Source organism: Dipodomys merriami, unplaced genomic scaffold (assembly GCF_024711535.1).
Source record: "Dipodomys merriami isolate MVZ:Mamm:240054 unplaced genomic scaffold, mDipMer1.0.p SCAF_568, whole genome shotgun sequence".
Lineage (NCBI taxonomy): Eukaryota > Metazoa > Chordata > Mammalia > Rodentia > Heteromyidae > Dipodomys > Dipodomys merriami.
In genome coordinates this window covers 239,305-311,393 of record NW_027206144.1, presented here as the reverse complement: position 1 = coordinate 311,393, position 72,089 = coordinate 239,305, and the positions used below count along the sequence as shown (strand labels likewise).

Sequence of the window (72,089 nt, the reverse complement as noted above, 5' to 3'; positions counted from 1 at the left end):
CGAACGTGAGGAAGCTAATCAAAGAATAATACAGGAATTGAGAGACCAGGTAGAGAATACACAAAGATCACTAAAGGTATTCATGGAATCCATTAACAAAAGCTGAAGGAAGTCAGGGAGACCACAAAGGGAAAGCTGAATGGAACCCAACAGAAGGAATGGGAGTCCAAAGAAACCATAACCAATCAACTAAGTGATTTGAGGACAAACACTGAACACCAAATTAAGGAAGTAAAGAGATTCATACAAGACCTAAAACAGAGCTTCAACAAAGAACTTGAAGCCATCAAAGCTGACCAATAAGAAGGAAAAGAGATAAAAAACAAAGTACAGAGTCTTGACATCAGGTTAGACCATGCAGAAGATCGAATCTCAGGGACTGAAGACAGCCTAGATATTATAGAGAAAGAACATACAACCATCCAAAACAAGTCCAAGAAATATGATAGATCTATCCAACACCTGGAAGACACCATCAGAAGGCCTAATCTAAGGATAATGGGTGTAGAGGAGCACCTAGAAACAGAAGTTAATGGTCTAGGAAATTTGTTTAACAGGATCCTAGCAGAGAACTTCCCAAACATGCAAAAAGTTAGGCCTATTCAGATACAAGAAGCCTTTAGAACCCCAAAAAGACCAGACCAAAATGGGACATCCCACTGTCACATTATAATCCACACAGGATCAACTCAGAACAAGGAAAAGATTCTTAAAGCTGTCAAGGAGAAAAGGGTAATCACCTACAAAGGGAAACCTATTAGAATCACCTCAGATTTCTTAGCAGAGAAAATCAAAGCAAGAAGAGCCTGGAATGATGTATGCCATTCCCTAAAAACAAACAAATATCAACCAAGAATTCTATACCCAGCAAAACTCTCCTTCATAACAGAAGGCCAAATAAAAACCTTCCACAGCAAAGAAAAATTGAAACAATACATCTCCACCAAACCAGCCCTACAAAAGATTCTAAAAGATGTCCTACACATAGAAAACGAACAAGACCACAACAAAGACCAAGAAACAGCACCCAACTTGAGAATCCAAGAACCATAAGAAGAACCCAGTTTTCGCAGCCCCCAAGAAGGTAGATAACATGTCAGGAACTCCCAAATACCTCTCAGTCCTATCTCTTAAGGTTAACGGACTGAACTCTCCAATTAAGCGACATAGACTGTCTAGTTGGATTAAAAAACAAGACCGTTCTATCTGCTGCCTGCAGGAGTCACATCTTGCCTATAAAAACAAACACATTTTCGATGTTAAAGGCTGGAATAAAATCTACCAAGCAAACGGCCCTCATAAACTGGCAGGAGTTGCAATCCTAATATCAGATAAAATAGACTTCAAATTAAAATTCGTGAGAAGAGATAAAGAAGGTCGCTACATACTAATTAAAGTATCTCTCCTTCAGGAGGATATTACAATTCTAAATATCTACTTGCGAAACAATGGAGCACCCAAATTTATAAAAGAAACACTACTTTCCCTCAAATCCCATATAGATCCAAAGACATTAATTGTTGGGGATTTTAACACATCACTCTCCCTACTAGAGAGATCAACTCGGCAAAAACTCAAGAGAGAAACCGCAGATCTAAACAGCTGCATAGATCAACTAGACTTAACAGATATCTACCGAACATTTCATCCAGCAGCATTAGAATACACGTTCTCCTCAGCAGCACATGGAACGTTTGCTAAAATAGACCACATTTTAATCCACAAAGCAAACTTGTCTAAATTCAAAAACAATGAAATTATACCTTGCATTCTCTCTGACCACAAGGGAATAAAATTAGAACTCAACACCAAAAGCCACCAAAGAAAGTCTGGTATCACATGGAGGCTGAACAACACACTGCTGAATCAGAAATGGGTCATGGAAGAGATTAGAAAGGAAATTCAAATGTTCATGCTATTCAACAAAAATGAACACACAAATTACCAGCTCCTCTGGGACACAGCAAAGGCAGTACTCAGAGGCAAGTTTATAGCTCTGAGCTCCTACATCAACAAATTGGAGAGATCTGAAACTAACAATTTAATGACACATGTAAACCTCCTTGAAAAAGAGCAGCAAGATAAACCCCAATCCAGTAGACGGAAAGAAATAATTAAAATTAAATCAGAATTAAATGAATTAGAATCCAAAAAAAAACTATAGAAAGAATCAACAAAACAAAGAGTTGGTTTTTCAAAATAATTAACAAAATTGACAGACCCTTATCAAATCTTATCAGAAAAAGAAGAGAACACACCCAAATTAATAAACTCAGAGATGAGAATGGAAACATCACCACGAAAACAACCAAGATTCAGAACATTATAAGGGAATATTTCTCAAAACTTTATGCTAATAAGTTTGACAACTTGATAGAAATGGACCTCTTCTTAGCAAATATTGACATGCCAACACTAAACCAAGATGAGTTAAACTATCTTAACAGGCCCATATCAAGCATTGAAATAGAAACTGCAATAAGAGACCTCCTAGCTAAGAAAAGACCAGGACCAGATGGTTTTACAGCGGAATTTTACAAGGCCTTCAAAGCAGAGCTCAAACCAATTCTCCTCCAACTCTTCAAGGAAATTGAAAGAGAAAGCTCACTACCGTACTCATTCTATGAAGCCATCATAACCCTCATCCCAAAACCAAGCAGGGACTCATCAAAGAAAGAGAACTATAGACCCATTTCTTTGATGAACCTTGATGAAAAACTTCTCAACAAAATATTGGCCAACCGACTTCAACAAATCATCCAAAAAATCATACACCACTATCAAACAGGATTCATTTAAGGGATGCAAAGCTGGTTCAATATACACAAATCAATTAACATTTTTCATCACATTAACAGGAGCAAGAATAAGAACCACATGGTTATCTCAATAGATGCAGGAAAAGCATTCGACAAAATCCAAAACCCCTTTATAATGAAGGTTTTGGAAAAATTAGTAATCCATGGAACATTCCTCAATACAATAATCGCTGTAAATGACAAACCTACAGCCAGCATTATACTCAATGGTGAAAAACTAAAGCCATTTCCTCTTGAATCAGGAACAAGACAAGGATGCCCACTCTCTCCACTTCTCTTCAATTTAGTATTAGAATACCTAGCTACAGCAAGAAGACAAGATGCAGACATAAAGGGGATCCAAATAGGGAAAGAAGAAATAAAACACTCCCTCTTTGCAGATGACATGATCTTGTATTTAAAGAATCCCATAAACTCCACTCCCAAATTACTGAAGCTGATTCAAAACTTTGGCAAAATAGCAGGGTATAAAATTAAACCTCAAAAATCAATGGCTTTTCTGTATGCCAACAATGAGAAAAGTGTGGCTGAAATTAGGAAAGCAACTCCATTTGTAATAACCCCACAAAAAATAAAATACCTAGGAATTAACTTAACTAAAGGAGTGAAGGACCTCTATGATGAAAACATTAAAATCTTAAAAAGGAAATCAACACAGAACTTAACAAATGGCAAAACCTTCCATGCACCTGGACTGGCAAGATTAACATCGTCAAAATGGCAATACTTCCCAAGGCTATCTACAAATTCAACGCAATACCTATCAAAATTCCACCCTCAGTCTTCAAGGAAATAGAGGAGGCAATCCAAAAATTCATATAGAACAATAAAAGACCCCGAATAGCAAAAACGCTCCTCAACGGAAAGAACACTGCTGGAGGAATATCAATACCAAATTTCAAACCCTACTATAAAGCCATAATAATCAAAACAGCTTGGTATTGGGATAAGAACAGACCTCAGGACCAATGGAATAGAATTGAAAACCCAGAAATGAACCTACAGACCCATAGCCATCTAATCTTCGATAAGGAAGCTAAAACAATAGAATGGAAGAAAGACAGCCTCTTCAGTAAATGGTGCTGGCAAAATTGGTTAACTACATGTACAAAACTTAAGTTAGATCCTTATATATCACCCTGCACCAGAATCAACTCCAAATGGATCAAAGACCTTGAACTCAAAGCAGACACTCTGAAAACATTACAGGATGGAATAGGAGAAACCCTAGGCCTCCTTGGCTCAGGCCAAAATTTTTTCAATAGAGACCCGGAAACACAACAAATCAAAGAAAGGTTGGACAAATTGGATTGCCTTAGGTTTCAGAGCTTCTGCAGGGCAAATGACCTAGCTAGCAAGATCAATAGAAAGCCCACGGATTGGAAGAAGATCTTTATTAGCCATACAACGGACAAGGGTCTCATATCCAAAATATACTTGGAAGTCAAAAAATTAAACCACCCAACAACAAATCCTCAAAGAAACAACTGCCCAATAAATAAGTGGGCGAAAGACTTAAAGAGAAGCTTCTCTGAAGGAGAAAGAAGGATGGCCAATAGACACATGAAGAAATGTTCAACATCCCTAGCCATAAAAGAAATGCAACTCAAAACAACATTGAGATATCACCTCACTCCAGTTAGAACAGCAAAAATCAAGAACTCTAACAACAACAGATGCTGGATGGGATGTGGACAGTAAGGAACCTTACTTCATTGTTGGATAGAATGTAAACTTGTTCAACCACTTTGGAAAGCAGTATGGAGGTTCCTCAAAAGACTTCACATAGAATTCCCCTATGACCCAGCAATCAAACTTTTGGGCATTTACCCTAATGTTTACAAAAAAGAACACACTAAAGCTACCAGCACAACTATGTTTATTGCAGTATTATTTACTATAGCTAACATCTGGAACCAACCCAGATGCCCCTCAGTAGATGAATGGATCAAGAAAATGTGGTATATATACACAATGGAATTCTATGCCTCCATCAGAAAGAATGACATTTCCACATTTGTTAGGAAATGGAAAGGCTTGGAAAAATTTAAATTAAGTGAAGTAAGCCAAGCTCAAATAAACATAGGTCCCATGGTTTCCCTTATTTTCAATATCTAGTATATGTCTGAGTCAAGCGGAAAAGGACAGATAATGTGATGTTAGGAAAACGAACACTTAAATATGTATTTTAATGTTTTCATTTCTTTCATGCATGTGTTTCTAACGCATTTATAAGATTATTTCTTTGTTCCTTTGTATGTCCCTCCCCCACAGTGTAACCCCCCCTTTCACTATATTTGATGTCAGTATAACATGTGGAGGAGTTGGGGACAAACAAATCGTTTAAGGATTCAGGTGGACTTGTTGCAACAATGAGAAGTACAAAATGTCATGTCAAAACCAGATTTACAATGTCGGTGTGGGGGGGGGAAGGGGGAGGCTGTGAAGGGAGCTGAAGGGTAAACAAGGAGGAGGCTGCAATGCTTGGTAAGAAATGTATGCATTATCCTGCCCATGTAATTGTAACCCCTCTGTACAGTATGTTGTCAAATAAAATAAAATAAAATAAAAAATATATAACCAATTTAAGAGGTCAAATAAATATTTTGTACTGACAGTCAGCTTACAGCAATAACTTATTGCCTAATTATATGTGTATCTTTTACCTAACATATACTAAGTGCTGAAAATGATCTCTTTTATCTAACATAATGTTTTAAATGCTTTGATTATGATGATGTTATAAACAAATAAAATGTACAGAAGGGTGTTTCCACTGAAATGACAGAACACAACACTGATAAATAAAAAACATTGCAACACACCTCTTTTCAGCCTCAACCTGTTCATATTGGCAAGCAACATTGCAACAGCACACACACACACACACACACATAAACACACATGTGTGCAAATGTACACACATATACACGCATGCCAAATTCAGGGTTTATTGTACAAAAAAGTTCAAATAAAATATTAGTGATTAGGACAAATGATAATTTGCCCCATTACAAAATAATACATAATCCAGTCACCATGGTTGTTACATTTTACCTGCCCCTCCACATGTGACCACTTAATTTATTTTAGGTAATTGATTAACTAATTCATTCCTTCATTAGTTTAATACTAATACTAGAGCGTGAACTCAGGGCCTAGCTCTGTCCCAGAATTTGTTATTTTTTTGTTTTAGTTTTCTCAAGGCTAGCATGTTACTGCTTGCACCACAGCTCCATTTCTAGCTTTTGCTGGTTACTTTCAAACCAGAATCTAATGGACTATTTTTCTTGCTCTGGTTTCAAATCACAATCATCAGATTTCGTCTTTCTGATTAGCTAGGAATAAAGACATGAGCCACCAGTGTGGCTCTTACTTTTTCCTATACTTATTTATTGCACATACTTAGATAGCAATTTTAATATTGAAAGTATAAAAGCAAGATATATAGTGATTATATTTTTCTGTCAGAAATTAAGTTACTAATGTAAATTTCTTCTTAAGACCATACACAAAAAATACTTAATTAGAAATATGATGTGTGTGTGTGTGTGTGTGTGTGTGTTTGTTGTTGTAATATGTTTCACATGTAAGCACTGTGCAGGGGTGTCCAGACATTCACAGTAATCGTGTGAATATCTGCCTTGAGCTACCAACTCATAGACAATGTCTAAGTGTCCACTCTAGGCTTCCCAATGAAGAAGGGTATACTCAAGCTCATCCCTACTATTCATATGAGTGGCCTGTTTGGAAAGTTGTCTCCGCACTGTAGTAAACTGCAAGAAAAGCACTCTACCACTGAGCCACCTTCCCAACCCAAGGATTAAGATTCTTGTCTGTAATTTGGTCAAAGCTATGTCTCTTTATGTAGGCTACTAAAAATATATTTACTTAATTCCAGTAAATACATAAATTCTACTTCCATCTTTTTTAACAAATAAAAAATAAAATTGTTTGCTTTGTAAATTGATCAGAAGCATGGATTTTGTGGCTAGCTAGGTGATTGCACATCTCTGTCTCTCTCTTCCTCTCTCTCTTTCATGATTCTCATAGACTATATGGTTGCTCCATAATTATCCTAATTTATTTTCCTTTTATATTTTTGGTTGCATCATTTCACTATCTGCTCTGCCATTTCCCAAATCAGCACCACATAAACAGAACCATAGAAGTGATTTTGTGTCTCAAGTGGTAGAGCGTTTGCCTTGATTTGAAGAGCTCTAGGACTGTGCCTCAGCCCAGAGTCCAGACCCCACAACTAATTTTTAAAAAATGAATCTAATTCCTTGTTAATTCTAGGAACAGATCTGACTGAAATCATTTGAATCACACTTTTCCTGCACAGTGAAAGAAAAGGTCCAGGCTAGGAAAGCAGCTAGAAAAGGCAGGCAGATTTTATCTGTGACAAAACTTTGTGGAAAATAGTATCGAGGATTACTTACTGGTGATCCACTTGCATTGGAATTATGATGCTGAACTATTGTTTGCTGATTCTGAACTATTGCTTTGATCATTATATTATCCAAGAAGAAAAAATGAAATTTAATTGATATCAAAGGACTACTAATACATGTTGACTTCTCATTAAGCATCTTCAATCATCAAAATCACCTGAAGACAATAGATAGGCCTACTTTTTTAGATGAAAACAAGTGTCTTTAAAAAAACAAGGAATTAAAGTAGTCACGCAAAGGACTTCTATTTTACTACTGCATTATACATTTTTTTCTAATGTTCGGTACCAATAAATAATGGATCTATTAGAAAGCTCTTAAAGCTCATATATTGAATAGTAAGTTCTCTTATACTATATCATGGTATTTCCCAAATCATTTAGGTAGAAGGCAATGTTTCTATTTTCTCATACCTAGAATAAGCTACACATGAAGACACAACTGGTCCTCATTTTCAGTCTGTGCATTTGAATACGGAGGAAAATCTTTCCTCTGCTCTCTATCAATTCACTACTCTCCAGTTAGATAATTTAAAATAGTAAAAATGGAAAAAGAGAAAATAAATCATGGTGAAAAAACATATGCAGAAAATTCACCGGATTTTTCTGACCATTTCAACCAATGTGAATTATTGGGGAAATACATGGACATCTCATTCCCACTGGTATTCAAAATCTCTGGTTAGGCAATTCTGATAAAGACAAGGAACAAGATGAAAACGTGAGGAATGGTATCAATTGCAAGAAAATAATGGAGAAGTTTCCATGCAAATTTATTCTTTGGGATGCCAAAATTAATCGGTTTACTACAGTGCTTAGACTACTTTGCAAAAAGGCCGCATATGTATACTAGGATGAGGTAAGTATACCCCTCTTCATTGGGAAGCCTAGAGTGGACATTTAGACATTGTCCATGCGTTGGTAGCTCAAGGCAGATATTCATGCAATAACTTTGAATGGCTTGGCACTCCTGCACAGTGCTTATATGTTGAATAATACCAGAATGGATGCTTTCTTACTTCATCATGATGCAGATAACAATCCCCAAACTAAAGGCCTCTTGACCCCACCTTGTATGTTGCTGCTGGGAATAGAAATAGGCAAGATATGCTGTATCTCCTACTGTTGAACCATTGTATCAAACCGGGTCTGAGGAACAAGTTGGAAGAAACTGCATTTGATATTGCCAAAAGGATAAGTATGAATCACTACCTCTTTGAAGTTATGGAAGGCTGTACTATTTGTTCTCCTACGTAGTAATGGTTTGGTTAAGTTTCTTACATTTCAAAAGTGCCAGTCCATCCTTTGTGTCCCTACAAAATATTTTCATTATACAAAATAACAGCAATATCTTAATTTAAAAATTCATGGATTCCATGGTATTTTCCACGTCAATTGCCTGACTTTGATGTCAAAATGGATTCAAGAGTTGTTTGTCCAACTAAAAATTGTTTTTATGTATAAAGTTCTCAATGCTGTCTCTATAAGAATCTTTTAAAACATTCTTTTGACATGACTTCTACAATTTCCATAGAGGCAAACCTGAAGACTATATATTAAATATTCTAATCATCATATGAAATAATTAGGAAGGGCAAATCAATAGAAACAATGAAAACTATGTTAAACACAATGAACAGGACAATTACCCATCAAACAGATGCTTATCATCTTTGAGAACAACAGTCTGAAAATGTGCAGAATTACTGACAGGACAATGTTTGAATTCAAAGGAAAGAGGAAACCCCTTAAAATATTGAAAGACAAACATGCACCAATATGTCATGCCTGTTATCCTAGATGCTCAGGATGCTCATTTGTGGCTAAAGTAAAGCAGGAATGAATCGGATAACATCAAATGATAACCTTTCATAATTCAAAGGACACTATAACAGAAGTGAAAATATATCCAACAGATAGAGGGCACATATTTGTTAATGCTACAATGATCCTGAGTCTTAAGTATTTTTATATCTTATAATTATCTCTATATATTACTTTGAGAGTCCAGCCATTGGGCTTGAACTCTGGGCCTGGGAGCTGTCTCTCAGCTCTTTAGCTCAAGGCTAGTGCTCTACCACTTGAGCCACAGTGACATTGGCTAATTTTTTCTTTTTGCTTATGTGGTGCCAAGGAATCGAACACAGGGCCTCAAGAATGCAAGGGAAGTGCTCTGCAATTAAGCCACCTTCCTAGCCCCTAATTCTGTATATTTTTTTCTGAATAGCACATTTTTTCAATTGTGAAAATACTGTACAGAGGTTTTACAAGTACATGAGCAAAGTAACGAGTACATTTCTTATCAAGCATTGTTGCCTCCTCTACAGTTACCCTTTCACATCCATTCTCATCCCCCCACCACGTGTTCCCCTACCCCGCCCCCCCCCCCCGGCCAAAGTTGTAAAGTTCATTTTTCAACATAATGACTTGTATAGCTCATTGTTGCAATGGGTCCATCCGTATCCCTATTTAAACGATTTGTTTTTTTCCCTTCCCCTCCACAAATTATACCAACATTAAATACCGTGAAAACAGGGGTTATACTGTGGGGGAGGGACATACAAATTAACAAAGAAATCATCTTATAAATGTTAGAAACAATCACAAGAAAGAAAAAAACATTTGAATACTTATATTGGGGTTCATTTCACCTAATATCAACTTATCTGACGGTTTCTGCTTGTCTCACAAATATACGTTATTGCAAATAAGGGAAACCATGGGACCTATGTTTAATTGGGCCTGGCTTACCTCACTTAATTAAATTTTTTCCAAGTCGTTCAATTTCCTAAGAAATGGAGCAATGTCATTCTTTCTGATAGAGGCATAGAATTACATTTTGTATATATACCACATTTTCTTGATCCATTCATCTACTGAGGGGCATCTGGGTTGGTTTCATATCTTACCTATGGTAAATAATGTTGCAATAAACACAGTCGTGCTGGTAGCTTTAAAGTAATCATGTTTGTATCATTTGGATAAATGTTCAGAAGTGTGATTGCTGGGAAATAGGGAAGTTCTATGTGGAGTCTTTTGAGGAATCTCCATACTACTTTCCAAAGTGGTTGAACAACTTTACATGCCCAACAACAATGCAGTAGGGTTCCCTTCTGTCCACATACCATCCAGAATCTGTTGTTAGAGTTCTTGATTATAGACATAATTGGGGTGAAGTGTAATCTGAATGTTGTTTTGATTTGCATTTATTTTATAGCTAGGGAGGTTGAGCATTACTTCATGTGTCTACTGGCCATCCTTCTTTCCTTTTTAGAGAAGTTTCTCTTTAAGGTTTTAGCCCACTTATTTATTGGGCAGTTGTTTCTGTGAAGATTTGTTGGTAGGGGATTTAATTTTTTGCGTTCCAGGTATATTTTAGATATGAGAACCTTGTCTGTTCTATGGCTAGTGAAGATCTTCTCCCAATCCGTGGGCTTTCTATTGTTCTTGCTAGCTTCATCCTTTGCCATGAAGAAACTGCATTTTCATGCAATCCCATTTGTCCAACCTTTCTTTGATTTGTTGTGTTTCTGGGTCTCTTTTAAAAAAATTTCGGCCTGTAACAAGGAGCCTTATAGTTTCTCCAATTCCATCCTGTAATATTTTCAGAGTGTCTGCTTTGACTCCAGATCTTTGATCTTTTGGAGTTGATTCTTTTGCATGGTGATATATAAGGATCTAATTTTAGATTTCTACAAGTGATTAACCAATTTTGCCAGCACCATTTACTGAAGAGGCTGTCTTTCTTCCATTCCAATTTTTAGTTCCCTTATCGAAGATTAGATGGCTATAGGGCTGTAGGTTCATTTCTGGATTTTCAATTATATTCCATTGGTCCTGAAGTCTGTTCTTGTGTCAGTATCAAGCTGTTTTGATTACAATGGTGGTGTAGTAGAGTTTGAAATTTGGTATTGATATTCTTCTATCACTTTTCTTTCTGTTTTTGATCATTTTTGCTATTCGGGGTCTTTTATTGTTCCATATGAATTTTTGGATTGCCTCTTCTATTTCCTTGAAGAATGAGGTTGGAATATTGATAGGTATAACATTGAATTTGTAGACAGCCTTGGCAAGTATTGCCATTTTCACGATGTGGATCCTTCCAATCCAGGAGCATGGGAGATTTTTCCACTTTCTAAGTAGTGTTTTGATTTTCTGTTTCAGGTTATTAAAGTTTTCATCAGCTGGGCACTGATGTCTCACGCCTGTAATCCTAGCTACTCAGGAGGCTGAGATCTGAGGATCATGGTTCAAAGCTAGCCAGGGAGGAAAGACCTTGAGATTCTTATCTCCAATAAACCACTAGAAAACCAGAAGTGGTTCTGTGCTCAAGTGATAGAGCTCTCCCCTTGAGCTGAAGACCTGTGGGAGAGCACCCAGGCCCAGAGTTCAAGACCCATGGCTGACAAAATCAAAAAAGTTTCCATCATAAAAGTCCGTCACTTTTTGGTTAATTCCTAGGTAATTTATTTTGGCGGGGCTATTATAGATGGAATTGTTTTCCTGGTTTCCGCCACACTTTTCTCATTGTTGGATTAGAGAAAAGCCATAGTCTTTCAGGGTTAATTTTATAACTGGCTATTTTGCCTAAGTTTCGAATCACTATGAGTAATTTGGGAGTGGATTGTATGTTTGCACCTTGTTTTAATGTTGTAGCTTGGCATTCTAATACTAAATTGAAAAAAAACTGGAGAGAGTGGACATCCTTGTCCCCTTCTTTTATTATACAAAGGGGTTACAATTACATGGGCAAGATAATGAATACATTTCTTATCAAGCATTGTAGTCTCCTCCTTTATTTCCCCTTCCCATCCCTTCTCATTCTCCCCCACCCCCACCCAATTCTCGCCCCCCCCGCCCCGCATCAAAGTTGTAAAGCTCATTTTTGACATCACGACATTAATCTCATTGTTGCAAAGGCTCCACCTGTATCCCTACTTAAATGATCTGTTTTTCCCCTTCCACAATTTTACTGATATCACATACAGTGAAAGGAGGGGATATACTGTGGGGGAGGGAACAAAGCAACAAAGAAATAATCTTGCAAATGTGTTAGAAACAATCGCATGAAAGAAAAAATAACATTTGTATACATATCTTAGGGTTCATTTCCTTAATATCAAATTATCTGACCTTTTCTGCTTGACATATACCTAGATATTGGTAATAAGGGAAACCATATGACCTATGTTTCTTTGGGCCTGACTTACTTCACTTAATATAATCTTTTCCAAGCCATTCCATTTCCTAACAAACTGGGCAATGTCATTCATTGTGATGGAGGCATAGAATTCCTTAGTTTATATATACCACATTTTCTTGACCCATTCATCTACTGAGGGGCATCTGGTCAGTTCCATATCTTACCTATAGTAAATAATGCTACAATAAACATATACATGCTGGTAGCTTTAGTGTGGTCTTGTTTGTGAACATTTGGGTAAATAGCGCATAGGCTGAAATTTTCTTAATAGAGACACAGAAACACAACAAATCAAAGAAAGGTTGGAAAAATGGGATTGCATGAAAATGCAGAGCTTCTGCATGGCAAAGGTCATAGCTAGCAAGATCAATAGAAAGCCCACGGATTGGGAGAAGACCTTCCCTAGCCATACAACGGAAAAGGGTCTCAAATCTAAAATATACCTGGAACTCAAAAAATTAAATCCCCCAACCACAAATCTTCAAAGAAACAACTGCCCAATAAATAAGTGGGCTAAAGCTTTAAAGAGAAACTTCTCTGAAGAGGAAAGAAGGATGGCCAATACACACATCAAAAATGCCTCCGTTGCAATAAAAAAATGCAAATCAAAACAACATTGAGATATCACCTCACTCTAATTAGAATGGCTAAAATCAAGAACTCTAATGACAACAGATGCATGAGGGGATGTGGAGAGAAGGGAACATTACTGCATTGTTGTTGGGAGTGTAAATTTGTTCAACCACTTTGGAAAGTAATATGGAGGTTCCTCAAAGACTCGACATAGAGCTTCCCAATGACCCAGAAATCCGTTGTCCCCTTCTTGATTTAAGAGAAAATGGCTTTAGTTTTTCACCATTAAGTTTAATGTTGGCTGTAGTTATGTCATATACAGCCTTTATTCTATTGAGGAATGTTCCCTGGTTTCCTAATTTTTCCAGAGCCTTCATCATAAAGGGTTTGTTGGATGTTGTCAAATGCTTTTTCTCAAAAAATTGAGATAACCATATGGTTCTTATCCTTGCTCTTGTTGTTGCGATGTATTATATTAATTGATTTGCATATATTGACCCAACTTTGCATCCCTGAAATGAATCCTGTTTGATCGTGGTGTATTAATTTTTGGATGAATTGTTGAAGTCAATTGACCAAAATTTTGTTTAGAAGTTTTGCATCAATGTTCATCAAAGAAATGTGTTTAAACTTCTCTTTTTTGATAAGTTCCTGCCTGGTTTGGGGATGAGGGTTTTGATGGCCTCATTGAATAAGTTCTGTAGTGAACTTTCTCTTTCAATTTCATTGAAGAGTTGGAGTAGTATTGGTGTGAGCTCTGCTTTGAAGGCCTTGTAGAATTCTGATGTAAATCTGTCTGGTCTTGGGATTTTTTTTTTTAGATAGGACTTCTCTTATTGCAGTTTCTATCTTAATGCTTGATAAGGGCCTGTTATAATAGTTTAACTCATCTTGGAATAATTTCTGCATGTTGATATTTGCTATAAAAAGGTCCATTTCTGCCAAGTTCTCAAACGTATTAGCATAGTTTTGAGAAGTATTCCCTTATAATGTTCTGAATCTTGGTTGATTCTTTGGTGATGTTCATTCTCAACTCTGAGTTTATTTATTTGGGTGAGTTTTCTTCTTTTTCTGATAAGATTTGTTAAGGGTCTGTCAATTTTTTTAATGTTTTCGAAAAACCAACTCTTTGCTTTGTTGATTCTTTCTACGTTTTTTTTTTGGGGGGGGGAATCTAATTCATTTAATTCTTATTCAATTTTAATTATTTCTTTCCATCTACTGGATTGGTGTTTATCTTGCTGCTCTTTTTCAAGGAGGTTCAGATGTGTCATTAAATTGTTGGTTTCATGTATCTCCAACTTGCCTCTGAGTACTTCCTTTTCTGTGTCCCAGAGGAGCTGGTAATTTGTGTGTTCGTTTTTGTTGAATATCATGAACAATTGAATTTCCTTTCTAATCTCTTACATGACTTACTCGTGATTCAACAGTATGTTGTTCAGCCTTCATGTGTTACAGGACTTTGGCTTTTGGCATTGGAATCTAATTTTATTTCCTGTGGTCTGAGAGAATGCAAGGTATAACTTCAATGTTTCTGAATTTGGACTTTTGTTTTGTGACCTAAAATGTGGTCAGTTTTTGAAAATGTTCTATGTGCTGCTGAGACAAACGTGTATTTTGATACTGCTGGGTGAAATATTCGTTAGATACCTGTTAAATCTAGTTGATCCTTGCAGTTGTTTAGATGTGCAGTTTATTGAGTTTTTGCCGAGTTGATCTATCTAGTAGGCATAGTGATGTGTTAAAATTCCCAACAATTAATGTCTTTTGATCTATGTGAGCTTTGAGGGAAAGTAGTGTTTCTTGGATAAATTTACATGCTCCATTGTTTGGTAAATAGATATTTAGAATTGTAATATCCTCCTGAATGAGCAATCCTTTAATTAGTATGTAGCGACCCTCTTTTTCTCTTCTCACTAATTTTAATTTGAAGTCTATTTTATCTGATATTAGGATTACAAATCCCACCTGTTTATGGGTGTCATTTGCTTGGTAGATTTTGTTCCAGTCTTTCACTTTCAAAATGTGTTTGTTTTTATGGGCAGGGTGTGACTCCTGAAGGCAGCAGATAGAAGGATTTTGCTTTTTAATACAACTAGACAGTCTATGTCTTTAATTGGAGAGTTAAATCCGGTAATGTTGACAAATAGGACTTGGAGGTATTTTTTTTTATTGTGAAAATGCCATACAGATTGTTTACAATTACATGGACAAGATAATGAGTACATTTCTTATCAAACATTGTTGCCTCCTCCGTTGTTTACCCATCCCATCACTTCCTAGACTCCCCTTACCCAATTCTCTTCCCCCCACCAAAGTTGTAAAGTTCATTTTTCAACGTAACGACTCGTACATTTCACAGCTGCAATGGTTCCACCTGTATTCGTATTTAAACAATTTGTTTTTTCCATTCCCCTCTACAAATTATACCAACAACAAATACAGTGAAATCTGAAGTTTTTTTTTGTTATGTCGAAAAATGAACTTTACAACTTTGGCCGGGGTATGTGGGAGGGAGGCAGTAGGGATCAGTGTGGGGGGAGGTGAAAGGAATGGGAATAGGAAACAAAGAAGGAAGCAACAATGTTTATAAAGAAATATACTCATTACCTTGCCCATGTAATCATAACCCCTTGGTACAGTATTTTCACAAAACAACTTCAAAAATGTTTATCACTTATTATAATTCAAATACCAAGCAAGAGTAATTTTATATAATCATTACAGGTATCATTTTATAACTATCATACAACAGAATAAAAGACCAGTCCCAATTATTACCTACCTAGCATAATTCTTAATTCCTAATCATTACCTAAATACATTAAATAATCTAAATATTCATGTCTTTAACATAGACATAAATATTCTATCCTTTTTACGTAAAATTTTCAAGGGCATATATTCATGTTTGTAAGAAATGTTCACAGCAGTTAAAAATGCTTTTGTGAAATTGTGAGACATGTTGTTGTTGTTGTTGTTGTTGTTGTTGTTGTTTGCAAGTCCTGGGAATTGTCCCTAAGCTTTTTTGCCCTCAAAGCCAGCACTGCACAACTTGAAGCACAGGGCTAATTTCTGGTTTTGAATGGTCAATTGGAGATAAGAATCTAACATGTACTATTCTGTCGGGGCTACATGTGAAATCAATTGTTAGATCTCAGCTGCCAGAGGAGCTAGAATTATAGGCGTGAATTACCGGCACCTGGTTCGATGAAATTTTAAATTTTAATAATGTTTAGGATGTTTGTTTCACTTTAATGCACATAATTCTATACATAAATAAATAAATAAATACATATATATGATGACCAATTCCCTCTAAAAATGTATGACTTCCTACACATAACATTTATTCACACACACACACACACACACACACACACATTTCTGAATACATACACTCTCTCTAAAACTTCTATGCTACTATTTTTTACCCTTTTCATTTCAATGATATATAGTCTGTTTTTCCAAAAGTTTCCTAGACTAAAATGACTAATATTTCAATAGAAAGTAGAATATATTATTTTCAAGGTAATTTTAGATATACACATGATGTTGTAGTAATATTTAGAGTATATTACTTGAAAAAATTCTGTTCAAACCCTTAAATATTTGTGTGTAATGACAGGGAGAGAGGAAGTTAATTCATACTGGTTAGAAATGTGCAATGCTTCAAAATCTGTTCAATAATTTGTTATAATCACCTAATCAAGCTACTTGTTATGGTTTAGTTTATTTATTTATTTATTCAAAAATTTAACATGGATGCATGCAAAGTGGTAATATTTAAAGTATTAATCGAAATAAAAATAATACAAAATCATAGACACATACCCGACTTTCAATAATTAGCACTTATGATACTAACAATAATTTTGTTGAAGATGATGATGACCAGAGTGACGCTGATAATGACAATGTTATGATTGAAAAGGAAAAATTTTTAGTCATCTTTGAAGCTAGATTTCCCACATTGAATACATAATAATAAACAGTGTTGTATTATATACAATAACAAGAGGAGAGTTTCAATATCAAGAAATACAATCAGATAATCAGATGAGACAGTAAATCCCTAATGTTATTCTTACAGTCTCTCTAATGTATACTCACTTTTCTTGGTGGTATTGTTTGTTTATAAATAAAATGGTTTATTTTCACATGGTTATTATCCCACATAGATAAAATGTAATAAGCTGAGTGCTTTGTTATCAAATGATCTCGTTTGTTCAAGCCTTGGGAACTTATGAGAAAGCCTTTCACCACCCACATAGCCAGTGGCTTAGTTATATATACCTAGAAGGTGACAACACATGCCTCACGCATGGTTCACTCATTAGGCAGAAATCCTTGGTCAGTTTTAGTTTCTATCCAGTTCACTGAAGAAAATCTATGTATAAATTTATGAAGAACACTTGACAACACATAAAGCAATAAGAAAATTTCGATGGACTAAGATTAATTTTCAACTTAGTGTGATTAGTTCAAGTAACATTCTCATATAGATACTATTCAATAACCAATGCTTTCCAATGATATGTTGAGTATGTTCTTCAATACAAATGTACACACATGAACCAATTTACATAATACCACTTACATATCTGTAGTTGCCTTAAAAGGACACAACCCTTAGAGCCAGGAGGTAAACTTTATTTTATTTCTGCATGAAACAATTTGTGACTTTATACTAACAAACTGAATTTGACTCTTTCCTTATTTGTGAGCTAAGGTGGAAAATGTAAGGACTCTTCACTTTTCTTTTTTCTTGCTCTAGGAGTAAGCAAATGTATTCTTCAATATTTCTGGTAGATTACATCCATTTACAGCTGAGAAATGTAAGGCCAACAGTTAATGTAGTGAGTAAGTAATGATACTAGAATTTGTGTCTGAGCTCTTCCCTCTGCATACTTACAAGGAGCAGTAATTTGTTGATTGAGAGTACCAATATGAAAAGACTATGGGGAACAACATATTTTATAAAAAGTTGTTTAAGACTACCTGAAACAGACTTGTGTCAGGGGCATAAAAAGGAGTACATAGAAATCATATTAGTGCTGGGCGCCAGTGGCTCATGCCTGTAATCCTATCTACAAAGGAGGCTGAGATCTGAGGATCACAGTTCAAAGCCAGCCCGGGCAGAAAAGTACATGAGACTCTGATCTCCAATGAAAACCACTAGAAAACCCGAAATTGGTGCTGTAGCTCAAGAGGTAGAGTGCTCGCCTGGACCTGTAGTGCACAGGGACAGCACAAAGGCCCAGAGTTCCAGTCCCACGACCAACAAAAACAAACAAACAAACAAAAAAGAAATCAAATTAGTAACAGAAACTGAAAACATCTTGATCATTCATCTTATATAATGGGTGGGAGTAGAAGGGTAAGAAGAAATCTAAAGGATTCTACATCTATGGCCCGGCAAATGTGTTAGTGATATTCTTGGTGGTGATAAGGATTACAGGTGAAAATGATGGATTTAGGGAAAAAAACTCTCTGATAGTTCTAAAGTTTATATTAAACAGATGCAAAGATTGATCTGTTTAGGTATCATCAAAATATCCATGACCATGAATATGAAAAAGAATGATAAAATTAGGGGCAATATTAAAGGGAAGAGGAAAAGAAAAGTTATGATATAAGTGTAGCAATGTGAGCACCAGTGTGGACAAGATTGGAAGAAAGAGATAAGGGCATTTGTCGAAATTGTCTCTAGTTTGCTAATGGATGAAGAATGGAATTGAAAATAGCAGAGGAAAACAAATCAACATGCAGGTATTATGATTTTATAATTCTAATATGAAAGAACTGAAGGTTTTGTTTCATGAAGAAGAAAGTTTAGCCTGTAATTTCAATGCAAGGCATCAGTTGTAATGAGTCTGAAGTCTTTTCCTCCAAGATATCCAGGAGTATTATTCTCATTCTCTGAAGAGTAAATAAGTAATTATTTTCATTAGCTTTGCCTAATATTAATTTACTTGTAGAAAATAAGTTAAAAAATCCTCTCTCGTGCTGGGAAGGTGGCTAAGTGGTAGTGTTTGCTTTGCATGCAAGAGGCACTGGGTTCAATTGTTAAGTAAAAATAATTCTTAAGCAAAAAGAAAAAAGCCAGAAGTGGCACTGTGGCTCAAATGGTAGAGCACTAAACTTGAGATGACAAGCTGAGGGACAGCGCCCATGCCCAGAGTTCATGCCCCACGACCGGACTCCACAAATAAAACACTAAAACTACCAGCACAAGTATGTTTTTGCAGCATTATTACCATATCTAAGATATGGAACCAATCCACATGCCCCTCAATAGATGAATGGATCAGGAAAATGTCCTATATATACACAGTGGAATTTCATGGTTCTATCAAAAGGAATGACACAGCCCCTTTTTTAAGAAAATGGAAATACTTGGAAAAAAAATCATTATGTGAAGGAAGCCAGACTCAAAGAAAATGAGGTTTCCCTCATTTTTATTAATTAATATATGCTTAGTATAGTCCTGGCAGATAGGTTCATTTTTTACACTCTTCATGTTCGCTTTTTTCTCTCCATCCTCCTCTCCCATTCCCTTCCTTGTGTGTGTGTGTGTGTGTGTGTGTGTGTGTGTGTGTGTGTGTGTGTGTGTGTGTGTGTGTGCAGTAATGAAACTTGACTCAGAGCCTAAAAATCTTGCTTGTTTTTTTTTTCACTCATGACTGGCTGAATCTGTACTATTTTAACTAAGGTTTCATTCTGTGTTTGAATGAACAATTGAGCATAAATGTCTCGTGGATTGCTACCCCAGCCATCTGTGAACCATGATCTTCCAATCTCAGCCTCATGAGATGAGATACTGGCATCTAGCTCTATTGCCAAGTGTCATTTGCTTTGTTTTGTTTTGTTTTTGTTGCTTTTTTGCATCCAAAATCTGTATGGAAAACAAATCATTTATAATCGGGACTATTCACATAAAATGTGTGTTGTTTAAAGATTACCTTAATAATGTAATCCTTTTGCATGCACATTATGGATTTGATGTTTCGAACTCTATTGTTGCAGTCAAGTCACTTATATATAATTTGAATCTTCTTGTCTTGATGTTATAGGGTGTTACGTGTTTAAAAACAGAATTTATCAAGGTTTAACTCTGCAATACTGAAGCAGGACCTTTATAATTATTCAATGTCCTGTAAATCATAAGTTTACCATTTCTTGAGGCACCATATGGGCACAAATATTTTCCTATAATACCTCCTCATGTTTTAGACCTCAATGCCATGCAATGCACACTTCTGCCAAATATGCAAGGGCATCCTTTGTAATTTTCCATGGATTTTCACTGTTCTTCTCTCTACTCTCCAGTGCTAAGTCCTGTGACGCTCATGTTGATTTCCTCCCCTGTTACATTCATCATTGCATCTTGGGAACTCCTGGTATGCATTACTGTACTTCTGTTCATTCTCCTTGTGCTTCAGATTGTACCCCTCTCACCTCGAAGGGCTAAAAATTGGGGATATTTGCTTTACTCTTTATCTCAGACATCTATCTTTACTTCCTAGAAATACATTCATTGAATTCCTTCTGTAAAGTCTAGTGTTTTGAAAATTATTACTGCATCTTCATGGCTTTGTTATGTGGCATAAGGGAAGAACATAGATCAGTACTGTAACTTAGGTAAAAGATTATTGCAATCATACTTCAATAGATGTTGTTCATTGGATAATGTTTACTTCAAGGTCTGCCTGCCTGCTTACTTTTCACTGTTTTGTTTATTTTTCAATGTAGTCCTTTCTTCTGGAAAATATTTATGGGCCTAGTGAAGATCAATTCCTACTTCAATTAGTCATTAATTTTATTCTAACTTAATTTCACAGATCCTTCTGATCTTCTTCAGTGTCTGTGTAGTGCTTCACATTTTTAGATATGTTTTAACATCGATGCATCAATGATGAAGGCACATTCCTTAAGTCACCATTTTGTTGACTGAAAAGAAACCATGCTGCAATCTCACTATATGGCAATTTTCTGGTTTTGAATTCTTTAGATTAAAATTGATGCTGGACAACAAACATTCTGTGTATAATTTTATATTTTCCTAATTATTTTAGTATATTTCCCAATATCATATAAAGTTAAAACATTATCACTTACTTAGTTTTAGGATTTCTAAAACAGTCAGAGTAAAAATTCTATTCATTCACAATTTTAAGATAATAGAGGGTCCATTATGACCAAGTGAGATATTTTAAAAATTTTATGTGTAGTCCTTAAAGGTTGTGCTGGGGAATCAAGTGCTGTGTTTCATGTGTCTTAGTCTACTGGCAGCCTATGAGCCTGATGTGACCTGTGGTTTTATTTTCACTCAACTGGAATAAAGAAATATTTCACTAGAAAGGAATTATTAATTGCTTACTTTCACCAATATCTCTCACAAACATGAAAGTAATATAATTCTACACTGACTGAAGATGGTGTTCCTATTAGAGTAATTGCTTATTTTTTGTAGCCCCACTCTTCACTAAGTCTTGTCCCTTTCTTATCTCCCCTTCCCATAAAACTTGACTGGATCCACTGGAAACGCACTTCCAGTCAGCCTCGTTCATAAAGAACCCAACCTTAACTAACCTACTCCCTGGTAGTCCTGCTATAAATTTCAAAGGACTGACTGCAACCAGAATCCTTCCTGGAAGTCCTACTCCTGCTATAGGGAAAGCCTTCTTCCACTCCACCCCTTCCTGGAATCCCTGCTCTGCACCACCAGAAACCAGGCCACATCCATATCTCCTCCTATGATCTGCCTTGCTGCACCAAGAATCCCGCTTACATGGGGCTCCTCCCTCTAATCTTAACTTCATCCACCAGATACCCCGTCCCTAACTATTCTATTCACTCATAGTCCCATTGCTCACATATTCTATTACTTACAATCTCCTCTTGTCCCTTTCATACCCCACTCCCAACCAGACTTCTCCCTCGACCCCTCCTTGTTTCATCCATAATTAGTCTACTTCTTAGTGGCCTAATGTCTCAAACCCAGCCCTGAACACACCTCTTCCCACAAAGCCCTTCATGCTAAACTAAAAATACTCCACCTCTCTATAACTGCCCTTGTAGCCCGTCTTAGTTGACCAGAAGCTTCTCACACAGCCCATCTCCTGCCTGGAAAGCCATCCCTGCTCCACCACAGGCTTCTCTACCTCCCATATGGACTCACTCAATGGTGGCTGCATTGTTCCCGAGATGAATCCTCCCCTTATTGGATCCTCCCACAGATCCACATCCTACTCAACCAATTACCCTGTCCATAATTACCCTACACCTTTGTAGACCTTCCACTACTTTTCAAAGTCTCTCTTCCAATTAACCCCATGGCTCCAAGCCCTGACCTGCTCTAGAAAACCCCCACTAGACAACCCCAACCACACTATCCCATCTCTCGACACCCACATTGTTCCACTTCAAACCACTGCATCTGTTGGCTTCCCTCTGGAAGCCTCACCAGGCTCAACTGTAAATCCCTGTCCCTTCATACTCCCTTTTTGAAGGTTGCCTTGCCCCACTGGAAACCCTGTCCAAAGTCTAATGTCCTACCTTGCAACACTGAAATCTCCACCCAACCTTACTACTCTTTTTGAAGTGGTGACTGGCTACACCAGAAACCCTGTCCTAACTAGTCTAGTCCACTGGATCCTATCCCTTTTCTCACAAAGCTCTGGTCCTGAAAAATTCCTCCATACATTGTTATTACATCCTGCTCTGCCAGAAACCCCACCTCCACCCTAACACACTTCCCAAAGGCCTGCCATTCTCCACCAGAAACCACGCCCGTTCCTTGCCCACTTCTTCCCAGCACCGCTATGCCCTCTCACAGACCCTGAAAAGCCTCTCCCTCATAGCTCTGCATTCCTGCACCAGAATCCCCATCTTTTGTCAGCCTCTTGCCTTCATTCTCTTCCCTGCCTTATGGGAAACCTCACCCTACATATCCCACCAGATTTCAGAGTGCTACACCACAACCCTCCTCTAAGTAACCTCCTCCTTTGTAGCCTTGTACTTCCTTTTCAAAGCTCTGCCCCAAACAGGCTCCTCCCCAGTGACCCTGCCTTCTTCCACTGAAACCCCATCCACCTGCCAGTCTCCATCCTAAAGTCCCACCTACTCCACAAGAGACCCTGCTCCTAACAAGCCAAGTCTTTCCTCTCCCCTCCCTGCTGTCTCAAAGCCCTACACAGACTGGCTTTCACACACAAAGCCCCACCCAGCTCTACCACAGAGGCTGTGCCAATAGCAACTCCTCCATTGAAATAGACAGGGCACCACCAGAAACCCCACACCACCTCATCCTTGAAGTTCCACCTAGGAACTTTTATTACGAATGTGATTTTATAATGGTCACAGGATTCATACTAATCAATATGATAAGAAGCAGTATTGCCAATAGACAACAAAAATTAGATAGCTATTAGATGCCTTAGTCTAGTTTGGGGTTCTGTTACCAGGCAGATGCAAATTGTGTGAAAATGTGTGAAGATGATTCCTCTAACTGGAAAACATTCTGTGAAGTATCCGTAAGGTTTCATGAGTGATCATTTTTAATATTTCTAGAATTTTTGTGCACATTTGTGTCCATTAACTTAAAAATTTTAGTTATTTTAAATCCTCTGGTTTGGTTGAGGAAAGAGTATTAAGATGTAATAAAATGACTTTCAAAACATCTTTCTAATGAATAATTTTGGATTTGCTTACTTTACTATGTACCAGAGTTTTTAGTAACAGAAATTCTCTACCACAATCCACTTTGAATTTCCTCCTTCCATTAAAGTGCCCATTGGAACAGATTAAAGTGAGATTATACAGGTAGAATGCCAGAAATATAAACGTATTTGAGATCATAACAAAATCATGATGAAGACCCTACCCACTGTGGTTTAAATTTTCTAATGAAAGGAACTTAAGCATATTTAACTGCAGATTTTCTGAAGACTAGAAGACAAAAATATAAGAAATACTCTCTTATACCATGGTTCTGAAAACAAAACAAAACCAAGGAAAGACAACATAATGAGACAGAAGGGAATGATGAACTTGTACATGTGATATAGAATGTAAAAATACACTGAATCAGGTAAAAATAATTTTGGTCACAATGCCTGGTTGTTCAATATATTTCATTGTATATATTGTTCTTTGTTAACCTGTGACTTAATAAAGGTTTCAGCAGGGATCTGCCAAAGTAGTTGTGTAGTTAGTCAATTTAATCATTGCAAGATCATCAGGAGGATAAACTCCCACACACCTTAACATACCTGCAACAGCACTAGACATTCATTCCTATTGGTCCACTTGTGTAAGGCAGACCTGTATTTAACCCAAGGTTTGTATGTGGTATGCTATGGTTTTTTCAGGCTTGATACAAAATATCCCTGCCCAGAATTAAATGATGGCATTTATAGCTCAAATGATTTAGTGTCATTGTTAACATCTAAGGCATGCTGAGGTTTTTATTTATACCTATACATTTCCCTTTCTTTCTTCCACCTTTCTTTCTTTACTTTTCCTTTCTTTCTTCTTTCTTTCTCTTTCTTTTCGTTTTTTTTTTAATTGTATTTTATTTTATTTGAGAACATACTGAACAGAGGGGCTACAATTACATGGGCAGGATAATGCATACATTTCTTACCAAGCATTGCAGCCTCCTCCTTTGTTTACCCTTCACTTCCCTTCCCCGCCTCCCCCCTCCCCCCACCCAACTTTACCCCCTCCCCCCACCCAATTATACCCCCCTCCCCCCCCCACACCGACATTGTAAAGCTGGTTTTGACATGACATTTTGTACTTCTCATTGTTGCAACAGGTCCACCTGAATCCTTAAACGACTTGTTTGTCCCCATCTCCTCCACATGTTATACTGACATCAAATATAGTGAAAGCAGGGGTTACACTGTGGGGGAGGGACATACAAAGCAACAAAGAAATAATCTTATAAATGCGTTAGAAACACATGCATGAAAGAAACGAAAACATTAAAATAAATATTTAAGGGTTCATTTTCCTAACATCACATTATCTGACCTTTTCCGCTTGACTCATACCTATACTAGATATTGCAAATAAGGGAAACCATGGGACCTATGCTTCTTTGGGCCTGGCTTACTTCACTTAATATAATTTTTTCCAAACCTTTCCGTTTCCTAACAAATGGGGAAATGTCATTCTTTCTGATGGAGGCATAGAATTCCATTGTGTATATATACCACATTTTCTTGATCCATTCATCTACTGAGGGGCATCTGGGTTGGTTCCATATCTTACCTATGGTAAATAATGCTGCAATAAACATAGTTGTGCTGGTAGCTTTAGTGTGGTCTTGTTTGTAAACATTTGGGTAAATGCCCAAAAGTGGCATTGCTGGATCATAGGGGAGATCTATGTGAAGTCTTTTGAGGAACCTCCATACTGCTTTCCAAAGTGGTTGAACAAGTTTACATTCCCACCAACAATGAAGTAAAGTTCCTTTCTGTCCACATCCCCTCCAGCATCTGTTGTTGTTAGAGTTCTTGATTTTTGCTGTTCTAACTGGAGTGAGGTGATATCTCAATGTTGTTTTGATTTGCATTTCTTTTATGGCTAGGGATGTTGAACATTTCTTCATGTGTCTATTGGCCATCCTTCTTTCTTCTTCAGAGAAGCTTCTCTTTAAGTCTTTCGCCCACTTATTTATTGGGCAGTTGTTTCTTTGAGGATTTGTTGTTGGGTGGTTTAATTTTTTGAGTTCCAAGTATATTTTAGATATGAGACCCTTGTCCGTTGTATGGCTAGTAAAGATCTTCTCCCAATCGGTGGGCTTTCTATTGATCTTGCCAGCTATGTCATTTGCCCTGCAGAAGCTCTGCAATCTCATGCAATCCCATTTGTCCAACCTTTCTTTGATTTGTTGTGCTTCCGGGTCTCTATTCAGAAAATTTCGACCTGAGCCAAGGAGGCCTTGGGTTTCTCCTATTCCATCCTGTAATGTTTTCAGAGTGTCTGCTTTGAGTTCAAGGTCTTTGATCCATTTGGAGTTGATTCTGGTGCAGGGTGATATATAAGGATGTAGCTTTAGTTTTCTACATGTAGTTAACCAAATTTGCCAGCACCATTTACTGAAGAGGCTGTCTTTCTTCCATTCTATTGTTTTAGCTTCCTTATCGAAGATTAGATGGCTATAGGTCTGTAGGTTCATTTCTGGGTTTTCAATTCTATTCCATTGGTCCTGAGGTCTGTTCTTACGCCAATACCAAGCTGTTTTGATTACTATGGCTTTATAGTAGAGTTTGAAATTTGGTAATGATATTCCTCCAGCAGTGTTCTTTCCGTTGAGGAGCGTTTTTGCTATTCGGGGTCTTTTATTGTTCCATATGAATTTTTGGATTGCCTCTTCTATTTCCTTGAAGAATGAGGGTGGAATTTTGATAGGTATCGCATTGAATTTGTAGATAGCCTTGGGAAGTATTGCCATTTTCACGATGTTAATCTTGCAAACCAGGAGCATGGGAGGTTTTGCCATTTTTTAAGTTCTGTGTTGATTTCCTTTTTCAAGATTTTAAAGTTTTCATCATAGAGGTCCTTCACTTCTTTGGTTAAGTTAATTCCTAGGTATTTTATTTTTTGTGGGGCTATTACAAATGGAGTTGCTTTCCTAATTTCAGCCACACTTTTCTCATTGTTGGCATATAGAAAAGCCATTGATTTTGGGGGGTTAATTTTATAACCTGCTACTTTGCCAAAGTTTTGAATCAGCTTGAGTAATTTGGGAGTGGAGTCTATGGGATTCTTTAAATACAAGATCATGTCATCTGCAAAGAGGGAGAGTTTTATTTCTTCTTTCCCTATTTGGATCCCCTTTATGTCTGCATCTTGTTTTATTTCTGTAGCTAGGCATTCTAATACTAGATTGAAGAGAAGTGGAGAGAGTGGGCATCCTTGTCTTGTTCCTGAGTTAAGAGGAAATGGCTTTAGTTTTTCACCATTGAGTATAATGCTGGCTGTAGGTTTGTCATATACAGCCTTTATTGTATTGAGGAATGTTCCATGGATTCCTAATTTTTCCAGAACCTTCATCATAAAGGGGTGTTGGATCTTGTCAAATGCTTTTTCTGCATCTATTGTGATAACCATGTGGTTCTTATTCTTGCTCCGTTTGATGTGATGAATAATATTAATTGATTTGCGTATATTGAACCACCTTTGCATCCCTGAAATGAATCCTGTTTGATCATGGTGTATGATTTTTTGATGAATTGTTGAAGTCAATTGGCCAAAATTTTGTTGAGAAGTTTTGCATCAATGTTCATCAAAGAAATGGGTCTATAGTTCTCTTTCTTTGATGAGTCCCTGCCTGGTTTTGGGATGAGGGTTATGATGGCTTCATAGAATGTGTTCGGTAGTGAACTTTCTCTTTCAATTTCATTGAAGAGTTGGAGGAGTATTGTTGTGAACTCTGCTTTGAAGGCCTTGTAAAATTCCGCTGTAAAACTCTGGTCCTGGACTTTTCTTAGCTGGGAGGTCTCTTATTGCTGTTTCTATTTCAATGCTTGTTATGGGCCTGTTAAGCTGGTTTAACTCATCTTGGTTTAGTTTTGGCATGTCAATATTTGCTAGGAAAAGGTCCATTTCTGTCAAGTTCTCAAACTTATTAGCATAAAGTTTTGAGAAATATTCCCTTATAATGTTCTGAATCTTGGTTTTTTCCGTGGTGATGTTTCCATTCTCATCTCTGAGTTTATTAATTTGGGTGTGTTCTCTCCTTTTTCTGATAAGGTTTGCTAAGGGTCTGTCAATTTTGTTAAGTTTTTCGAAGAACCAACTCTTTGTTTTGTTGATTCTTTCTATAGTTTTTTTGGATTCTAATTCATTTAATTCTGATTTAATTTTGATTATTTCTTTCCGTCTACTGGATTGGGGTTTATCTTGCTGCTCTTTTTCAAGGAGGTTTACATGTGTCATTAAATTGTTAGTTTCCGATCTCTCCAATTTGTTGATGTAGGAGCCCAGAGCTATAAACTTGCCTCTGAGTACTGCCTTTGCTGTGTCCCAGAGGAGCTGGTAATTTGTGTGTTCATTTTTGTTGAATAGCATGAACATTTGAATTTCCTTTCTAATCTCTTCCATGACCCACTCATTATTCAGCAGTGTGTTGTTTAGCCTCCATGTTATACCGGGCTTTCTTTGGTAGCTTTTGGTGTTGAGTTCTAATTTTATTCCCTTGTGGTCAGAGAGAATGCAAGGTATAACTTCAATGTTTCTGAATTTAGACAAGTTTGCTTTGTGGCCTAAAATGTGGTCTATTTTAGAAAACGTTCCATGTGCTGCTGAGAAGAACGTGTATTCTGATGCTGCTGGGTGAAATGTTCGGTAAATGTCTGTTAAGTCTAGTTAATCTATGCAGCTGTTTAGATCTGCGGTTTCTCTGTTGAGTTTTTGCCGAGTTGATCTATCTAGTGGGGAGAGTGGTGTGTTAAAATCCCCAACAATTAATGTCTTTGGATCTATATGGGATTTGAGGGAAAGTAGTGTTTCTTTGATAAATTTGGGTGCTCCATTGTTTGGCGAATAGATATTTAAAATTGTAATATCCTCCTGAAGGAGAGATTCTTTAATTAGTATGTAGCGACCTTCTTTATCTCTTCTCACGAATTTAAATTTGAAGTCTATTTTATCTGATATTAGGATTGCAACTCCCGCCTGTTTATGAGGGCCGTTTTCTTGGTAGATTTTGTTCCAGCCTTTAACCTTGAAAATATGTTTGTTTTTAGGGGCAAGATGTGACTCCTGCAGGCAGCAGATAGAAGGGTCTTGTTTTTTAATCCAACTAGACAGTCTATGTCGCTTAATTGGAGAGTTCAGTCCGTTAACCTTAAGAGATAGGACTGAGAGGTATTTGGGAGTTCCTGCCATGTTATCCACCTTCTTGGGGGCTGTGAAAACTGGGTTCTTCCTAAGGTTCTTGGATTCTCAGTTTGGGTGCAGTTTCTTGGCCTTTGTTGCGTTCTTGTGGTTTTCTATGTGTAGGACATCTTTAAGAATCTTTTGTAGGGCTGGTTTGGTGGAGATGTATTGTTTCAATTTTTCTTTGCTATGGAAGGTTTTTATTTGGCCTTCAGTTATGGAGGAGAGTTTAGCTGGGTACAGTATTCTTGGTTGATAGTTGTTTGTTTTTAGGGCATGGCATACGTCATTCCAGGCTCTTCTTGCTTTGATTGTCTCTGGTGAGAAACTGAGGTAATTCTAATTGGTTTCCCTTTATAGGTGATTAACCTTTTCTCCTTGACAGCTTTAAGGATCTTTTCCTTGGTCTGGGTTGATCCTGTGTGGATTATAATGTGACTGTGGGATGTCCTATTCTGGTCTGGTCTATTTGGAGTTCTAAAAGCTTCTTGTATCTGAATAGGCCTATCTTTTTGTATGTTTGGGCAGTTCTCTGCTAGGATCCTGTTAAACAAATTTCCTAGACCATTAACTTCTGTTTCTAGGTGCTCCTCTACACCCATTATCCTTAGATTGGGCCTTCTGATGGTGTCTTCCAGGTGTTGGATAGACCTATCATATTTCTTGGACTTGTCTTGGATGGTTGTATGTTCTTTCTCTATAATATCTATGCTGTCTTCAATCCCTGAGATTCGATCTTCTGCATGGTCTAACCTGCTATCAAGACTCTCTACTTTGTTTTTTATCTCTTTTCCTTCTAATTGGTCAGCTTTGATGGCTTCAAGTTCTTTGTTGAAGCTCTGTTTTAGGTCTTGTATGAATTTCTTTACTTCCTTAATTTGGTGTTCAGTGTTTGTTCTCAAATCACTTAGTTGATTGGTTATGGTTTCTTTGGACTCCCATTCCTTCTGTTGGGTTCCATTCAGCATTCCCTTTGTGGTCTCCCTGACTTCCTTCAGCTCTTTGTTAATGGATTCCTTGAATGCCTTTAGTGATCTTTGTGTATTCTCTACCTGGTCTCTTAATTCGTGAATTACTCTTTGATTAGTTTCCTCCCTTCTGTTGGATTCCTGCAGTTCTCTTTGAGTGTTCTCTGCCTGCTCACGCCATTCCTCCCTTTCTCTTTGAGTATTCTCAATTTGTTCACGCAAATCCTGTATCAGTTTTTGAGAAGCTTCCTCACGCTTATGATATTCCTGTATAAACTTCTGGGATGCCTCCTCTCTCTCCCTATCACACTCATACAGAGTCCTTTGTACATTGTCAAACTTCTCATTTATCATGTTTGCTATTAGTGTTTGTAGAGCTATTTGGGAACTCTCCTCTGGATTATTCTTTATCTGTTCTAATCCCTGATTATCCAGGTTGGGAAATTGAGATACCCGAATTTGCCATTTTTCTTGTGTTTTTCCGGCTTACTCGGCCCATTTGAGATAAAGATTGCACCAGTTTTGTGCTAGAACACTATCTTAAGGCAACCATCAACCAAAGTTTGCATTTGTACAGTCAATAGTCTACAGATACAATCTAGTTCAACAGATACATCTATTGAAAATCAAATGACTATATGTTAAAGGACTTCGAACCGCAGAAAAGAATTTGGCAAACCAGAAATTATTAGGATTAGGGAGAGATGTGGGTAAAAAATAGGAATAGATTGGTGTGGGGAGGCACAGGGAGAGTTAACTATGTCCTAATCACAGTGCAAGAAATGGGTTGGGTAGGATGCAAGTAGAGAGAGAGAGAAAAAGAAGAGACGGAATGGGGAATAAAGAGAGACCAGAAAAAGAATAGAAACGTAAAAATTAATGTTATTTTAGAGGTTAAAAGACCGTCTATTTAGAGAGGAATGTGAATATGTTCAGAGAAGGGGAGGGACATAGAGGAGATGTGAAAAGCTTTAAGGATGGGAAAGGGAGAAGAAAAGATCAAAAGTTCAGTAGAGCTAGATAAAAAACAAAAAGATAATTAAGAAAGAAAGAAAAAGAGAAAGAAGACAAGAAAAGAAATGAAAGCTCACATTCACGTATTCCTAAAATAAAAATTATAAGATGAGAAAATAAAAGTTACTGGAAAACAATTATTTTTTCAGAAGAGGCAAAAATTAAAGATTAATAAAAGTTTTAGAAGGGAAAAAAATTTATATATATATATATATACATATATATATATATATATGTATATATATAAGGTAACAAAAAACAAAAAACAAGCAAAAAAAAGAAAACAAGAAGAAGAAGAAAAAAAAAAGAAAAAGAAAAAAAAAGTCTTTTGATCTTTTTTTTTGGGGGGGGAGGAGTGGGAAGAATCCTGTATCTCCCTTTTGTCTGCAACCAGTCTCTTGTTGGAGTCTCTGGTCAGCTTGAGGTCCTGTGGCTTGATTGGTTTCTTAAGTCGGTTGGTTGGAAGAGGCAGAAAAATGCTCTGCTTTACCCAAGATTTTGAGATCCCCCTCCCAGGTTAGTTTTCTGGGAGGGTGGTCTGCTTTGAGAGTCACAAAAGAGGGGGATGTGGTGATGAGGCTAGGTTCTGGGTAGAGTTGAGGCCTTTCAACAAACAGTAGCTTTTCCCTGGGGCTATTTTGTGATAAAGCTCACAGCGCCCAGCCTGGAGCCATTCTCAGAGTTTCTGTTTTTCAATTGATTGTGGTGGCTGCTAGAGGGAGGGGCAGCCTCTGGCTCTGGTTACCCAGTGAGGCAAGGCACTCCGATGGCTGGCGCCTGAGCTGGGTGACTTTTCCCTGGATGGAGCTGAGTCTGGCAGGTCACTTCGCCGTTAAGTTCTTGTGACCTGCTAAATGACTCATTTTATTCCAAGGCCTGAGCTGGAGCTAGCAGCTCCTCCGAGCTTTGTCGGTATCCAAGATGGAGATCACCGGTGCTGGGGGGGGAGGGTTGGCCTTCCTTCCTCTGCTCCCTGAGGAGTGAGGACTTCGGGCTTGTACTCACGCCGAGTCTTGGATCCTGGGTCGTCTCTGGTCTGCAAACTGCAGGATGAAGATGTTCGCTCCTTGTCGGTTCTTGTTGGTGTTGAGTAGAATCCGCTCGTCCACTGCTTCTGGCTCCTTCGTCCCCGGCTCTCTGTGTCTCAGGTATGACTCCGCGGCGGTGGTTGCCGCCGCGACCCCGCCGCCGGAGCGGCAGCTGATGCGTTTCCTTGGCTTCCCCTGTCTTGTCTAACTCTCTGTCCTGTGATGGCACACTTGGTGTGATTCTCTGGCTTAGGACTGTTTACTGGAACTCTAAAACTACTTTCTATGCGAGAGCTTGTTCAGATTCCAGCTTCTCCTCCGCCATCTTCCCGGAACTCCGTCCTCTCTTTCTTTTCTATCTTTCTTTCTTTCTTTCTTTCTTTCTTTCTTTCTTTCTTTCTTTCTTTCTTTCTTTCTTTCTTTCTTTCTTTCTTTCTTCCTTTTTTTCCTCTTTTAAGAAATAAGTATAAATTTACATATCTTGTTTGCTGAACAAGTATTCTACAATTAGAATAATCCTTTTTCGATTTATTTACTTTGTTCATAGGTTATCCATTTTGCTGAGGGCTGAACACAGGCTAAGTTCCTCAGCTGTGTCTGCCAAGCAGAGGTGATCACAAATGCATTCCAACATGCGAACCTTTAGGATGATATGAGACTCTTATCACTTTCCTTGAAAACGGGTTCTGATCTATGATCCTCTCAAATTCTACCTCTTCAATTAGTAATGTGAGTTCTAGTAGTCTGTCCTCAGTATAGATCGTCTAAATGATTACTGAAGGCAATTTCACGTTAATCTCTTTCTTTGCCAGTCCAGGGGCTGTTATAGCTTTATTTCAAGACAAATTTTGTGTATATATGCAAATTAGCTTTAAAATATTACTTTTTCCCCCCTTTTTTTCCTTTTTGATTTTCTTGGTCAAGGGGCTTCAATTTTCGGTCTGGGTGCTGTCCCTAGGCTCTTCAGATCAAGGCTAGCACATTACCACTTGAGACACATTGCCACTTCTGGTTTTCTGGTGGTTAATTGGAAGGAAGAGTGTCATGGATTTCCTTCCAGGACTAACTTTTAACTACTATCCTCAGATCTCAGCTCCTGAGTAGCTAGGATTACAGGCATGAGCCACTGGCCTCCAGCTGAAAATGTTACTTATTTTAGGTTCTGTGATTTAGTTGAGGGAGTAACATGAGTGTGTAGAAGGGTAAAATTCAAGTTACCTCTCTAAATAATTTCAAAGTTTAATTTTCATATTCTTTGCAGTTATTAATAACAGAAACTCCCAAAGTAACAGAATTACCCTTCATTTTCTCCTTCCCATAGGTACTATTTGAAGAGAATGAGTAAGATCTAAGACAATATGTACTTGAAATTATAAAAAAAATATTTTGATGATACATAAAGAGCCAGATCACATAATGTACTATTCATTTTCTAAAGAAAGGAATGTCATAAAAGTATATATATTGGCAGGCTTCTCACCTGAAAAACAATATCATAAAAAAGCTGAAGGGGATCAGCAACCATGTAAATGTGATATAGCATTAGGGACTTTAAGACATAAACTGGTTCATGTAAAGTAATAGTTTAGGAAATTTATCTGTGCAATTAATTTATTCATTACAATTTTTTAATTTTTATTTACATGTTATTTAATATATAAATGCATACATGTGATGTATATATACATATATATACACACACACACATATATATATATATATATATATATATATATATATATATATATATATATATATATATATATATATATATGTATGCATGTATCAGCAGTATCTCTCCAGTTAACTGTTAGGTGATGTATGGTTAGGTAATTTCATCATGTCAAGTTAATAAAAAAGATGGACTTCCATAAACATTTACAATCCTGCAGCACCACGGCACATGCGAATTTAAGTGTAAACTAGACCTGTGTTTAACCAAAGATTTATATACATGTTGTTATTTTTTCATCTAGTCTTAATACAAAATGTGTGTGCTCCTAGAAATGAATGATGGCATTTATAACTACAATAATTTAGTGTAAATCATTACATTGATCACATGCTCAGTATGAGTTGTTCTTTCTTTCCTTCTCTTATTTTAACTTTAGGAAGTTGATTTGAGTTTTGATGTTGTGTTTGCCAGACAAGTATTCCACCACTGGAGTAACTCCACCAATCCTTTCCTGTTTAAGTTACTTTAATCATAGAGTAGCAATTTTTGCACCCAGTCCAAAAAGCAGGGTTCATGATTGCATTCCAATATCCCTACCTAGTAGGTTGATGTGGGTGATACTTTACTTCCTAGACTGATTCAGAACTGTGATCCCCTCAAATTCTACCTCTTTAGTTAATTGTGTGAGCTCCAGTTCTCCCTACTTCTAGAAGATAGGACAGACATAAATGATTACAGGTAATTTGAGTGAATCATTGGCTAATATAGGTGATTTGATATTAAAGTGTAGGTTAAGTTTGAAAGTATAATCACAGTAGTGAGATATTTTGCTAAGTAATTTTGTTTTTCATTAATAACACATCTTGACCAGAATTAAGGACTTACTTTCGCTGTCTGTCAACTTGTATGTCATTTGGTAAAAATAAACTTCATGTCTTCCATGTGGGATAAAGAACTTTGAATGGTCTGATGTGCTGGTTCACATCTATAATCATGGTTAGCAATCAGAAATGAATAGATCACAATTTGAACATAGCCTAACCAAAAATGTAAGAAGTTCCAATCTCAACAAACTAGTGGATCATGTTAATCATGCCATTAATCTCAGCACCACAAGAGGCTAAGTCTCTGTCTAGTACCTGTGTCACTTGAGTAACTAGGACTCTTGGAGGCAGTCACCTCTACTAATGCAGAAACTGGGCTGAGATTTAGTAAGAGGAGGGAGAAGTCTTCCCCACCTTCCCAGGGTGGACCTCACAGAATGCAGTGAGCGTGCTTGCTTTCCTCCTACACATGGCTTGAGATGCCATGCTGCTTAGTGTTCATTATTTCATTCCAGTGACCTGTGGTAGAGGTATAAGAAAGCATTAAATAAATTTCACATGTGCCAATTGAGCTGTTCTCCCAGCTTGTGTGTTCAACTCAGCAAGTGTTCATTATTTGAGAGTTGAGAATACCTACTTAGGGGAGGGTGGGAGGGTGAGTGAAAGAAAGGAGAGATAGAGAGAGACCTGTGCACCGGTGGACCACACCTGTAATCCTAGCTATTCAGGAGGCTGAGATCTGAGGATTGCAGTTCAAAGCCAGCCTGGGCAGAAAAGTCCGTGAAAACCTTATCTCCAATAAACCACTCAAAAACCAGAAGTGGCACTCTGGCTCAAGCAGTAGAACGATCGATTTGAGCTCAAAAGCTGAGGGAAAGTGCCCAAGCCCAGAGTTCAAGCCCCACGACCAACTAAAAAAACAAAAGAGAGAGAGGGGGAGGGATAAAAGAAGGGAAGGAAGGAAGGAAGAAAGAAAGAAAGAAAGAAAGAAAGAAAGAAAGAAAGAAAGAAAGAAAGAAAGAAAGAAAGAAAGAAAGAAAGAAAGAAAGAAAAAGAAAGAAAGAAAATGACAGAACGAATTGTTTGGAGTCAGGAGTCATATGTCAGAGGTACTACCTTTGTTTGTTGTTAGGTCTGCCTCAGGTCATGCAGACCCTATACAATCACCTTCCCAATTCTTGGCTAAGTTTGAAACCTTTATGTGTTGCCTAGTGTCTGGCACACCTGGAGGCAGCCACCTCCAGATCCTGTTAAGTCACAACCTGGTCAGCCTCTGGTCGCACTTTCCATCTGACCAGAGTTGAGTCCCGGAAATTGAAGTCACATCCAGATCGAGTGTGGCCAGAGTTTCCCCCAAACTGCCACACCTCATCTGGTCTTTCACATAGATACATCCTTGCCCGAGGTTGGGTCGCTCCATTTTTTTAACATGCATTTCCACCATGTATGGCATGGGCAGCAGTTCAGTAAATAAACTTCTTTACCTGACTGAATACTGTGTGGTGTTCTCTTTATTGGCTACCTAATGAAACTCACCTCATTAATAAACTTTAACTTCAAAGTTTCTAGTTATGAATGCATGGATATTTTTGTGACACATGTGAGATGAGTATCTACAAAACATATTTACTATCATCATTTAACAGTATAATTCTGCCTGGAATCTTTAATAGCAGCATAATTAACCATAAAGTCTATTTTGTTTGCTTTGCTTTGCTTTGCTTTGTTTTTGCTTAAAGTAATAGAAGAGTAGGTGAGACAATCTGTGTGAAGCCTCATGGTCTGTGTTGGAGGGGCAGAATGATGTAGGCTCCGGCCTCAGGATTATCTGAGGACTGTGTTTGTGTATGTGGAAAGCTCTTGGCATGCCAGGCGATAGAGGGAACATGTTCTCTCTATCTCAAAGCTCTTGTCAGACTCTTGGGAGCTGAGGAAGTAGCTCTTCTGCTTACTTAAGCATAGACGAACAGCTAGTCAAGCATTTTCCTGAGTATGGGGAAGTGGTTTGAGCTTTCTCTAAAATAGTTTAGATAAAAATGTACAAAGACTTATCACATAGTTTAAGCAAAATTGTATCTGTTGAAATTCTTTGTGTGAATGTCTCCTGACTAAATCTTGGCAAAGATAATACTTGCTTGTCCTTAAATACCCACTAGCAATAAAACACAGCATGCAGTGGCAATTGCTATTTGCACTCTGCAACCCCTGTGTCCTGGTGATTTTGCGACCCTTACCCAGGGACCCCAATGCCTGAGACGTTGACAATTGGCACCCAAACAGGAACCCTGCAGTGATGAATACAGGAAGGGATATTCAGGTAAGTACTTTTAATTACATGGTGATGGGACAAGTTAAGTCTACTCCATACTTACATATGCTAAAATATTTACTTGCTGCTTATGGTGTAACTATTTCTTCTTTTGACATAGAAATGTGTATTAATGTAGTTAGGGAATGGAATCCTTGATTCCCCGACAAAGGGACGTTAGATGTTGATAATTAGAAATGAGTAAAGTATAATGTAGAAAGAGCTGTTCGAGAAGGGGAAAGGATTCCTGATAGATTTCGGTCCATTTGGGCTATTTTAAATAGCATTTTTAAAGCTTTAAATGAGAAAAGATTAATAGTGGACTTAAAGAAAGAGGCCACGCCTTCTATTGTAGATTTTATATTGGACTCTGAAGTCAAGGACACAATAGATAAGGCTGCATCACAATTAACAGAGAAAAAAACAGAGGTAAAGAAAGCTGAAAAGGAACAAACTGAAAGCATAAATAGAATGTCTGAGCAAATGGAGTTGATTTTATCAAGATTACAACATATGGAGTTAGAAATTAGCAGAGTGAAAGGAGAATCTGAGAAAGTGAAAGTAAAACAGCCTTCGGCTCCTCTGCTTGCTGAAGTAATTTTTACCGCGTCACTCCCTCACAAAACAGAAGGCTCAGACAGTGAATTTGATGATGAAATGCCTATTTTTTCGTATCCTGTAATTTGACCACCTCCTATGAATGGTATTGCTCAACCAGCCAGATATGACGGTGTTGCTGTCGATGATATTGGTAAACTAAAGAAGGCAGTGATGTATGGTCCTCAGTCTCATTATGTTAAGGAATTGCTTAATGCGCATCAGCGACATTATAATAATTTTGTTCCCGAGGATTGGAAGATGCTTTGTAGAGCCTTGCTTACGGAACCTGAATACCTACAATGGCAAATCTGGTTTACTGAGTTATATACAGAAAGGACTAGACAAAATGCACAGAGCAATAATCCACACCTGCAGGTCATAACCTGTCCCATGTTGAGTGGGACAGAACAATATGCAGATGCTCATATGCAAGTGAACTCTCCTGAAGAGATCCATGAGCAGTTACGAGACATTGGTATTGAGGCATGGGGGAGGATTCAGCTGACAGGAGAGCATTATGGCTCCTGGACTAGAGTAATTCAAAAACCTAATAAACCCTATGTTAAATTTTTATCATGATTGACACTGACCTTGGAACATACTGTTGTGGGCAAGGCTGTACTGCAACAACTACTGGGCATGTTGGCTTATGAGAATGCTAATGAGGACTGTAGACGAGCCCTATTGCCTATTAAAGAATCTGGGGATGTAACTACATATAAGGGCATGTAAAGAAATTACATCCGAATCCCGGCGTATTCAGTGGTTTGCTGAAACTATGCTCACTACCTGGCATGCATTACAAACCATCTAATCTAAAATGTTTTGGATGTGGTCAAACGGGACATGTAAAGAAGAATTGTAAAAAGGCTACTGATGTTAACAAGAGAGGACCAGGAATTTGCCATAAATGTAAAAAGGAAAGCACTGTGCAAGAGTGTGTAGATTAAAAATAGACAATAAAGGAATTCCTATAAAAATGCTTATCCTATGCAGGGAAACTCTCTATCCTGCCAGCCCCGGGGCCAAGGATTAATAACCGAGGGTAGCCAACCATTTTTCTTCCTTGTCCCTGCCACAGCCCACAGCGCCTCAATGGACATGCCGATTCATTGATCTACTGAGAGGCATATTGGTATAAAACCTGCTTGCATGTAAGTATTAATTATGGTCATTCAAAAATGACAGATGTCAGCTCCCCAGACATACTAAAATCTTGATTTCTAAGTAAGATAAGATTTTATGGTGCTACAAGTGTTGAGATATCTGGATGAGTCTAATGTGTATCTTGCACTGAATTAGACAAGAACATATCCATTATCATATGGGATAAAAAATGGCAGTAAGAAGATATTCCCTTGAGAAAGATATAGGAGGCTGCGAGAAGTATGGAGAAATTCAGATAATTTTGAAATTAGAAATGCAAGCTCAAGTATGTCTCTTTAAGTGGAAGGGCAAAAGAAGGGGAAGAGAAGAAAATAACTGAAAGCAGATCATTGTCCCAACTTAGAGTATAGAAAGACATAACCTATAACTTCCAAGTTAAAGAGAGACCAATATAATACGTCCCACTTAATTTAGATACATGCAAAATATTTATTTGGCTTTTTCCCACTTTAATGCTCTAAAATAAATGAAGACTTATAAGAAACGTTATGTGATTGTTGTTAGTTCAACCTGAACACTAGTTGTGATGAGCCCTCTTTTTCTCAGTATGCTCTTGGAAAATACTCCCTAAATTGCTGATGCTGTAACTGATTAGAGAGTCAGCGTAACAGGTTTCTACTTGTATGATAATTCCATGATAGTTTAATGTAGTTTTTTCTCAAGATATCCAACTATATTGTCTGACGGTGTACTTTGAACACACCCTCACACCTGAGCACATTATTTGAAATTGTACGTCAGCATTTAATTGGCATATTCTATTTTGTGCCTTTGTCTTTTTTGAATGTTCCTTTTGATTGCTCTATTTCCATTTCATCTGTACAAACTGCTAAAAATATTGTTCAGCTACCACTTCTTGTTTGCAAACACACAGTCTATTTATGAAGGTACTTTGTCCATGTTAAGCAATAGGGTAGTACTTACTCTCTGAGGAGAAAAGTTCCAAAATATAACTGTATGCCAACATTTGAAGATGTAGAATTTAAGGCATTTTGAGACAAACAGTGATATTTGAATTGAAAGGCTCTTAGGGACATTTTCTTGGAGCTCATTAGTTTACCCAGGAGAAATATAAATATCCACACAGTTTGGAGCTAATTAGTAAGTAACTGAATTAACACTAGATCCTAGATGTTGTGTTATTACAAGTCACCATTGTATTATTGTTATATCAGAATCCTTCCCTACATGCATATGTGTATCAGAAAATGAAAGAAAGGCATTAAAAATGTCTTTTCTTTTTAGACATTTAATCCTTGTGGTGATGGTAATGTCTGAACTCTTCCATCCAATAAAAGCTTGAAGTTTATAAGAGCACTTCCTACATATAAGAATGTGTGGCAGTTTCATTGAGAAGGTTATTTCAGCATGGAGATATCCCTAAAAAGAATTATATTTAAATAGAGTGTATGGCAGTTATGACGTATCAATGGCTATTGAGGCATTTTCTATTCTAAAGAAGAATCAATTGCGGAGTCTTCAGTAACATCAGTAAAACTGTATGTTCAACCTATACTTGGTATTACTTGTCTTACATTTATAATGAATAGCCTGATAAGATGACCAAACCTATCTAACGATATTTCAGTAAAATCGCAAAGTGATGTAGATACATGGGTCACTCATTGGAACTGTAGAGCAAATTAGGTTTGTCTGTGCTATAGTTCAATCCATAATCTCCTGGTTAAATAGTCTTCAAAAATATTCACAGACAGTTACATCTGTATAATACTCCTAAGGTCAGGATAAAAACATTTGTTCCCAACATTTAAAATAAAAAAAGATCTGTTGAATTCATGGATCTAGAATTTTATGGCTTCACATTCATATCTCAAAATTTCATCAATACTACTTACATCTCTACCAGTTCACCAAAACATTGTTCTTATTGAATTTGTCTATGTCCTTTTAGTTTTCAAATCCAAATAGCATATTTCCTTCAATGTCTTTGTAACAGTTTTGACCATTTCTTCCTGCGAATTCTTTCCTTTCTTTACTTCTGTAAATCTGTTTTTATTACTTTCTTGTTTCCTTATCTCTTTCTTCCAATCTTGTCAACATTGGTGCTCACATTGCTACACTTATGTCATAACTTTTCTTTTCCTCTTCCCTTTAATAATGCCCCCAATTTTATCATTCTTTTTCATATTCATGGTCATGGATATTTTGATGATATCTAAAGAGATCAATCTTTGCCTCTGTTTAATATAAACTTTAGAACTATCAGAGAGTTTTTTTCCCTAAATCCATCATTTTCACTTGTAATCCTTATCACCAAGAATATCACTAACACATTTGCCTGGCCATAGATGTAGAACCATTTAGATTTCTTCTTACCCTTCTACTCCCACCCATTATATAAGATGAACGATCAAGATTTTCTCAGTTTCTGTTACTAATTTTGTTGGTCGTGGGACTGGAACTCTGGGCCTGTCTGCTGTCCCTGTGCTCTTCAGCTCAAGGCAAGCACTCTACCTATTGAGCTACAGCACCACTTTAGGATTTTCTATGTACTTTCCTAGCAAGTCCATTAAACTTCCCCCTTGAATTTGGTTGTCATGAATACCCAACTTCTATGTTAATGAGGAAAAACTCTAATGTAAACTTTGTCTCCAAAAAACCAGTCCAAGAAGCCGTGATCACAAATATTTGGCTATACTTCTTTACTTTTTTGTTTTTTTTTTTACCTTGAAAGTCTTTTTGTGTCTAAATTGCCCACAAAAATAAGTAGTCCACTTTTTGGTGCAATCGTTTCTAACCTCAAAAATATATTTTGGTAACAAGATGCTTTGACGAAACCAAAGTATACTCCACTTTTTATCTTTTCTCTTAAGTCTCTCCTTAGATAAAATATCAGGAAAAGTGAAGTTATTCTTTGCAAAATTATTTCAATTGATTATTTTTCTCTTGGTCTTGCATTTGTTCAACAAGATGTATCGAGGAGAATAGAGTTAAATCACCCATACCTTGGATGAGTGTCTGTTACAAAGCACAATGCTTCTATGTCCTACTTCTATGTCCTCCTCTTAGCTCTTTCCTGATTTCCGATTAATCACGGCTTCTTGGCTTCAAGTTTAGGGAAGCTGAAGGACTATAAGGCCTCCCCCATTGCTCCATGTTCATGTTTTCTCGTTTAAAACTCTTTTAAGTTGCCTCATTCGGATGTGGAATTTATTTTCATGTCTTCATTCAAACTGTTCTGCATCGTAGTGAGCCAAATAGGCTCTGTAAAATCACTTTAGGTAGCTAAAATATTAAGAGAATCTATATCATAAAGTTTTGTCCTCTCTCCACTGTTGAAGCCAATATGTTTAGCTAGAGCTTCTAAGAAGAGTTTTGTTACCTTTTCCATTTCCTCAATTCTTTTCTGATCCCAAAATTTGTGGCTTATGTAATAAGAGAAGTGTTCACTATCTCATCTTAATAAGGATATTATTTTTTGTGAGCTTCTTAGAAATTTGAAATCATTGGTTTGAATTATCCTATTAGATTTTTTTTTCTGCGTTTCAGTGCTTCATGTGCAAAGACAGTGTGGAAAGAATTACAAACAGAATAATATAAACCTAATACATTCATTCATTGTGCAGGGCACTTTCTCTCTAAATATTTTGACTCAAAATATATTTTTCAGAGAATTACAGTTTGGTAATTAAAGGTCAAATCACAAATTTTCATGTCTTTTTCTTTAAAGAACTTTGAATTTAAATTCCACTACAACCTTGTTTTACAAACTGAAAGTATATTTCCTGGGTAAGGACATTTTCAAGGGAACCTACAGGATTCCCAGCAAGTTTTCTGAGGTTTATTGGTTTGTTTGTTTGTTTAGTTTAGTTTAATGAGCCATCTTCACCCACATTGCTCTCTCTCCACTAAGTCTCCATGGATTTCTTTGCATGAAAGCCTCTTTCCCAGGCAATTTTAAATTTTCTTAATAGGCTAAGTTGTTAAAAATCTTGAAGAATTAAAATTTACCTGTCATAATTGTAAAACTCTTTTGAGATTAGTTTATCAGAATCGCAATTTCACCAATCCTAATTCCACCTTTACCATCAGAAACAGTTAACGTTGTTTTCATGATATAGTATCCATACAACTATTCTTTTCCAGTGGCTTTGTTATGCATATATATTACCATATAAGCTGATGCAGAGCAAAATGAACTCCAAGATATGGAAACAGAGGCTTTTTGCTTGCGGTTGCTGTTTTTAATGTAGTATGTGATTTCTATTTTCTTTTGGGTTTTCTCCGTATGGTTTATCCTCTATTGTATTTGATTTTGATACCCTGTATTTTGTGTATACATTTACCTTAATTAGGGAATGGAAGAGGAAAAACAAAATAGTGAGAAAAAAGACAAAGGGCAAACCAATGCAATAGCAATGCTCACAAGACAATATATGAGAAATGTACATAACAACTTCTGAGAGGTATTGAGGAGAAGGAAAACTGTGAGAAAAATGAGGGAGGAGGTAACCAGTATGAAAAGTTATGTATTAAGTACTTTACATTTACTGACGGGATCAATGCAAGATAATGTTAAAGCATGCATAGATGCCTCACCAGCAGTCATTCAAGGAATGGCATATGCTGCAGCAATGAAAGGAGAACCATTCAGTGCTTATGAACAAATATTACATAAGAAATGACCTCAGGCCAGAAATGGGGTCTGTTTTTCATGTGGCCAGTCAGGACACATGAGTAAAGATTGTCAACAAAAGCAAAATAAACCTAGTAACAATAAAAAGGGTAAAGCGCCTGGACTTTGTCCATAATGAAAGAAACGCAATCATTGGAAAAATGAGTGTAGATCAAAATATCATAAGGATAGAATTTTCCTAACAGCAGAAGAAAAGGAGACAAAAAACAAGAATAGGTGTGCTCCCTCAGCCCCGTAAACGAAAGAGGGGAAACACCTACTGTTACACAAAAATCCCCAAAGGGATCAGATCCATTAAATCCCTTGTCTCCCCATTTACAGTATGGGATTTGCCAAGAATTACTCCAGGAAGTGCAGGGTTAGATCTGGCAGGAAAAAGAGATTACATTATCTCTATCATGTATGGTGTTCAGCTAATAAACACTCAAGTTTATGGTCCTGTAATTGAAGGAACTGTGGACTTGATAGTTGGTAGAAGCTCAAATTATAAGAAAATTTTGAGGTATTACCAGGAGTAGATGATGCAGATTATCAAGGGGAAATTAAAGTAATGGTAAGGTCTTTAAAAGAAAATATGCAAATACATATGGATCAAAAAAAAGCTCAAATCTTAATTTTAAATTATGTCCATCTTCCAAATCAAATCCTAAAAGAAGATCGAGGTACAGGAGGTTTCAGTTCCACAGAAACTGTGGCCAGGGTACAATCTATTTCTAAGGACCGACCCATAAAAACTATAAAAGTGGATAGAAAGCCAATTAAAGGTCTCTTGGACACAGGGCCAGACCCAACATGTATTGTAGGAAAAGATGGGCCCTCATCCTGGCCAATTATGAAGACAGAATCTATATTAATGTGATTGGGTATGGCTAACAATGTTGCTCAAAGTTCAAAAATTTTAAAGTGGGAGTGTGAAAATAGATTTGGAAACTTTCAACATTATATTGTATCTGCTTTGCCCTTACATTATGGGGCAGAGACATTATGCAAAACATGGAACTAAAATTAGTTACTGCAGATTCCTTTAGTGTACAAATTTTTTTCAAAGAGGCCGCTGATGAGAAGTTTGCTGATGCAATATCATGGAAAAATCATCAGCCTGTGTGGGTTGATCAGTAGTCCCTAACTCAAGAGAAGATACAGGCTGTAGATCAATTGGTAAATGAGCAATTACAGAAAGGACATTTAGAGGAATCCAATAGCCCTTGGAATACTCCAGTTTTTGTAATTAAAAAGAAATCTGGGTAATGGAGGTTGTTACAAGACCTCAGAGCCATTAATAACACCATGCATGATATGGAGGCTCTTCAACCAAGACTTCCATCTCCTGTTGCTATTCCTAAAGGACATTATACAATAATCATTGATTTTCAGGAATTTTTTTCAATAAAATTGGATCCTAATGATTTTCAAAGATTTGCATTTCATGTGCCCTCATGTAATTTGAAAAGGCCCTGGCAGAGATATCAGTGGAAGTTCTTGCCACAAGGCATGAAAAATTCTCCTATATTGTGTCAAAAATTTGTGGATAAATCTTTACAAAAAACTGGGGAAGAATTTTCTAATGCTTATATTATTCATTATATGGATGATATTTTAATAGCTGCTGAAAGTAAACATTTAACAGAACAAATTTTAACAATTAACCATTGAGCAATTAACCAACTTTGGTTTGCTTATTGTTCCAGATAAAATTCAACATAATACACCTTTAAATTATTTAGGAAATATAATACATCATGTCACAAAAATGAGTTTCAAGCTAGATAAATTAAAATATTAAATGATTTTTAAAAATTACTAGGAAACATAAATTGGGTTAGACCCTACTTGAAAATTACAACAGGAGAATTACACCCATTGTTTGAAGCCCTAAAAGGGGATTCTAATCCTAAATCTAAGAGACAATTCACTCCAATAATGTTAGAAAAAATTTCATTGGTGGAAGAAAAGTTACAAGCAAAAGTGGTCCAATTGGACTATAATAAAGACTGGGATTTTATAATGTTAAAGACATCTTATACACATAAAAGATGTTTATGGCAAGATGGAGTCCTGGAATGGCTTCACTTGCCTCACAGTCAGACAAGAATGATAGCTTCTTATGTATATTTGTGCAGCCAACTCATTGTCAAGGCAAGGAGTAGGTCCCGAGAGTTATTTGAGAAAGAAATGAATAATATAATTATGCCTTATAATAAAAAACAATTAAAATATTATTACAGAATGATGAGAATTGGGGATTAGCATTATTAAATTATACAGGACAAATAAAATTTCATGTTCCTCAATATCCTTTATTAAATTTTGTGGAAGAGGTAAAAACCATTTTTCCATTAGTGGTAACAACACCTTTAGAAGGAGCTCTAACAGTTTTTACTGATGGGTCATCAAATGGAACTTCAGTGGTATACATTCCAGACCACTTCCCTATTATTAAAAGGGCATCTGACATTTCAGAGCAACAGACGGAAATTATTGCTGTAATTTTAGCTTTAACCATATTTGTAAATAATCACCTTAATACTAATGAACAAAACCTTACACTTATGCAAAAACATTGGAGCGAAATTGGATTTAAAGTTCAGCCAAAAGTTAAAAGGAAAGATTTGCTCACAGGCACCAGGAAAGGGCCAGATGTATTAATCACCTCGGGAAGAGGGTATACATGTGTGTTTCCACAGGATGCCGAGTCACCCATCTGGAATCTCACCCGACTCGTGTGCCCTAGAAAAATAAGAGAAACCCAGGCGAATAAAAACCCAGAAGCAAGAAATGAAGAAGGCGATGCACAAGCTCAAAAGTCTTCACCTTTCTCCTCAACAGGCCATGGCAACAAAAGAAGCCCAACCACCAACCTGGGAACAAATTAAGAAGCTCACTCATTCTGCGGGGGAGATTGTTGTTTCTACAGGAAAGACTATCACTGTTTAAATTAAGTTTCTTGCTATACTTGCCATTATTGCTGTGCAGGCAGTGTCTGTTTCAGGAGAACAATACTGGGCATATGTTCCTAATCCTCCTCTTCTACATCCCGTGGGATGGGGGAGATGAGGATATAATACAAGTAATGAAAAATAATAGTGATCTGCTAGGGAGTTTGGAGGACTATTCTAATTCTCATATGACTTCTCAAACTATTAATTATGAAGGAATGACAGATACCACTCCAATTTGCATAACGCAATCAGGAGAAAATATCCCCGGGTGTTTGCCTATAAACTATAGAACTTTTTTGACTGATGATCAATCCAATGATAAAAAGTTCAAAAAAAGATTGATGTGGGAAATTGGCATATTAGGTTTTCATACTTATAATGAATCCTTTTTCATTCCCAAGAGGAATAAAAATTTAGGTAACTGCCTACAAAAATATCATGACAAAGATCAGTTTGGGGATGTATTAATTACCTCACCATAATTGTGGGAATGTGGATTTCAAAAGGCCTGTTTTTTACAACCTATGGGGCACCAGATAGTATTTTTGATTTTTCCATTGGTAACCCTGATTATGATTATGCTGCCTACTTAAAACATAATTCAGGAAAGTTTAATGGCTATGCTCCTGATACTCATGGGGAACCCCTGAAAAGATGGCTCACTCCAGGGTGGGTGGCTTCCATTTTGGTGAGTCACTCTCCCTTTCACAATAAAATGGGCATTCATCTGGATTTGTTCAGACTTTTTGCAGCAACAAACATGATTTTACTGAAAAAGCACAAAGAAACTAAGAGTACTGCAATTGGGGTAAGACCATGTGTGGGATATCCTATGGGAATTTTAGCTGGAAAACTAGATAATTTAATCATTATTAATCAAGGAAAATCTTATTATATTAGCTGTAAGGATTGTATTTTTACTAATTGTCTTACTTCTTCTCTAGATAAAACTTATTCTGTAATTTTTATTTTAAAAAGACCTTCATATGTAATGTTACCTGTAGATCTATAAAATGACAATTGGTTTAAAAATTCTGCTTTACAAATGCTGAAAATTCTGGATATTATGTTGCAGCCAAAACGCTTTGTTGAGGCCTTGATTTTAGGAATTAGTGCTCTAATAACAATAATTAGCTCTAGCGATTTCTACAGCAGCCTTCGTAAATGAAGTAAACACTGCTCGTTTTGTTACTGATTTAAGCAAAAATGTTTCATTAGCCCTAGCAGAACAACAAATTATAGATAAAAAGTTAGAAATGTAAATAAATGCTCTGGAGGAAGTGGTTCTGGTTATAGGTCAGGAAGTTCAAAATTTAAAAACACAACTCTCAGTTAAATGTCATGCTAGTTTTAAATATATCTGTGTTACTGCTCTAAAATATAACTTTTCTTTTAATTGGAATGCCACCAAAAAGCATTTGTTAGGAGTTTGGAGAGATAAAGATATCTCTCATGTTATGGAATCTTTACAGGACAAAATTATAGCAGGTAGTAAAGCTCATTTAGATGTAAAAATTTTACAATCTTTGGAAGCATTATTTAAGCATAACGAGGAGGCCCTCAATCCTCTGGATTGGATTAGTGTAATAGTTATAATTGCCATTGTCAGATCAATTCTCCCAATTCTTATTCTTACATTTCCAGTCATTTTCCGGATGATCTTTAGATTTGTCTCTTCTGTGCATGGAGACATTCATGAGCTTCAATTAAAAAAATTTTTAAAAAAGAAGAAATGCCATGACACCTCCTGCTGAATCTGCGTGAGAGATCGTGCCAGACAAAGCATAAGCTTCATGGAAGCATGCCTGCAGGAAGGGGGTGTTGGTTCAAGGCGTCCTATACACTTGGCTGCACCTTTATTGACTCTACCTTTATTCAAACTCTATTTTTCTTGGCTGTACATTTGTTGCCTTTATTCTCATTTTGGCTATTTTTCTACTGATCCACAAACGGAGCATATGAAGCCACTTCCCCTCGTGCCTGTACTCGCTCCTCTCTGCTCTCTCTCTCTCTACCTCCACTCCTTTCGCAGGATGCCTCACACCCTCTGCGAAGGTGCACCTACCCCTGCGAGACCCTGGCCACTGCTGCTTCCACAGTGTGGCCCCTGGGCCCTGCTTCCTCCTCCCCTCTGCCCAGAACGCTCTTCCCCTTGGCTCTGCCCCCTACCCTTTCCCACAAGAGCAGCCCTGACTGGGCCCTAAGGCTTCTAGGCCATGGGAATTACAGCCTCACATCAGCTCAGCACTCCCCGCCAACCCTAGCACTTGCTCAGGGGATCGAATCTCCCCTCAGCCCCACCACTAGAGGTGACTCTCCTCCAAGCCTCTCCACTACACATATCAAGAACATGCACAGTGACCCAGTGAGTGAGAGAGAGAGAGACAGAGAGACAGAGACAGAGACAGAGACAGAGACTGAAAGACTGAGAGAGATTATTGGGGAAAACTACCTCTAAAGGACTCAGAACATAGCACCCTTTGGGATGACTCAACACACAGCATACTTCAAAAAACAGCACAAAGCACCCTGAGTAAAAGACTCAGCACAATGTGCCCTTTGAAGGACTTAGCATATAATAGCCTTTGGGATGACTGAGCACACAGAACCCTTTGAAGGAAGGAGTCCATAGCACGCAGTGTATAGTTCTCAGTGCATGGCACGCTTTGAAAAACTCAACACGTAGCACTCTTTCCCAGGACTCAGCACATAGCACCCTGGGTTAAGACTCCATACACACCACACTTTGAAGGGCTGAGTATGTAGCACCCTGTGTAAAACACTCAGTGCACAGCACCCTTTGAAAAATTCAGCACATAGCACAATTTTGAAGGACTCAGCACATAACACCTTGTGGAAGAACTCAGCACAGCACCATTTGAAAGACAGTACAGAGCAAACAGTCTACAGGACTCGGCAGACAGCACTCTCCTCATTCTTCTCTTCTCAAGGATGCAGCATATTGCACCCATTGGGACAACTCAGCACACAGCCTTCTTTGAAGCCCTCAGCAAAAGTACCCTGTGTAAAGGACTGGGCCACAGCACCCATTGAAAAACTCACCAGTCCCTCCCTTCTCATGGGGTCAGCACATAGCACCATTTGGGATGAATTAGCACACAGCACTTTTGAAGGACTCAGCATAAAGTACATTGTGTAATGGACTAAGCACACAGCACCCTTTGAAAAACCCAGCACAGCCCACTCTTCTCAAGGACTCAGAACATAGCACCCTTTGGGATGACTCAGTACACAGCATGGTGTTTGAAGACTCAGAAAAAACATGCTATGTGGGAAGGACCCAGAAAACAGTAACCTGTGAATGATTCAGCACATACCTGTATGTCACAAGTTCAGCTGTCATTAGAATTAGGGTGCTTTCTTCAGTATCACCATTCTTCAGAAACACTTCACAAATTCTACTAGTTCTCATTTAGCTAATGTGTGTTTTATGGAGGAAGGTGAGCTGGGGGTCTTGAACTCAAAGCTTGGGTCCCTGTCCCTGAGCTCTTTGGTTCAATGCTAGAGCTCTACCACTTTGATTCACAGCTCCAATTTTGGTTTGTTTTTTTTAGGTTGTTCTTTGACAGGCCTTATGGTAATCAGGAAGGCCAAGTTGGGGTGCCCATGGGCAAAGGCTCTTAGCTGGGCCTGGAGCTGACTTCTCACTTTCTTGTGCCCCTGGGAGCAGGGCCTCCTGGAGCTCTCTTGGCCTAGGGTGGAACAGATCTGCTCTGGAATCAGCACTCAGGGTGATTGAAAGTCAGGTTGGCCCTGGTCACTTCCCCAATTTGAACTCTAGCGGAGGATAGTCCCCCACGATAGCACAGGATGCATGTTCCACGTGTGGCCACGAGTAGGCAGGAGTTGCCCACCATAGGGATTGTGTTTACTCCTGTTTCCCTGGGCCCCCATCATGCTTTGAAGCCACCCTGGACAGGAAAGTCCTTGAGACTTACCTAAAATTAACCATCGAAATGCAAGTGGGGCTGTGGCTCAAGTGGCAGAGCACTAGCCTTGAGCAAGAAAACTCAGGGATAGAGCCTAGGCCCTGAATTCACACACACACACACACACACACACACACACACACACACACACACACACACACACACACACACACACACATACACACACAGGACATGCATGGAAAATCAAAGATTTCTACACTGCAATCTTTGAGTATTCTCTACCTTTTCCCCACTGAGTCTGGTGGCTGTTGGCCTAGGTGTTTGATGCATCTAACACCACCTGGAATCTTTAATTTTGGGGAGGAACAGAATGGCTAGAAGGTCAGCCTTCCCCATCCCAACTCCTTGATTGTGTCAAAGTCTATCCATGCCCTTTGTGTATCCTTTTACAGACTCGCCAAGACACCTTTAAAAGGTTTCAAATGCTGGGCACTGGTGGCTCATTCTTGTCATCCTAGCTACTCTGGAAGCTGAGATCTAGAAGATCACGGTTCAAAGCTAGCCTGGGCAGGAATGTGTGTGAGACTCTTATCATCGATGAACCATCAGAAAACAAGAAGCGGCCCTGTGGCTCAAGTGGTAGAGTGCTAGCCATGAGAGAAAGAGCTCAGGGACAGTGACCAAGACCTGAGTTCAATCCCCAGGACTGGAACAACAAATCTTCATTGGAGGCTTGTTTTCCCTTTGAAAACAATTTATTCTTTGTGATAAGCATAACATGGCCCTCTTCCCTGGCCACCAATAGGCCATAAGATGTCCCTTGAATATGGGCAACCTCCCGGCAGCCTTTGCCCTACCCGACCCGCAGTTTACCCTTCCCATGACCCAGCAGATGGAGGCCTGAGAGAAGGCTACCTGGCACCTACTTATAGTGGCTGCTGAGGCTTTGGAGAGTCATTATGTCACATAGTCATCATCTGCATCAGTCTACCGAAGAAAGGGAGGGAGCGCTCCTCACCTGAGTCTGTGAGCTGTGGGTGGCTCTGGATGTGGGGCAGCTGCATCAGGATGTGCTTTGTGGGGGAGTCCTCTATGGGGTTGGGAACCTCGATCTCTCCTCTGGCAGTTTCCACACTGCGTTGAAGTGGCAATTCTTCAAAACCTTTCTGCTCCTCCCTCATTTCGCCCACCCTGGAGCCTGGAGGCATCCAATGCAGTGGCAGTGAGAGGAGGCTCAGCCTGTGCTGGCATCTGGAGCCCATTATCCATGTCTTCCCCTGTGAGGAGTGACAGCGGCTCCCGCAGCTCTCTCCTTTTATCCATCTTCTCCTAGGACAGCTGGTACACATGCTCAGGTTTCTTCTGACACAGCTCAGCCCGAATGAACATCTGCTCTTTACATGCCATGAGGGACTCCTCAACAGTACGATGTGTGCCGACAGTTGGCTGCATCTGTGTTGAAGATCACCCGCTGGACTCTGGAAGTCCATTTCATCAGAAAGGTCGTGGACAAAGTAGATTTTCTTCTTGGACGACCATGTGTCCCGCTCCCCATCCCCACACAGGCTGTGGTGCCAGCTCATGGGATGGAGGGTCTGTGGCTCAAGCTTTCTCTGCAACTGAGCTGCCAGGTGAACCGGGTGACCGCAGCAGGCCTGCCACTCCTGCTACAGGAGTTTCCCCCTGTGGATTTCAGCCACTAAGAGTACTCACAAATTCACATCCCACTCGGTTTGGGGATTGTCTCCATCCTCTGCAATGGTCATGTTTATGGGGGGATTCGACTACTCACCTATTGCTTCTCCAGGGTTTTTGAATTCCCCTTCCCCAGGGAAGGGAAGAAGCTCAGCTGGGCCTGCAGTCGCTCTTCCTGTGGTCTGATTGCTTTCAGGCACTTCAGAGTGTCCTGTCACTTTGGGGGAACCACATGGTCTCCCCAGTTGTTCGTGCCATGCACTTTCTTCAGCTGCTACAGGAGTTGGGTCTGCCTCTTTAAGGTGCTGCAGCAGGGCATCCTTCTTGGAGCTCAGCTGCTAATTGGAGGTGTGTGCTGCTCACAGGTGGTTCTGAGCTCCTGCAGCTGGGCCAGGGACTGCTCCTGCTGGTCATGAGATGCTTGGCTTTCTTTCTCTCTCAGCCACTTCTTTCCATTCCTCTATCTTCTCCTCTGTGTGAACCAGGTGTTCCCCCAGGTGTTTCTTCACCACCTGCTCTGTTTCCAGGATGCTGTCGAGCTCCTTCTCACCGCTCACCCTGTGGAGAGCGTCCCACAGCAGGGCCAGCTGCTCCTCCAGCTGTCCGTCACACACATTTGCGCGTCATGGGGTCTCAGGGATCTCCTGCCAATCCTTGGCCTTCTCCTCCAGTCTCCACCATTGCTCCTGCTGCTCCGGGTTCTGGAGATGGAGCCTCTGGTTTTCCTGGACCTGGATGTGAAGTTATTCCTCCCGGTTTTTCAACTCCATCTGCGTGCAGTAGGCGTGGGCTTGCAACTGCCACTCGGCCTGAGATGGGCCATGGTTCCTCCAGCCTGTTCTCTAAGAAGAACACCTGCCTCGCCCCTCGCTCCTTCTCCTCTGTCAGTTGGTTCACCTGATGGGTCAGCTGCCGGGCCTCCTCCTTCCACGTGGACCTCTCAATGCTCAGGTCTTCTGTGAAGGTGTCTCTCTCTAGATTCGCTGTGCTCACTAGTCAGCTCACATTGTCCAGTAGTCTCTTCAGTACCTCATGCTCCACCAGTGCTTGTTGGAACTTGCGGATTCCTTTCTTCCTGTTGTCCAGAGCACTTCCAGCTTCTCCTATAACTTTGAGTTCACTTGCTTCAAGTCATTGAAGCTTCTGGCCTTTTCCTTGAGCAGAAGGGTCACATCATGCAGCTGTAGAACATTTCAGTCTCATTCTGTGATCATTGACCACAGAAGCCAACATCTCCAGCTCGGCCATGCACTGCTCTGCAGCCTGCAGGCAGCTGGTGAGAGCTTCGTGCTCCCTTTCTGTTCATCAGTAGCCTGCTGCACACACGCGGGATTGTAAATTGCTTTCTGCCGAAACCAAACTCTGTATGGGTGCCTTGTGGATCTATAGCTCTATTTTAGGTGCTGCAGGCACCTGGGCTATCTTCTCCCTCTCTTTTTCCCATTGATCCTGAAGGTCTGTCTTTTCCTGCTTCAGTGATTGGATCTCGGCATAGAGTGCCTGGTTTCTTCTTTTGCTGGGGTCCAGGGTGGGCACCAGATGTCGGTAGCACCTCTGCAGATCCTTGGTGGTATCAGGAGGATTAACACTCTGGAACCTCGTGGCTGTGACTGTGTCCAAAAACAGGGGAAGCCCGTGGTGGGCATCACCTTTGGCCTGGACCCTCCATTGAATCATGCTCTCCAGTGGTGTTTGCCTTGGGGATCCTTCCCTTTTTCATGTTCTTTGTTTTCTTGAATGTTGCAGGTCTGTCAGGAGGATTCTTCTACTGGTGTTCTGGCCACAGTTTCATGCCCCCCATAGTTTTCTCATGGAGTCTTGTTGTTTCAGACATCTGAGCACTGAGTTGGGAAAGATAGGCTGGCCACGTTCCTAGGCTCTGGGAAATCCTCTCTTCTCCCACTCACTGATTAGGAGGTCAATTTCGTATTCTACTCCAAAGTCGCCTGGAGTCTCTTGCTCACCACTTAGCCACCTCTACCTTCCTCAACTGCTGGTAGTGGTGTCAACCATCAGAGGGAATCCCGGTTCTTCAGGGCAGCGTGGAATGTGGCTGTGGCCGCCATTCTTGTATCCCATTGGTCAGAAAAAATCATGAAATAATGGGGGTGTGACCAGAATACTGTGATGCAGGCAGAATGGGCAGAGTCAAGATGAGAGCAGCCGCTCTCCCAGGAAACTCTGTCCAATCCAGTGGGGACAAGAAGGTGACCTGCTTTAGCTGGATGGCTGCACAGGTTGTTCTGTAAGTCTGTTTGTTGCCAGTCCCGGACCTTTAACTCAGGATCTGGGCACAGTCCATGAGTTGCTTTTGATCAAGGCTAGCCCTCACCCTCTGGAGTCACACGGCTCTACTTCTGGCTTTGTTGGCACTGAAGTTGGATTGGGGTCTCAAGGACTTTCCTGTCTAGGGTGACTTTGACCATGATCCTCCTATCACAGACTTGTAAGCATTAAGGAGGACTGCTGAGAGCCACGGGTGCCTGCCTAATCATTGGTCTTGCTGATGTTCTTGGACAGACCTTTGTGTTCCCTATTCTGGGGATTAATTGATTGAAGCTGGAGCCCACAGTTTGAATCCTGTTCCTGCCACTTCCAAATGGCAGGAGATCCTAAGAAATTCATTCTTATCCATATGAATTCCAATGGAATGTGATGTATGTCATGATTGAATGGGGACTTCTTGAACGATTCTAGCATAAAATTATACACAATTATATCCTAGGAATCTGATCGATTTTAACTAACACTTTATGAATCATTTAAACAATTATATTCATTAAATGGAGGCATAATGAAATATCTACGAATTTGGTGTCACATAGTATGAAGGTGCCATTTTTTCTGCCAGGACTGGGATTGGAACTCATGGTCTGGGTAACTCTGTTGCACTGTGTGGGAAGGGGAAGCTCACCTCCGTGAAGTTAAGAAATTCAAGTCTGTTCCTTAGGCCTGAAATCGATCCCCAGCACTAGAAAACATCTTTGTAATGTATATTTTATATAAATTATTTATATTTAGACACATATATTGACTATTGCATTTAGTGTAGTTATTCATTTTATTTTTTGTTTTATTCAAGTATTAGCCATTTATTTTATTGACTATTATGGCACATAGAACATTTATTACATTGATTACATAGGATATAGGTCTGCATATGTATTCCACTGCATATGTATTCTACCCAGGATTTCACAGAAAAAGAAAACCTGTCACCATCAGCTTCTTACTCCATTATTCATTGTTTGGGAGTGCTGGTGTCTGAACTCAAAGCCTACAAGGCCAAATTCATGAATGGGTAAGTGTCAGCACCCATCCAGGGGCAAATTGAGCTGACAGGCAGTTTCCAGGATCTGAGATCAAGTCTCTAGGGTTGACAAAATAAGAACAGATTGACATGTAGATGACATTATGCTAATAAATATATATCTTTATAGAGTGCCAGAGATGTCTACACATTATTCAGTTATATAGAGTACATTTCTACCAATTCTTGGGTATTTATTATGCCTCTATGTAATTAATGTTATTGTTTTAATCCTTAATAAACTATAAAGTAAATCAAGGTCCTGAAATTATTGTATCCCTGTAAGACAGAGTATTCATTTAATGATTCATATTAAATAAAATCTGTCTACTGAAATTATGATAACTAATTTTATACGAGTAGCATTCATGATTAGCTCATTCAACTGTGACATTGATAACATTCCATCGTTATTCCTATGGATGGGAACGAGTCTCTTAGGATCTTCCACTATCTGGAAGTGTCATGATTTGGATTTGAACTCTAGACCTATGTTCCTGTGCAGGACTATGTCTTCCCCAATAGCCCGCCAGCCTTCAGCAATGCAAGATGAAGTACCCTTTAGAGCCCTGTCATTCAGACCCAGATGGTCATGGTACAAAGGAAGAAATGCAATAATGCAACTTTTTTTTTTTGTCGGTCATAGGGCTTGAACTCTGGGCCTGGGTACTGTCCCTGTTCTCTTCAGCTCAAGGCGAGCACTCTACTGCTAATGTCACAGCAGTACTTCCGGGTTTCTAGTGGTTTATTGGAGATAAGATTCTCATGGACTTTCCTGCCCGGGCTGGCTTTCAACTGCGATCTTCAGATCTCAGCCTCCAGTGTAGCTTGGATTACAGTTGTGAGCCACCGGCACCCGGCTCTGACACTTTTTTTATGTGCATATTTTTCCCATTTGCAAGGTTTGGATATCTAGGATCCCAGGATCGTCTGTGGCTCCAGTGGCTGCACCCCAGCCTAGGATGATGGAAGCTGAGGCAGAGTTGCCATGACCTGAGTTCAAGACCTTGCTTTGCAAAAAAAAAAAAAAAAATAGATCCCTGGCTTGCAATTCACGCTGTTTTTTATTACCAGGCATTGGATTTGAAATCAGGGTCTGGGTAACTCTGTAGCACTGTGGACGAAGGGGAAGCTCACCATGCTTGAAGACAAGAAAGTCCCGCCTGGTCCTTACGCCTGAATTCCAGCCCAGCCCTGGAAAACATACTATTTATATTCATTGTAAAGATAGAATTTTTATTTACCTATAGATGTTCAGTCCATATCCTGTTTGTTGTGGTTATTGATTGTATTTTTGTTTTATTCAATTATTTACCGTTAATTGACTGTGATGATATGCATTAAATTTATTATACTGATGACATCCCATCACATAGTATCTAAATTTGTAGACATGTTGTCCATCATGTCTGACAGCCAGGACACTCAGAGAAAAGGAAAACAGGTGTCACAGTTGGCTTCTTATTCCAAAATCCAATTGTTTGCAGTGCTGGGATCTGAACTCAGGGCCTAGCAGACACAATTCATGAATGAATGTGTCAACACGGCAACCTCTAGCCAAGAAAGGTACCAGGCAGTTCCCAGACCCTGAGATTGAGCCACAGAGGTGAACAAAATAACCATACATGGATAGGCAGGTGGCAGTATACCAATAAATATATATTTGTATCGAATTCCAGAGACATCTACTTAGGATTCAATTACATCAACTACATTTCTACCAACTCTTAGGTATTTATTATGCTGCCATTGAAGGAATAGTATTGTTTTCATGCTTAATAAACCATTCATTAAGATCAATCAACGTCCTAGGATCATTGCATCCCATTTTAGATTAGACCGATGCCCGCGGAAACTTTTTCAATCATGAGTTTCCAAACATTCCATCGTTATTCCCGTGCATAGGAACAAGTCTCTTGGGAAGTATCCCCACTGATATGTGTCAGGACCAGGATTCAATATCAGGGCCTTCGATGACATATGGGCCTGTGGCTTCCACGATAGCCTGCTAGCCTTGGCCAATGCAAAGTGAAGTAAACTTGTAGCCTTGTCATTCAGACCCAGGTTGGTCACCATGCAAAGGAATAAAATGTAAAAAAATCCATCCTGCGGCTATTTTTAGTGAGGGTATTTTTTTCTCCTGCAAGGCTTCAGGACCTAGGATCACAGGATCGGCTATGTGTCCATGGCAGCCCATCAGCCTAAAGTGATGGAAGCTGAGGCAGAGTTGCCATGAACTGAGTTCAAATTGCTTGGTTGGAAAAAAAATATAATAAAATAAAAAATAATAAACCACTTTTGCTCAGAATTCACAGCATTTTTTCTGCCACAGCTGGGATTCCAACTCAGATCTGGGTAACACTATAGCACTGTGGGTGAAGGGGAAGATCACCATCCTGGAAGACTACATGGTCAGGTCTGCTCCCAGGGCCTGAATTGAAGCCCCCTCACTGGCAAAAATCATATGCCCACCTAGGATCTCTATTTAAATACATGTGTGGAATGTATCATGTGTTCAATGTAGTTATTCTTTTTATTGTGTGTCTTAGTCAGGGATGAATTTTGTATTGTATTGATTATGATGAGAGACATAAGTGTGCTGGCAGGGATGAGAACTAATTCCCATGTCTATAACATTGCTTAAGCCTTCTCCATCCTAGCTGAGACCGAGAATTTTCACAGGGCAGGAAAACAAGTGGACGTATTGGATTCTCACATCTGCATTCCGCTTTTGGCAGTGTTGAGGTTGGAACTTACAGCTTAGCAAACCCAACAGTAGAAAGGGTCAAGGTGAGGATACCATGCTGAGAGCTAATAAGGAACTAAGCTGTTCCCAGCACCTGAGATTGAGCCCGGGAGTGGGAGGGGGAGAGCACAATACTCATCCCTTCATAAGCTGAAGGTAGTATGCATATTTGTATACAGTAGGAGAGATGGCGACCTGTGATGGAATCCAATATACCCCATGACTACCGATTTTTTTATCTTTCCTGATGCTTCCATTTCATGACTGTGATGATTATGGTCAAGCTTCATCAACTCTTCATTGAAAATAATCGATACACAATGAGTCTTGCCTATTATTTCCTACGTGCATCCTGCAGAAAGTACTCATTCAAAGATGAGATTGATCGAATTCCACGACCCTTCCAAGTGCTGGAAAAGAGTATCTCAGAATCTCCCGCCATTCCCTCAATGGAGGGGGGCTGACCTGGATTTGACCTTGAGGTCTGCGATATCCTGACACCCTTGGGCTTCCGCGAGAGCCAGCAGACCTTCAGCCACTCCAGGTCACCTTCACTCTGCAGGCCGCTGAGTTCGGACCCAGCATGGTCACCATGCAAAGGAAAATGAACATAAAAACGCCAGGTGGAAATTCCTGCAATTTTTTTTTCCCCTTCGTGGCTATTTTTTTATCTGCAAGCCCTGGGGTCCTAGGATCCAATGATGTGTTGTAGGTCCAGAGGCTTCAGCCTAAGATGATCGGAACTGAAGCAGAGTTGCCATGACTTGAGTTCAACTTCTGACTCTGTTAAAAAAAATTATGAAGGAAACACCCTAGTTCCGTATTTGCCCCATTTTACTGCCAGAGCTGGGATTTGAACTCAGGTCTGGGTAACTCTGTTGCACTGTGGGAGAAGGGGAAGATCATCATCCTTGAAGACTACATTGGCCTGCTCCCAGTGTCTGAATTGAAGCCCAACACCGGCAAAAATCCTAAGCCCACCTATTTTACACATAGGATCTCTATTTACATACATGTGTGGAATGCATCATGCTTTCAGTTTAGTTATTTATTTTATTGTGTGTCTTAGTCAGAGATGCATTTTGTATTTTATTGAGTATGATGACAGATATAAATGTGCTGATATTCATGACAACCTATTCCCATGTCTATAGAGTTTCCTATGCCTTGTCCATCCTAGACGAGACCCAGGACTTTCACAGGACAGGAAAGCAGGTGAACTGATGTACTGCTCACATCAGGATTCATGTTTTGACAGTGTTGTGATTTGAACTCAGAACCTAGCAGGCCCAATTTGTGAAAGGGTAAAGGTGAGGGCACTGGCCTGTGAGCAACTGAGGAGCTACAACATTTCCAGGACCTGACATTGAGCACCAGAGAGGGCCAAGATGGGCATAAATTCATAATTTAAACATAGGACCTCTATTGATATACATGTGTGAATAGCATCTTGCGTTCGGTGCACTTCTCCGTAATTTGTGTCTAATTCATGGAGGTATTGTGTATTTTACTGAGTATGGTGGCAGGTATAACTGTGCTGACATGGATGTCAAGCTGTTTCCATGGCTATAGAGTTGCCTATATAGCATCTTCCATTCCTAGCTGAGAATCAGGACTTTCACAGCACAGGAAAAGAGGAGGTTCACTTGGCTTCTCACATCAGTGTTCATCTTTTGACAGTGCTGGGATTTGAACTCAAGGCCTAGCAAACCAAAGTGATGAATGGGTCATGGTGAGTACATCAGCCTGTGAGCCAATAGAGAGTTAGGTCCATCCCGGGACCTGAGATAGAGCCCTGCCTGGGGGGAGGGGCTTTGAAGCGTGATCCTCAGATCCCAGCCTCCCGAGTAGATAGGATTACAGGTATGAGCCACTGGCGCCCAGCACTAATATGATTTCTATGTACTCCTTTTTATGCCCTTGACACAAGTCTGTTTCATGTACTCATCACTGGTCACCTAGTCTTAAACAACTTTTTACAAAGTATGTTTTTCCCCATAGTGTTTTCTGCCTAATGAGTGAAGCATGTTTGAGACATGTGTTGTTACCTTCTAGGGATATATAACTAAGCTACTGGTTATGTGGGTGGTAAAAGGCTTTCTCCTAATTTCCCAAGGCTAGAACAAACAAGATCATTTGATAACAAAGCGCTCAGCTTATTACATTTTATCTATGTGTGATAATAAACATGTTAAAATAAACGATTTTATTTATAAGAAAAAAATATCACCAAGAAAATGAGTATACATTAAATAGACTGCAAGAATAACATTAGGGATTTACTGTCTCATCCGATTATCTGATTGTTATTTCTTGATATTGAAACTCTCCTCTTGTTATTCTCATTGTATGTAATCCAACACTGTTTATTATTATGTATTAAATGTGGGAAATCTAAATTCAAAGATGTCTAAAATTTTTCCTTTTTAATCATAACATTGCCATTATCAAGGTCACTCTGGTCATCATCATCTTCAACAAAATTATTATTAGCATCATAAGTGCTAATTATTGAAAGTCTGGTATATGTCTATGATTTTTATTATTTGTATTTTGATTAATAATTTTAATGTTACCACTGTGCATGCATCCATGTTAAATTTTTGAATAAATAAAGAAACAAAAAAAAAATTAAACCATAACAGGTAGCTTGACTATGTGATTATAACAAATTATTGAACAGATTTTTGAAGCATTGCACATTTCTAATCAGTATGAATTAACTTCCCTTCTCCCTGTCATTACACACAAATATTTCAGGGTTGGAACAGATTTTTTTCAAGTAATATACTATAAATATTACTATGACATCATGTGTATATTTAAAATTACCTTGAAAATAATATATTCTACTCTCTATTGAAATATGTCATTTTACTCTAGGAAACTTTTGGAAAAATAGACTATATCTTTGAAATGAAAAGGGTAAAAAATAGTAGCATAAAAGTTTTAGAGGGAGTGTATATATTCAGAAATATGTGTGTGTGTGTGTATAAATGTTATGTGTAGAAAATCATATATTTTTAGAGGGAATTTGTTATCATATGTATATATATATGAATTTATGTATAAAATTATGTGCATTATAGTGAAACAAATATCTTAAAACATAACTAAAATTAAAAAAAAAATCATCAAACCAAGTGCCGGTACCTCACGACTATAATTCTAGCTCCTCTGGTGGCTGAGATCTAACAATTGTTTTCACATCTAGCCCAAACAGAAAAGTATATGTTAGATTCGTATTCTCCAATTAACCATTCAAAAAGAGAAATTAGCCCTGTGCTTCAAGTTGTGCAGTGCTAGCCTTGAGCACAAAATCATTAGGGACAATGCCCAGGACTTGCAAACAAGAACAACAACAACATGTCTCACATTAATTTCACAAAAATATTTTTTAACTTCTGTGAACATTTCTTAGAGACATGAATGCATGCCCCTGGAAATTTTTAAGTAAAAAGTGTAGAATATTTATGTTTATGTTAAAGACATGACTATTTAGATTGTTTAAGATATTTAGATAATGATTAGGAATTAAGGATAATGATAGGTAGGTAATAATTGGGACTGGTCTTTTTATTCTGTTTTATGATAGTGATAAAATGATATCTGTAATGATTATATAAAATAACTCTCGCTTGGTATTTGAGTTATAATAAGTGATAAACATTTTTTGAAGTTTTATTTATTGTGAAAATACTGTACCAAGGGGTTACGATTACATGGGCAAAGTAATGAGTATATTTCTCTGCAGCAATAGAACATTTTCCAAAATAGACCACAAAGCAATCTTGTCCAAATTCAGAAACATTTAAGTTATACCTTGCATCCGCTCACACCACAAGGGAATAAAATTAGAACTCAACACCAAAAACCACCAAAGAAAATCCTGTAACACATGGAGGCTAAATAACACACTGTTGAATCATCACTGGGTCAGGGAAGAGATTAGAAAGGAAATTCAAATGTTCATGATATTCAACAAAAATGAGCACACAAATTACCAGCTCTTCTGGGACAGAGCAAAGACAGTACTCAGAGGCGAGTTTATAGCTTGGAGATCCTACATCAACTAATTGGAGACATCTAAAACCAACAATTTAATGAGACATCTGAACCTCCTTGAAAAAGAGCAGCAAGATAAACCCTAATCCAGGAGATGGAAATAAATAATTAAAATTGAATCAGAATTAAATTAATTAGGATCCAAGAAAACCATAGAAAAAATCAACAAAACAAAGAGTTGGTTCTTCAACAAAATTAACAAAATTGACAGACCCTTAGCAAATTTTATCAGGAAAAGAAGCAGACTCACCCAAATAAATAAACTCAGAGATGAGAATGGAAACATCACCAGAGAAACAACCAAGATTCAGAACATTAAAAGGGAATACTTATCAAAACTATGCTAATAAGATTGAGAATTTGGCAGAAATGGACCTTTTCATGGCAAATATTGACATGCTGAAACTAAACCAAGATGAGTTAAAATATTTTAACAGGCCCATATCAAACATTGAGATAGAAACAGCAATAAGAGAAGTTCCATCTAAGAAAAGCCCAGGACCAGAAAGATTTGCAGCAGAATTCTACAAGGCCTATAAAGCAGAGCTCACAGCAATAGCCCTTCAATGAAACTGAAAGAGAAAGTGCACTACTACCTAGAACTCATTCTATGAAAACATCATAACCCTTATCCCAAAACCAGTCAGGGTCTCATCAAAAAGAGAACTATAGACCCATTTCCTTCTTTTTTTTTTTTTTTTTTTTTTTTGTCAGTCGTGGGGCTTGAACTCTGGGCCTGGGCACTGTCCCTCAGCTCTTCAGCTCAAGGCGAGCTCTCTACCACTTGAGCTACAGCGCCACTTTCGGTTTTCTGGTGGTTTAATGGAGATAGGTGTCTCACGATCTCTTCTACCCGGGCTGGCTTTGAACCACGATCCTCAGATCTCAGCCTCCTGAGTAGCTAGGATTACAGGCGTGAGCCATGAGCGCCTGGCAGGCCTACCTTTCTTATCTTCAATATGGTGATCATCCCCTTCATCCACATTGCTACAGATTTACCCAGATCCTGAGTTCAAATCCAAAGCCTGGAAGAATAAACAGCGTGAATTGCAAGCCAGGGAGCTAATTTTTTTTATTTTACTTTTCTCAATATGGCACTTGAATTCAGGTCGTGGCAACTCTGCCTCAGCTTTGATCACCTTAGGCTGGGTTGCAGCCACTAGATCTACAGCTCCTCCTGGGATCCTAGATCCCCAGGCCTTGCAGGGAAAGCCATGCACAGAAAAAATATGGCCATTTTATGTTTTCTTTCTTTGCATGGTGACCCTCATGGGCCTGAATGACACTGTTGCAAAGGGTACTTCACCTTGCATTGCTGAAGGCTGCCAGACTATCAGGGATGCCATAGGCCCACATGGCAACATAGGCCCTGATTTCGAATCCCTGTCCTAACACCAACCAATGGCAGGAACTACTAAGAAAATGATACCCATCCACAGGATTAACAATGAGTTGATAATATCAATGATAATATCAATGTCAAGGTTCAATGAGTTGATCATGAATGATGCTCCTATAAAATTAGACAGCATCATTTCAGGAGGCTGATTCATTTTATTTAATATTTATGAAGCATTAAAAAATATTATTACTTAAAGGAACGCAATAATTTCAGGACACTGATTTCATTAATAGTTTAAGGATGAAAACAATTACATTACACTAATTACATTAATTACATGGAGGCATAATTAATACCCAGGAATTGGAAGGAATGTAGAATATATAACTGAATAATGTATAGACATCTCTGACACTCTATAAAGATATATATTTATTAGCGTACTGCCATCTGCATGTCAATCTTTTCTTATTTTGGTCACCCCTGGGGCTTGATCTGAGGTCCTGGGAACAGCCTGTCAGCTCAATTTGCCCCAGGATGGCATGCTAACACTCACCCATTCATTAATTGAACCTTGAAGGTTGTAGGTCTTGAGTTCAGATGCCAGCACTCCCAAAAATGAATCGTGGAGTAAGAAGATGATGGTGACTCGTTTTCCTTTTCTGTGAAAGTCCTGGGTGTCAGGTATGAAGTGGAATACAAATGTAGACCTATATCCTGTGTAATCAATGTAATCAATGTTTTATGTTCCATAATAGTCAATAAAATAACAGGTCAATACATGAATTAAAAAATATAAAATAACTACACTGAATGCAATATGGAGTCAACGTATGTATATAAATATAAATCATATATGTAAATTGTACATGAATAGGATGTTTTCTAGTGTTGGAGATCTATTTTAGGCATAAGGAACAGACCTGAATTTCTTGACTTTAAGGAGACCAGCTTCCCATTCCCACACAGTGCAACAGAGTTACCAAGACATTGAGTTTCAATCCCAGTCCTGGCAGAAAAATGGTACCTTTGCAGTATGTGAGGCCCAATTCTTAAGCATTTCATTATGCCTCCATTTTATGAATGTGATTGTTTAACTGCTTAATAAAGAATTAACTAAAATCAGTGTCCTATAACAGAATTGTGTATAATTTTATCCTAGAATCATTCAAGAACTGCCCATTCAATCATATGGATAGGAATGAGTTCCTTAGGATCTCCAGCCATTTGGAGGTGGCAGGACCAGGATTCCAACTGTGAGCTCCAGCTCCCACCACTTCAACCTGGGGATAGGGTACTCACCGGGCTGTCCAAGAATATCAGCAAGACCAATGATTAGACAGGTACCAGTGATTTTCAGCAGTCCTCCTTGATACTTACAAGGCTGTGAAGGGAGGATCATGGTCAAAGTCATCCTAGTCAGGAAAGTCCTTGAACCTCTCTCCAACTTCAGTGCCAAAAAAGCCAGAAGCCCGGGGCTCCACTGTGGAGGGCGAGCCTTGAGCAAAAGCAGTGCACAGACTGTGCCCAGATCCTGAGTTCAAGGTTCGGGTCTGGCAACAAACAGACATACAGAAGAATCTGTGCAGCCATCCAGCTAAAGCAGGTCACCCTCTCATCTCCAACTGTATTGGACATTGTTCCCTGGGAAAAGGGCTGGGGAAGCTGCTATCTTCTTGACTCCGCCCATGCTGATGCATCACAGAATTCCGGCCACATCCCCATTCTTTCATGGTTATTTTTGACCAATGGGATACAAGAATGGTGACCAGGCCCACATTCCATGCTGCCTAAGAGCACCTGGGATTCCCTCTGTTAGTTACAACTCTACCAGCAGTTGAGGAAGGTAGAGGTGGCTGAGTGCATCCAGCCTTACTGGACTTATTGTATTGTATTGCTTTCTACATCATTTTCTAGCACCTGGCCAAACTTATAATACATAGTTATGGAATGAAAATTTAATGCCATCTTAAGAAAGTCATTTAGGGCTCTGGGAATGTGGCTTCCTGGTATGGTGTTTGCCTAGCATGCATGAGACCCTGGGTTCAATTCCTCAGTTAAACAGAAAAAAGAAAAACACTAGAAGGAATGCTTTGCCTCAAGTGGTAGAGTGCTAGCCCTGAAGAAAAAAAAAAGCTCAGGAATAATTCTCTACCCCTGAGTTTAAGCCCCTGGACTGGCAAAAAATTAGTAAATGGAAAAGAAAGAACACATACTTGAAATATATAATTGCTACTTCCATAATGACACCTGATAATAGCCCCTAATTCATGTATTTTACTTATGTTATGATACTGTGTTGAAAAAAGTTTTGTTCATTAAGTCACAGCAATTAATGCCAGGAATGTGCTTAATTGTCAGCTGAAGATTAATTCTGGAAATTCAAGGATTCCAGGATTTTGTGTCATCACTGCGAATCACAAAGTGAAAAGTAGTCTAAGTGTGATTTTGAAATCTTTTTGATCAGTTTTGGTATCAAAAAGGCAGAAGCTAATTAATAGTTGTGACAGAAAATAAGGAATAACTCCAGATGGAAGGAAAAAATGATAGTAAATAAGGTATATCAGAAACTGGTCTAGAGAACCATTTTTGGTTATTGAAGAACTAGTTGTCAACTAGGCTTATCCTCATTGCCTTTAGCATTCTAAATCTCTTAGGCTAGTTCTTAATCTCTCCATGATACATGTAAATCCTTTTTTTTTTTTTACTTGTGTGCATTTTTTTCTCTTTTTTCTTTTTATTAGTTTTTTAAATTTTAATTTTTATTTTTTGTGAACATATTGTACAGAGGGGTTACAATTAAATGGGCAAGATAATGAGTACATTTCTTATCAAAAAGTGCAGCCTCCTCCTTTGTTTACTCTTAACATCCCTTCCCAGGTTCCCCCCCCGCCCCCCTACCAAATCCCTCCCTACCCCCGCAACAAAGTTTTAAAGTTCGTTTTTGACATGACAACCTGTATGACTCATAGTTGCATCGGGTCCACCTGTATCCTTAAAAGACTTGTTTTCCCCCATCTCCTCCACAAATTATACTGACATCAAATACAGTGAAAGCAGGGTTTATAGTGTGGGAGAGGGACAAACAAAGCAAGAAATAAATAATCTTATAAATGAGTTAGAAACAAATGCAGGAAAGAAAAAAACATTTCAATACATATTTAAGGGTTCATTTTCCTAACATCACATTATCTGACCTTTCATGCTTGACTCATACATATACGAGATATTGCAACTAAGGAAAACCATGGGACCTATGATTCTTTGGGCCTGGTTTACTTCACTTAATATAATTTTTCCAAGCCTTTCCATTTCCTAACAAATGGAGAAATGTCATTCTTTCTGATGGAGGCATAGAATTCCATTGTGTATATATACCACATTTACTTGATCCATTCATCTACTGAGGGGCATCTGGGTTGGTTCCAGATCTTAGCTATGGTAAATAATGCTGCAATAAACATAGTTGTGCTGGCAGGTTTAGTGTGGTCTTGTTTGTAAACATTTGGGTAAGTGCCCAGAAGTGGTTTTGCTGGGTTATAGGGGAGCTCTATGTGAAGTCTTTTCAAAAACCTCCATGCTGATTTCCAAAGTGGTTGAACAAGTTTATACTCCAACCAAAATGAAGTAAGGTTCCCTTCTGTCCACATCCACTCCAGCATCTGTTGTTGTTATAGTTCTTGATTATAGCCATTCTAACTGGAGTGAGGTGGTATCTCAATGTTGTTTTGATTTGCATTTCTTTTATGGCTAGGGAGGTTGAGCATTTCTTCATGTGTCTATTGGCCATCCTTCTTTCTTCTTCAGACAAGTTTCTCTTCAAGTCTTTAGCCCACTTATTTATTGGGAAGTTGTTTCTTTGAGGATTTGTTGTTGGGGGTATAATTTTTTGAGTTCCAAGTATATTTTACATATGAGGCCCTTGTCCGTTGTACGGCTAGTGAAGATCTTCTCCCAAACCGTGGGCTTTCTATTGATCTTGATAGCTATGTCCTTTGCCATGCAGAAGCTCTGAAACGTCATGCAATCCAATTTGTCTAACCTTTCTTTGATTTGTTGGGTATCTGGGTCTCTATTAAGAAAATTTCAGCTTGAGCAATGGAGGCCTAGGGTTTCTCCTATTCCATCCTGTAATGTTTTTAGTGTCTGTTTGACTCTGAGGTATTTGATCCATTTGGACTTGATTCTGATGCACGGTAATACTTAAGGATCTAGTTATAGATTTCTACAAGTAGTTAACCAATATTGCCAGCACTATTTACTGAAGAGGCTATCTTTCTTCCGTTCTAGTATTTTAGCTCCCTTATCAATGATTAATTGGCTATAGGTCTGTAGGTTATTGCTGGGTTTTCAATTCTATTCCATGGTTCCTGAGGTCTGTTCTTATGCCAGTACCAAGCTGTATTGATTATCATGGCTTTAGAGTAGAGTTTGAAATTTGGTATTGATATTCCACCAGCAGTGTTCTTTCCGTTGAGGAGCGTTTTTGGTATTCGGGGTCTTTTATTGTTCCATATGAAATTTTGGATTGCCTCCTCTATTTCCTTGAACAATGAGGTTGGAATTTTGATAGGTATCACATTGAATTTGTAGATAGCCTTGGGAAGTATTGTCATTTTCATGATGTTAATCTTTCCAATCCAGGTGCATGGGGGTTTTGCCAATTTCTAAGTTCTGTTTTGATTTCCTTTGTGAAGATTTTAAAGTTTTCATCATAGAGGTCCTTCAGTTCTTTGATTAAGTTAATAAGTAGGTATTTTATTTTTTGAGGGGCTATTATAAATGGAGTTACTTTCCTAATTTCAGCCAAACACTTTTCATTGTTGGCATACAGAAAAGCCATTGATTTTGAGGGACTAATTTTATACCCTGCTACTTTGCCAAAGTTTTGAATCAGCTAGAGTAATTTTGGAGTGGAGTCTATGGGATTTTTAAATAAAAGTTCATGTCTTCTGCAAAGAGGGAGAATTTTATTTCTACTTTCCCTATTTAGATTCCCTTTATGTTTGCACCTTGTCTTATTGCTGTAGCTAGACATTTTAATAACAGATTGAAGAGAAGTGGAGAGCGTGGACATCCTTTACTTATTCCTGAGTTAAGAGGAAATGGCTTTAGTTTTTCACCATTAAGTATCATGTTGGCTGTAAGTTTGTCATATGCAGCCTTTATTGTATTGAGGAATGTTCCATGGCTTCCTAATTTTTCCAAAACCTTCATTATGAAGGGGTGTTGGATCTTGTCGAATGCTTTTTCTGCAACTATTGAAATAACCATGTCGTTCTTATCCTTGCTCCTGTTGATGTGATGAATAATATTAATTGATTTGCATATATTGAACCAGCTTTTCATCCCTGAAATGAATCCTGTTTGATCGTGGTGTATGATTTTTTGGATGAATTGTTGAAGTTGATTGGCCAAAATTTTATTGAGAAGTTTTACATCAATGTCCATCAAAGAAATGGGTCTATAATTCTCTTTCTTTGTTGAGTCCCTGCCTGGTTTGGGATGAGGGTTATGATGGCTTCATAGAATGTGTTCGGTAGTGAACTTTCTCTTTCAATTTCAATGAAGAGTTGGAGTAGTATTGGTGTGAGCCCTGCTTTGAAGGCCTTGTAAAATTCCGCTGTAAAAACATCTGGTCCTGGACTTTTCTTAGCTGGGAGGTCTCTTATTGCTGTTTCTATTGCAATGCTTGATATGGGCCTGTTAAGATGGTTTAACTCATCTTGGTTTAATTTTGGCATGTCAATATTTTCTAGGAAAAGATCCATTTCTGTCAAGTTTTCAAACATATTTAGCATAAAGTTTTGAGAATTATTCCCTTATAATGTTCTGAATGTTGGTTGTTTCCATGGTGATATTTCCATTCTCATCTCTGAGTTTATTAATTTGGGTGTGTCCTCTTCCTTTTCTAATAAGATTTGCTAAGGGTCTGTCAATTTTGTTAATTTTTTCGAAGAACCAACTCTTTGTTTTGTTGATTCTTTCTATAGTTTTTTTGGATTCTAATACATTTAATTGTGATTTAATTTTAATTATTTCTTTCCATCTACTGGATTGGGATTTATCATGCTGCTCTTTTTCAAGGAGGTTCAGATGTCTCATTAAATTTTTGGTTTCAGATCTCTCCAATTTGTTGATGTAGGAGCTCAGAGCTGTAAACTTCCTGTGAGTACTGCTTTTGCTGTGTCCCAGAGGAGCTGGAAATTTGTGTGCTCATTATTGTTACATAGCATGAACACTTGAATTTCCTTTCTAATATCTTCATGACCCACTCCTGATTCAGCAGTGTGTTGTTCAGCTTCCATGTTTTACCAGACTTTCTTTGGTGGCTTTTGGTCTTGATTCTAATTTTATTCCTTTGTGGTCAGAGAGAATGCAAGGTATAACTTCAACGTTTCTGAATTTGGACAAGTTTGCTTTGTGGTTTCAAATGTGGTCTTTTTTAGAAAATGTTCCATGTCCTGCTGAGAAAAACTTGTATTCTGTTGCTGCTGGGTGAAATATTCGGTAGATGTCTGTTTAATCTAGTTGATCTATGCAGCTGTTTATATCTGCAGTTTCTCTGTTGAGTTTTTGCGGAGTTGATCTATCTAGTGTGGAGATTGGTGTGTTAAAATCCACAACAATTAATGTCTTTGGATCTATGTGGGATTTGAGGGAAAGTAGTGTTTCTTGAATAAATTTGGGTGCTCCGTTGTTTGGCTGTTAGATATTTAGAATTGTAATATCCTCCTGAAGTAGAGATCCCTTAATTAGTATGTAGCTACCTCCTTTATCTCTTCTCACAAATTTTAATTTGAAGTCTATTTTATCTGATATTAGGATTGCAACTCCTGCCTGTTTATGGGGGTCATTTGCTTGGTAGATTTTGCTCCAGCCTTTAACATTGAAAATGTGTGTGTTTTGACGGGCAAGATGTGACTTTTGAAGGCAGCAGATAGAAGGATCTTGTTTTTTAATCCAACTAGACAGTCTATGTTGCTTAATTGGAGAGTTAAGTCGGTTAATGTTAAGAGATAGGACTGAGAGGTATTTGGCAGTTCCTGTCATGTCATCCATCTTCTTGGGGGTTGGGAAAACTGTGTTCTTCCAATGGTTCTTGGATTCTCAGTTTGGGTGCAGTTTCTTGGATTTTATTTTGGTCTTGATGGTTTTCTATGTGTAGGACATCTTTAAGAATCTTTTGTAGGGCTGGTTTGGTGGAGATGTATTGTTTCAATTTTTCTTTGCTATGGAAGGTTTTTATTTGGCCTTCAGTTATGAAGGTGAATTTAGCTGGGTACAGTATTCTTGGTTGATAGATGGTTGTTTTTAGGGCTTGACATACATCATTCCAGTCTCTTCTTAATTTGATTGTCTCTGCTGAGAAATCTGAGGTGATTCTAATTGGTTTCTCATTATAAGTGATTAATCTTTTCACCTTCACAGTTTTATGGATCTTTTCCTTTGTCTGTGTTGATCCTGTGTGGATTATAATGTGAAGGTGGGGTGTCCTATTCTGATCTGGTCTATTTGGAGTTCTAAAAGCTTCTTGTATCTGAATAGGCCTATCTTTTTGTATGTTTGGGAAGTTCTCTGCTAGGATGCTGTTAAACAAATTTCCTAGACCATTAACTTCTGTTTCTAGGTGCTCCTCTACATCCATTATCCTTAGATTAGGCCTTCTGATGGTGTCTTCCAAGTGTTGGATAGATCTATTATATTTCTTGGACTTGTCTTGGATGGTTTTATGTTCTTTCTCTATAATATCTAGGCTATCTTCAATCCCCGAGATTCGATCTTCTGCATGGTCTAAACTGCTGTCAAGACTTCTACTTTGCTTTTTATTTCTTTTCCTTCTAAGTGGTCAGCTTTGATGGCTTCAAATTCTTTGTTGAAGCTTTGTTTTTGATCTTGTATTAACTTCTTTACTTCCTTAATTTGATGTTCAGTGTTTATTCTCTAATCACTTAGTTGATTGGTTATGGTTTACTTGGACTCCAATTCCTTCTGTTGGGTCCCATTCAGCATTCCCTTTGTGGTGTCCCTGACTTCCCTCAGCTCTTTGTTAATGGATCCCATGAATGCCTTTAGTGATCTTTCTGTATTCTCATCCTGCTCTCTCAATTGCTGTATTACTCTTTGCTTAGCTTCCTCCCTTTCATGCCATTCCTCCAGTTCTCTTTGAGTCTTCTCAGCCTGTTCATGCCATTACTGCCTTACTCTTTGAGTATTCTCAAGCTGCTCACGCAAATCCTGTATCCGTTTTTGAGTAGCTTCCTCACGCTCATGATATTCCTCTATAAACCTTTGGATTGCCTCCTCTCTCTCCCTATCACGCTCATACAGAGTCCTTTGTAGGTATTTAATCTTTTCCTGCATTGACCTATTGTTTGCCTCCTCTCTGTACCTATCAAGCTCATACAGAGTTTTTGTGGGTTTTCAATCTTTTCTTGCATTGTCCTTTTGTTTGCCTCCTCTCTCTCCCTATCACGCTCATACAGAGTTCTTTGTATGTTTTCAATCTTTTTGTTTATCAGGTTTGCCAGCAGTGTTTGTAGAGCTATTTGGGAACTTTCCTCTTGATTATTCATCATCTGTTCTGTCCCCTGATTATCAGAAGTGGGAGTTAAGATACCTGGACTTGCCATTTTTTTGTTGTTTTCCGGCTTACTCTGCCCATTTGGGATGAAAATAACACCAGTTTTGTGCTAGAACACTAACTTAAGGCAAGCATCAACCAAAGTCTGAATTTGCATAGTCAATTGTCTGCAGATAAAATCTAGTTCAACAGTTACCTCTATTCAACATCAAACGACTCTATATTAATGGGCTACAAACCGCAAAGAAGAATTTGGTAAACCAGAAATTATTAAGGTTAAGGAGAGATGTGGGTAAAAAATATGAATAGAG

General features: G+C 38.4%; 1 long non-coding RNA gene across 1 annotated transcript; it reads left to right on the top strand.

Moving 5' to 3' along the window:
* Positions 1-36,501: 36,501 nt before the first annotated feature.
* Positions 36,502-46,046, top strand: LOC138812360 (uncharacterized). The gene is made up of 3 exons (XR_011367604.1): positions 36,502-36,771; positions 38,444-38,516; positions 45,871-46,046. It is a non-coding gene; the product is annotated as an uncharacterized lncRNA (long non-coding RNA).
* The last annotated feature ends 26,043 nt before the right edge of the window (positions 46,047-72,089 follow it).